This window comes from Euprymna scolopes, chromosome 37 (assembly GCF_053919585.1).
Source record: "Euprymna scolopes isolate OS-2025 chromosome 37, ASM5391958v1, whole genome shotgun sequence".
Taxonomy (NCBI): domain Eukaryota; kingdom Metazoa; phylum Mollusca; class Cephalopoda; order Sepiida; family Sepiolidae; genus Euprymna; species Euprymna scolopes.
In genome coordinates this window covers 24,768,229-24,840,317 of record NC_136518.1, presented here as the reverse complement: position 1 = coordinate 24,840,317, position 72,089 = coordinate 24,768,229, and positions in this window count along the sequence as shown.

Sequence of the window (72,089 nt, the reverse complement as noted above, 5' to 3'; positions counted from 1 at the left end):
AACAAATAAAAACCAAATAAATAAACCGAATCATAGCCCCCCCTGCCTCCGAACCTAAGCGAACACCCATCAGGTGAAAACATACTTATCAAGAAATCATCTCACCAACGAGACGCCAAAAACTTAAATATTAATACTCGAATTTTAAAGCAATCCCCTCCTCCTACCCCACATATCCTCCTTCCCCTCCAAGTATCCTTACGCCGTCAGCCACACCAGAAATGAACTTCCAAGACCCTCCCCCACAACCACCTAAGGTCATTAAACTCCAAAACTAAAACATTACCAACATACCAAGCACTCTCCTACCTTTCCCCTTGTTCCCTTCCTCTTTTTTCCGTTCTTTTCGCACCTCTCCCCTGACATTATTCACTCTTTCATCCCATCATAACGAACATTTCGTTAAAGTCTTAGGCAGCTACAGACGGTCAAAAAACGGCCGGGTAGCTGAAACAATAATGTAACTTAACAGAAAGATACGGTAATAAAAAATAAAACGCATATTTGCTCTACAACAGTATTGAACACTTTCTTCAGTTTTTATTAATTACCATTTCTACTATATATATATATATATATATATATATATATATATATATATATATATATATATATATTGTGAATCAAAAAAGTGCGTACCCCCCCCCCCATATTTCTTCAAATATTTAAGTATATCTGTTCATGGGGCACCACTGAAAAAATGAGTTTTTGACACAATGAAAAGTAGTCTGCCCGCAGCTTATATAACAGAGTTAATGTATTTCCCCTCACAATATAGCCATTAACAACAAAATCCCTGGCAACATAAATGAGTACACCCCTTACGAAATGTTGTCAATATTAAAACACTACATGTCAATCTCAATATTTTCTGTGGACACCACCATTATCAGAAACTTCTTTTACTCTCCTGGGTATGGAGTTTATCAGAGCGTCACATGTAGCCACTGGAATGCTCTTCCACTCTTCAATTACGACGTCGCTGTTTTGACGGATATTTGAGATTTTGCGCACCTTCACCTTTTGCTTGAGGGTGCCACAAAGATGTTCTATTGGGTTCAAGTCTAGAGACAGTCCATCGCCTTTACCCTCAGGCTCTTCAGTAAAGCAGTGGTTGTCTTTGATGTGTGTTGTGGGTCATTGTCATGCCAGAACACTACTGTGCTACCCAGTTTCTGGAGGGGGTCATGCTCTGCTGCAGTATTTGACAGTACATGTTGTAATACATGTTTCCCTCGATGAAATGAAACTCTCCAGTACCTGCCTCACTCATGCAGCCCAAGACCATGACATTACTACCCTCATGCTTAACTACAAGCATGACCCACTTACCTTTGTACTCCTTAATTTGTTGTGTATACCCCCACGAGGAAGCCTCTTCTGAAGGCAAGACACAAGAAATACCACAAAGTTTGCTGAAGACATGTTTACAAAGCCCATAGATTACTGGAACCATGTGCTATGGTGTGATTAGAGGAAATTTAATTTGGTGTGATGAGAGGAAATTTAATTTGATTTGTCTTGATGGCCTTCAGAATGTGTGGCGGCGACCAGTTGAGAAGTACAAAGATAAGTGTATCGTGCCTACTGCCAATCATGTTGGTGGAAATGTCATGCTCTGGGGCTGCATGAGTGCTGCAAGTACTGGAGAGTTACATTTCATTGAGGGAAGCATGAGCTCTAACATTGACTGTCAAATAAAAAGCGTTATTAAATTTTTTCATTCGGCTTAGTTTATTTTTAATTTTTAATCAGTTCACATACATGTTATATTGGGGCAGTGGTTACGTCCTAAGCTCTAAATGCTACAGTTTTACTTTGGTTTCGAGTTTAGTTGATGACGCCCAAATACTTTTTTTTACATATGGAATTACGACTCTATAAACATATATACAGAATTATGACAAATTTAAATATCATATTTAAGCGTATCTCACGCCAGGACCTAAGCCGGCCGCACTCCTCGCTAGATTAATATATAAAAAGCCATATGTCTGTCTGTTTGTCTGTCTGTCTGTCCATCTCCATATTTTCAATATTCCATGCAGATTTCCGGGTTCAACAGAAATATTCCGCTTTCGACAAGATGCAACTAAAAAATATCAGAATTTACATAACTCAAAGCCTTGTATGAATAATGTTCAATCATCATCAAAATAAATTCCAAAACAGACAAACTGATTGTTTATACGAATTTGGTATTGATTATGTTGCAAAGTTAACTGACATATATTTCTGGGAAAAATACTTTATATTATTTAACAAAATCAAAAACATTTTATTAATAAGCATATACAGATACTTTCAGGATAACATTTTCATAACTGCCTAGAAATTTGGCGTACAACCGCCTTCAGAATAGTCTATAATAGAGTTAATAAAATCCAAAGCGAGAAAATCAAAGACAACAACACCCAATGTCTTAAAAAATCAGAAGCACATAAAATACACTACCTTCACATATCAATACAAACTTAGTTAAAATAATTTTTGTAACTCTGTTTAAAGAGTTTAGGAAAATTGTGGAAACCAAGAAAAGGGCTTACCTTATGAGCGTTCGCGCGTGTGTGCGTCATGTTAAATCAAGATGCTCGGAGGAGAGAGAGAATCAAGCTAGCGGCGCCCAAAACTTTTATGAATAGTGCTCTCACAAAATGACGGAAAATCTCGCTGCTCGTGTTCAAAATCTTGGTGCTCAATTACATAAAAGTAAGCCACGCGGAGGAGGCTGTTGAGAAGAATCTTTGAAGACGGTTGTAAGAGAATCATTGCAAACTGATGTTTTGTGTAACTTTGCTCTCTTCTCTTTGTTCCTCCTTTTTGTATTAGAAATAGTTACAAGGAAAAACATTTTATCAATTGAGAGAATTTAGTAAAAAAAATTATTACTTGCGTAGGTAATTTCAGCAAAATTTATTAAGAGTCAATAAAACCACCTAGCATCCCCCCACTTGTAATCAGGCAAGAGGTAACACTGCCCCACTAGTGCTGCAAACCCGATGAAGTGACGCCGGGTAAAACGATCCGCCAATTCTTCCATATTGTAAGAAAAACGTTTGGGTTCTACTACTTTGCTGTACGTAGTATCCTTCAGTGATTTTGACTGTAGTTAGATAAGGTTCCAATACTGGAAAATAAAACAGAATTGCAATCGGCACCTGTTGCGGTATAATTGAACATTTCCTATTCGATGAAAAATTGTTCGTCGTTATATTCTCACTTACGACTGGGTCGGTTGACGAGGGTGTCATTACCTTATGGTTTGCAACAGTTCTCTGTCAGCTTTTCGTTTTTTGGTTGGTCGTCAGGTACTGTTTTCGGTAGGGAGATAATTTTGCTCGGTCTACAGCAGGATCGATTTGTTTTCGCTTTTGTTTGGCTATTCTTTTAATAAGGCAGGGGAAGTTTCCATTTTTTTCCAGCCTTGAGCGTCCATTGTCATTTTTTATTACGTTTCTTTGCAAAAATATTGAATGGCTGGTTCCATACTTTAAATCCATGCATCCAGGTCGAACCAAGTAGGTTCATCAAATTCTTTAACACATAGTCATAGTTTTTTTTTTTTTTTCAGTTTATCCCAATTGTTCTAACGCTGCCTGAAGCGCATCCACTTTTTACGGTTGGTTAAAATAAAGAATATACAGATTCTTTTTCTTTTATGTTTACACCGCGTTGCTTTTAACAAGGTTTTAGGTCTTTTAGAATAACTGAAACGTGGGGAAACAGTATAAATTTCGCCCTTTTTAAAATTAAGAAAAACGTTGTACGTAGCTGTACTTACAGCTATAATATCTTGTTTTAATTTTAAATCCCTTGGATATAATGCTATCTCATCCAAAGAAAAATATTTTTAACAGACGAAAACCATCCGTCCTAGTTACTAAAAGGGTTCGAAATAATTAAGAGAGAATGCAAATAAAAAAAAAAACACTGTAATACCCAGTTTTTTTAATCAGTGCCAACTATTTGCCGCTTAACTGTAGTGAAGCACCCGAGAAAGGACAACACAAAATAACACAATGTTCTTTCTCACTTTTTCTACGCAGATGTTTTTTTAAATGTCTCGTCTGTGTTAAAGATTACCTTAATTCTTACGTGAAGATTCATCACTCAGAATAAAAAATGTGTTGTTTTTTTCAAATTATAATTGCGTCATTAGCTAGTTTTATCCAATACAGATAGTTGTTGCTAGCTGTATTTTTTTTTTCAATACGAAATACTTTTATTTCGTTGGTAGTTTTTTTTAAATAGGAAGATATCGTTTCGTGCATTTTGGAATCTTCGTTCCTCAATGATATACGAACACTGCTATATTACCCCGAGTGTCATCGAGAGCTCTTCGAATTTTCGTCTCTCAAAAGTTTCTGACCTATACAAATCTCTTTCAGATTATATATTGAAAGATGTACTTTGTTATATATATATATATATATATATATATATATATATATATATATATATATATAGTCTTGGAAATTTATTAAACTGTAAAACTATTCAAAAAATTATTTTTATTTTTATCATTCGTTAGAAAACATTTCAGTTTGTAAGTTATTTAAGAACTTCAACTTGCTCTCTCGAATTAACTATAGTACCAATGTAATCTAAGCGGCCATCGGTTGTTTACCGAGAAACACTGTTTTGGGGATTTAAAAACAAAACGGTATATAAAATCATGGCTTCCCAGCAGTGTTGATCAAACACAACCTCTCTTAATCTTAAGAAGAAACATGTTACAAATATTCAGTCTAGTTACTTATTCTCAATTAATTTGGCTAAACTATTCACGTTGTAAAAATTATTTTTTATCTGTGAGATTAATCTATTTCCAAATTCAAAATGGAAACATTTTTAATTTACCTAGTATATCTATAAAAGTGAACGTGTATGTGTGTCTGTCTCTGTGTACATTTTCCTTTGCAGTAACTCTGTTAATTTTCAATCTACAGACTCGAAATTTTATATACAGGGTACTGAGATTTGAGAAAATTTATGTGACCGGTTTTCGCTCCGAAATTTGGCTGTTAAGGGGTCAAAGTTCAGTGATTAAACGTCTGAGAACTCTACCAAACTCCTCCGAGAATTTTCGGTCTAAACACTTGAAATTTTATATATAGGTTGCTTGGGCATGGCTCTAATTTCCTAAATCGATTTGGGCCCAAAACAATAAATATTAAGGGGTCTTAGTAGGGGTCAAATTTAAAACAATGGACCTTTTTTGTTTTTGTTTTTGTTTTTTGCTCAGCATACACCGCCAAACACCCGAGAAACGCCGGGCTGAAATGCTAGTATATCTATAAAAGTGAAAATGTCTGTGTGCATTTCCCTTACAAATAACTTTGTCAATTTTCAGTCTACAGACTCGAAATTTGTACATACGGAGTATTGAGATTTCGGAAAATCTTTTTAATCGAGTTTCTGCCAGAAAGTTGCTGGTAAAGGGTAAAAGTTCAACGATTTCACCTTTGGAAACTCTACCTTAGTCTTCCGCCAATTTTGTGGTCTAAACGCTTGTAATTTTAGATGTAGGTTATTTAGACAGGGATCTAACTTTATAATTTGATTTGAGCCCAAAACAATAAATACTAAGGGGTTGTAATGTGGGGCAATTATCAAAAAATATTGACTTCTGCGGTCTTTGCAAAATAAACAAATTTTGGTCTGAACATTTTAAATTTTTCATAAAGGGTTATCAGACATAGGCCAAGCTTTTAAATCGGGGTTTGCCCGAAAAGTTGGCTACCAAAGGGGTAAAAATTTAAAAGATTTTACCTTTGCGATCTTTAGCAAACTATTAAGCTAATTTGGGGTCTAAACATTTGAAATTTTACATAAAGGTTATTCAGACTGTAACAAGCTTTTTAATCAGTTTTGCGGCGAACATTTCACTGCCAAGCTCTACTAAATTTGAGTTAAAGACTTGAAATTTTAGATGTAGGTTACTTGGATATGGGTCAAACATTTTAATTAAAGCCCACAACAATTAAAGTTAAGGGGTCAGAATTGGGGCCAAAGTTCAAATCAATTTGAAGTCTGCGGTCTCTACATACTTTTCTCTATGATACTTAAGGAAGTATTCTATATAGATAGGCATTACCGTACCTATTCACACTATTTAATATATACATATGCGCATAAAGTAATGAACAGTACATAGGGCCCGAGCAAAGCCGGGCGGAACTGCTAGTAATAGTTAAGTTTGGAGTTGAGAAAATAATAAATTAATAACAAATAAGTTTGGGGTTGGTATCTATTATATATATAAAAGTGAAAATATCTGTGTGTATGTGTGTGTGTGTGTAAATTTCCCTACCAAATAACTCTGCCAATTTTCCGTCTTCAGACTCGAGATTTGACGTGAGAGGTATTTACATTAGGAAACTCTTTTCAATCGATTTTTGGAGAGAATTTTAGTTGTTGAGGGGTCAAAGTTCAACGATTTAACCTTTGAAAACTCTACCAAACTTCTCCGCCAATTTGGGGTCTAAACACTTGAATTATTAAATTTAGATTACTGGTCCATGGATCTAACTGCATAATTTGATTTGCTCCCTTAAAAGTAAATGTTAAGGTGTCTAAATTGCGGTCCAAGTTTAAAAAAAAAATTACCTGCGGTCTTTACCAAATTACTAAGTCAATTTCTGGTCTAAACATTTGAAATTTTACATAAAGAGTATTCAGAGATAGGGCAAGCTGTTTAATCGGTTTGGTTTGATAATTTAATCTGTCAAGGGGTCAAAGTTCAAAAGATTTTACATTTGAGGTTTCGAGCAAAGTTCTCTGCCAATTTTGTCTCTAAACATTTGAAATTTATACAAAACCATTAGTCAGACATGCGGCAAGTATTTAATCAGTGTTGGAGCAAAAAGTGGCTGCCAAAGGCCAAAGTTGAAAGAGTTGACATTTGCAGATGCTACCAAATTCCTCCGTCATTTAATTGTCTAAAGACTTGAAATTTTAGATGTAGGTAATTTGGATATGGGTAAAATTTTCTATGTTGATTTCAGAGCAAAATAATAAATGTTAAATGGTCAATGGAGTCAAAATTTAAAAACAAATTGACTTCTGTAGTCTCTACGAAATTACTCAGACAAATTTTGTTCTAAACATTTATATCTTCATAAAGTATATTCACACGTAGGGCAAATTATGAACATTACATAGGGCCCGAGTAAAGCCGGACAGAAATGCAAATAATAAATAAGCTTGGTTTGAGAGTAATAGTAAATTAATATCAAATAATTTTGAGTTCGAGATTCATAGTAAATAAGTTTGGAGTTAAACACAATTGTAAATAAGCAGCAAATGATTTTGGTTTTGAGATTAACAGTGAATTAATAGTAAATAGGTTTGAGTTGCGATAAATAGTAAATTAAACGCAAATAATTCTGGGTTTGAGATCAGTAGTAAATTAATAGTAAACTAGCAGTACCCGTGGAAATTCCACGGTAGTTGATAACATCAACCCTCATGTCACAAACACCTCATCACCTAAGCAAACAATTAATATGACGCTGTCTTTCAATAGTATAATCAGTGGAGTATTTGTTTGGATCAGAAGGTGATTTTTTTAGACAAATACTACTTGAATAACTTGAGATTTTTACACGAAATAGAACTACAGTGAAACATCTAGATGTTAATTGTATTAAAGTGACTTGTAAATCAGTAATAATTATGTTACTAGAAACATGTTACATCTTAACTTTTTTCATTTTTTCATAGTGGTAAGAGAACGGGGCCAATTTGCAATACGATTTAATGATGGAATAAATCAGTCACTAGTAGGATTGGTGGAATTTGGTTGAAGAATAAAAATGTAGGTTTTTGGCAGATTATATGGCAAAACTTGAAATATAGTTCATAAAATATGTTTTTTTTATTTCATTATGCAACTGAATGTCTGAATTTGTTATGTATTTCCATTATCATTATTGAATTTATTTAAACTCCTAATCACATCTTTATTGTTATCTTGCAATAGATGTTGATAATTGGAGTTTTTGTTAGATGAGTTTTGATTGTTATCATTATTCAAATTATTCTGACTTTACTCTTATTTTGATTGTAATCTTGAAAATGGATATTGCTTGTCTGATTTGCGGAATTTGTATTCCATTGGGGTAGTATTCAGGATGGGCATCACTTTTTAAAAAGTCATATCCACTCCTTATACTGTAATCAACTCTTAATAATATAAAGAATCTGTTTGCAAAGATCTGGTAATTTGACCTTTACAATAAATTACCTCCACACAAACAATGATTAGGAAATGAAATCATTTACTTTCATTTTGAATAAAAATCAATCCACTTATAAATTGTAGGAGAAAAAATTGCTTAATTATATTTTTATAATTTAATGAAAAAAACTAAGGTCTTGATATCTAAAAAAAATATTATTTATTTATATCTTGAAACACAGACAGAAACAGGATTCAATGAAGATGTTCAAATGGAAAATAAATGTTTTCTGAATATTGAATTAATTAAAATGTTCAAATTGAACAAAAGTGCATTGACTTATGAGTTATAAATCCATTCAATTAACATTACAAAATATTAGCAAAACCTTTGTTAAGCATTAAAATACCTAAAATGTTTTTTTATTCATTGAAGATAATATTTTAATAAAGCTCCAATGAAACCATGTTCATAGAAAGATAAAACTTGAGAAAAGTTTTAATTCGAATACAAGTCTGAAAATATCCAATGAATCATTGAAAAGGTATAATATGTTATTTTAAAAAGTCCAATCAAAACTCATCAATTGACTTTTAGAAATATCAACAATTAATATTTGCTTTGAATTTTAATCAGAAATACAAAAATCGTATATTACATTGAAGCAAGGTAATATTTAAATTCAAAACGCTGAATATTTTGGAAAGTTAAAAATGATAAAAAAGTTCTGTACGTAATAATTACAACACAAAACATTAGGCTATATAATACACAAACAATATTAGATATAAATTTCAATAGAGTGAAATTTGTGAATACAGTTTTCTTTAATTATAAGTATCGCACGAAATGAGGATGTTCGAATAAATGAAAAGGTTTTTATGCAACAAAACTATATCTTTCATTTTGATTTTTTTTTAAATAAAGATGCCTTTATTTAATACGAATTCCAGCAAATAACTCACGACACACAGGAGACCCACTGGCCCGTACTGAGAGGGAGACGACTTATCGCTTAAATTCTTAAATACAGGACATACTGATGAGGTTTGTTTGGAAGCACTTCTTAAGGCAACGCTTAAACAGTTTTGTAAGTATGGGGCAAGTTCTGGTTGAAGCTTTTTCAGCACTATAATTGGTATGCCGTCAAGGTCAATTGTTTTACTGGAATCAAGGTTCTTGCTTAGCTTGGCGACATCACGCACAGATATGTGTATGTTGCATAGCGTGTTCTCTGTTATAGGAGGAAATACGGGTAGTTGATGGCTCTTGGCAAATAGTTTGGCCCTGTCTGATGCTGACGTGATGACCCCAAGACCAGTGATGATGGTTGGGATAGAACGCACGCTTCTGTTCAGGATCCTGTTTGCTATCTGCCAAAACTGGGGGGAACCAAGCTGATGCTCAGCCCCGCTGGACTCAATGGACTGGGCATACAGCTCTCTTGCATTTTCTTACTCTTTTACAATGGTTGCTGGCAGTCCTGTAAGCAGCTTTAGACTCAGTGCATCTATTACGTTGGTAGCTATTGAAATAGTGATTTCTATGCGCGATGGCAGCAGCACATTCAGGGGAGAACCATGGCTGACGGTTAGGTATTTGTTGGAAATTTTTGATAGTATGAATCGGTCTATGCCTACAATTAACCATTTTGCCAGGTCTGATAATATAGAAGACACATCCTTTTTAAAAATTGAATCCAGGGGTATATCAGATATAAATGTATTAAATATATTAATTCCAGATATTTGTGAATATAATGTTTCCTCATTTTTAGAATATTTTTGTAATGTACCATTCATAAAACGAAGCTTTGTTTCATTTAATCAGATTCTCAAAGAGACATTCTGTCCCGAGTAACTAAAACATTACAATTCTAAGCGGCCGATTATAGTCAAGGGCTCGTTTTTCATTAAATGTTAGTCAGATGTGTAGGAGAGGGCAGCACTCTATTCCCAGAATTACTCCACTTGCTCTTGATTGTCTTCTTATGATGCTGTGTGTTTAGCTTGTAAGCATCAAATACGATTTTTGAAGTCATTAACATGACTCGATCGTGTTTGGACATCAGTCTATTGGCCCATTAGCAAACACTCATTCCATTATGTAAAATCGGCCGTTAAAATACATAAAATCACATGAATTTTCCGATAATCTTCGGTTTAATCGGAATGTTTTAAATCAGAAATATTTGTATTTGATGTTGGTGCATGGTATTATGCTCAATAGAAGGGCGGCGCATCGTATTAGATATAGATAAATTAGACCCATATAGCTAAAACCACATAACTGAATATACAGTTGCAAATTAAATGTATGCTTGAAAGTGTGTATGCAATTTTGCTGGCGGCACTCTTCCGTGAATATGTATGCGGGAGGTTGATAAGAGTTTATGACTGTGTGTTTAATAGATTGCGTCAGTGTACGTGTGGGGAAATGATAAATTGTACTTTTGTTTAGAGATAATTGGATCTGGACGACAGTGGATAATAGATTACGGTCCTCGCCATTTTTTATTGGGCGTTTTTCTTAATATTGTTTCTTTTTCCCTGTTTTAATTCTCGCTTTCTAATCTTGGGTTCTTTTTTACCATACTTTTTTATTCTGTTTTTAGCTTTTTGTGTTGCGTTAAAAATGTTATCGTTGTTTTTGTTTCCTTTCTATTGTACTACACACGATGGTCACTTTTTTTGGTTGACAGATGTCTCCCTTACTATTTTTTACATTGCCATTTACTTTTCTCACTCCTCTACATATTCATTCTTTACCGAGTTTCTTTTTTATTACATCTCTCTTAATCTCTCTTTTTATCTAGTCTATATGGTCTACGTATACCAATTTAGATTATCGGTCAGTTGTGTACTTACTTGTTTGACATTTTTGAAAACGTTAATAATAATTTAAATAATAAGATACCTATGCATTTACGTCATTTTCTAAGATAAATTATGTCGTTGATATCTTTAAAGCTGACTATAATTTATTAAATATCGCATTATTGAAATCTAAAGCATTCACTTATGTTGTAAAACAATGGGTAAGGCATGAATCCAATTCTCGGTCATATATATCATCGATAAACGATATCTTTCGAGACAGGCATTTTCATAAGTAATTACCTCAAACAGTTAGTCAAGAAGCTCCTCTCTGTATATGTTCAACTTTATCTATAAAATTACCCATATACACTCACGGGATCGCCCTCATATATATATATATATATATATATATATATATATATATATATATATATATATATATATATATATATATATATATATATAGTTTTTTTTAGTGGAAATGATAATTAATAAAAACTGAAGAAAGTGCTCAATACCATTGTAGAGCAGATATGCGTTTTATTTTTTATTACCGTATCTTTCTGTTAATAATGTAACTTAACAGAAAGATACGGTAATAAAAAATAAAACGTATATATATATATATATATATATATATATATATATATATATATATATAATTATCTTGCGCTGGCCCTTATAGCTGGATTCAATATTAACATGTAAGGGACTTGATTTTCGAAAACCGAGTTCCGATATCTTCATTTGATGAGATCAAAAAGTAATAAATTTAATTCAATGTAATTACATAATTTAAATTTAAATGCAACTTTTTCTTGTTTGTTTAGGTTGAAATTAAATAACAATAGTGCCTGTCGATTTAATAGTTATTCAGACACACGGTATATTTAATGTTGAGAAATTATATCAACCCTAAAGAAACACAAGTTTGCTATCTTTTATTTAGGATTTATTGTCGACAAATAAAAATAACGAGGGAAAATATTGCTTCAATTACTTTAATTACTAACAGAGATATGCGATTTTTTTCAGAATTATTACTCGAGTATTTGTTTTCTTTTCTTTCCAATTAAATGATATTTATTGTTTTACCATAGGCAAACATAAAACAAACCTATATAATATTTCTGCTCTCGTTTTTAATATGTTTTTATTTGAAGATGACTAATGTAGAAGGCTAAGGCGAAATCGAATGAAAAGTAAAAAGAATATACACAATATTCAATCTAAAGCTGAACTTATATATATATATATATATATATATATATATATATATATGTATAGTTTCTTATAGATCCGACAGAACAAACAGGCACATTTCTAAATTGAAATGTTTAATTAGAAACAAATATAGGGATAGTTTCGATTGTAATCATTTGATCTATAAATAATCGAAAAATCTTAAAGGAGGAGACCAGAGGGGATTCGAAACCAGTGATTTATTGGTCCCATTGACACAGAGACATTTGTCCGTTGGAATGCTAAGAAGATTCATGGAATAATAATGAGACTTGCTGTCGCTTAAACCACCAGTAACAGTTTGTAAGAGTTGCCTTAATGGTAAGGGTAAAGAAAACATTTACACACTGGTTGGAAAGTCAAATGAACTATCAATCAAGTTGGCTTAGCAAGTTGGCTCAGGGGAATACATGAATAGACATGAATCGGTGATCCACTGGGAACGTAGAAATTGTCGTGGGTAATGAATGGCGGATTTTTCGTGAGAGATACTGGAATAAATGAAAAATAGAAAAGTAATGTTATTTTCTATTAAAAGAGAAACTACTTGTGAAGTGATTGTAACCTTATTATTAGTGGTAATCATATTCATCATATGACTCTAGCATGAATGTAACTCAGAACATCAAAATCTGCCAGAAAAAAATTATTTGATAAATATATGTTAATATTTGACAATGTTAGATTAAAATTAAAAATTCAATAAATACTTTGCCATCATAAGATGTAAAAAGCGTATATTCGGAATATTAAGATCTTTTTATAATGTCTTTGCTTGTCCCCACAGTGATCAGTTTGAATTTTGATATGTTGTAGTCTTTCACTGACGCTGTTATACGGATTACATTACTAACGACATCGCATCCTTTATTAGCAATATCCGGTTGCAAAATGTAAATGTTGTCGTTTATTAGATCGTTTTCTCCCTCCTGCATCATGACTGTTTCGAGTATGGATGGGAAGCCAACAACGGAAATCCAGCAATGTATAAGGCCTGTCGGGCGACATTGTTAAATACAATTTTATTTAAAACTAGCTGATCCACGCCCCGGTGTTGCCCGAGTAATTATGTTAACCGTGGAGATTCCATGCACTAGGCTGAAACTATTGCAAATTGCTGGAATTATTTATTAATTACTAGCGGGTCCTGTGGAAATTGCAGAAGTGACTCATTCATATGTAATACATCGATGTTGGCATTCTATACATTTTCAGTGTAAATAGAGATGTTCTTCTATTATTGTAGCCTTTTTGTTAAAACTGCAAAAATATTTATCTACGGTAGCACGAATGCCCGGCAAAGCCCGGCAAAGCCCGGCAAAGCCCGATCGTATATATTATTATAGAGTTAATGTTCTATCGATTTTTATATATTTTAAAGTTGCGATTTCAAAAATGAAAACAATATATATCTATATAACTTGGTTGTATTAGCGTGAATCAAACACGAAATAAAAACTTATGAAGAATTCTTGATACAATTATTTATTAAAAAAAATAGATGGCTTAAATAACATCAACTATAATCGAAACCGAAAGCAAAACATCGGAAGAAAATAACATATATCGTATTAATGTATAAACACTAATATAACTAAGAGTAGCAATAATATATTACGTTGATGATTAATTATTAATTTTCTTAATTTTGTTGATTGCTTTTATATTTTCAATTTTTTCTTCAAATAAAGATGAACATTTTACCCACTAAATAACGCGTTATCATTATCATTAGTAGTAGTGGTAATAGTTGTAATTTTACTAAATCGTCGTGCATATTATAATTAATATTAGTAATAGTAGTACTACTTATATTACATATAACTGGACGCCGCTGTTTCAGCAAACATGCTAACATATACCATATTATCCACAACAGTAGTAATAGTAATAGTAATATTAGTAGTTGTAGATAAAAAAAGATGAATTAGACGTGGAAAAGAGAAATATATGTCCAACTACATTTTAAGTATAAATAAAATATATTGCTTTGAGAAAAGTATAATTATATGACGTCTCACACATTCAGATCGGGCGAAACTCACAAAACATAAAATATTAATCCCCGAAATGTGAGAATTACATTGGGAAAAGTATTGTCCCTTCAAGAATAAAATCTCAGTCAATATGTTCACATTGTAGAATTAAAAGCTTAGCAAAAACAAAAAAAAGTAAGTCATTATATCTAATGTAAAGTCAGAGAAAGAGTTACGCAAGTACGCAAAAGACAAAATATTTTAACAAAAGCTAAAATTACATTAAGACAGGTTTTTCTTTCCCTAATTTATTTATATCAGTTGTAGAGTACAGCTTCAACAAACCGATTTTTCAGAAATAGTAAATAGACATCTAGCACTGTGATTTACAATAAACTAAATTTGGTGTATGGAATTATTTTTTTTCCAATAAGCTTGAATTAATAAAATCTAAAGTTTCGTACTTGAATGCCCATACATTTATGTGCAACGAACTGGATGAACTGTTTTAACATTTAAAATCTTTAAATAAACACTTTCCGTCGGAAGGTCAAGTACATCACGTAAGATGTAAGGATTTAAATGTTGAATGAAAATAAAAACACCTTTCTTAGGTTTCTTTTCAGATTGCTTAGGCAAATGTATTAAATTAATGCCAAATTTAACGTAAAACAATCTATATATATATATATATATATATATATATATATATATATATATATTGTCTACGTAAAAAAACATCAAATTAAATACGTATCGGTGCCGACTTTCTCCATAGAATTCAGGCGGCATATAGAGGCCATCATTATCATCTAATCTCGTCAGAAATATTCATAAACTTAACGAAGTAAAAATATTCCACAAATGTTATTTATGCTTTAGTATATAAACAGATACAGCGGTTTGTACACATTCAAAAGGCTTGCGTTCGATATAAACATCGAGCCAACAATTTTTCACGATTTTGACTTCGCAATGATCTACTTGGACGATATCTTAATTATCAGCGAATCATCAGGGAGACACCTAAAATATATACACAGAGTTTTCGAAGGAATGGAAAAACACGGATTTAAGGCCAAGGATTGTAAGTTCGACTTTTTAGTGAATGAAATAAGACCTCTTTATCTAGTTACTGACCCCCCCCCTCTCAAAAAAAAAAGAATATATCTATTAGAGACATGCCGGCCACAGATAATGTATAAACCCCTCCAAACTTTCTGGGATTAGCAAACTACTATCAGATTTTCATAAAAGACATGCACGACTTACATTCCGCTAAACGAATTATTAAAGGAAGAAAAAGTCGTGAACAAGACTCGCAATTGCAGCATTCGGAAGGATCAGAATGCATCAACATCAGAAGTTTGACACACTAAGATCCAAAGTTGAATGTAATGGTAGCGAGCGCCGCCAACTCCTACACTTGCGTGTGTGTATATCGTATGTAATGCCCGATGACACGATAAAAAGGAAGCAATATGCTACAAGAACGCTGCTGCCCGCCGTGAGACAATATTCACAAATTGGAAAAAGAAGCTCAAAGTGTCATTATTTTCTAGAGCTGAATTTCAAGTATACATTTCAAACCGATAAAAATCTTCCCCTTACAAGTTTTAGATTAACATGTATTACCAATAAATTACTAAGATGAGGTAACATCCTGTTTAATTACAACCTAAAATACCTATAATTGTATTGCAACCTAAAACACCTATAATTGAAATGCAAAGGGCCTATCAAATTTAATACATTGAAAAAGGGACCTATAATAGAAACTTTACATCAACTGCATAATCTTAACAATAACATCGAATAATGTCAAAAATCAAAAATAAGCGCAAAAGACAATTTCATTTACTACATTAAAAGTAAGATCACTACAAACGACAGGGAATTAAAGACGTATTCTTTTTATGCGACAAAGATTACTTATATAATGAAATGATAGTAATTCCCGAAAGCCTTCATAAAAGATTACTGCAATAATATCTCACAAGACTCGATGAAATAAAGGAATGAAAAGCTTAAATGAATAAAGCTATTACGGAGATTATAGGCATCGGCAAAAGTTGCGTTCTAGCGGCGAATGTAGTTCCTATCACATTTAAAATCTAATCAAAATACGGAGTAACCGTTTTTCATACTCACTTTCACCCCAAATAAGGCATATTGACACTTGAACACAAGGGACTACTAATTGTGACTATGCCCAAGAAGGATTAAGATGTTGATTTACGTTGTATTTGAACTTTTGCGTATTAGTACATATATAGAAACAAGTCGCAGGAAAGGAATTTCAAATCCTGCTGTTCTAGGAAAGAAGCTATTAGAGTAGAAAGTTTTCTCGCATTTAGGTATCTCAGCATTTAGGTATCTCAGCATTTAGGTATCTCAACATTTAGGTATCACAACATTTAGGTATCTCAACATTTAGTTATCTCACCATTTAGGTATCACAACATTTAGGTATCTCAACATTTAGGTATCTCAGCATTTAGTTATCTCAACATTTAGTTATCTAAACATTTAGGTATCTCAACATTTAGGTATCACAACATTTAGGTATCTCAACATTTAGGTATCTCAGCATTTAGGTATCTCAACATTTAGTAATCTCAACATTTAGGTATCACAACATTTAGGTATCTCAGCATTCAGGTATCTCAACATTTAGTTATCTCAACATTTAGGTATCACAACATTTAGGTATCTCAACATTTAAGTATCTCAACATTTAGTTATCTCAACATTTAGTTATCTAAACATTTAGGTATCTCAACATTTAGGTATCTCAACATTTAGTTATCTCAACATTTAGTTATCTCAACATTTAGTTATCTAAACATTTAGGTATCTCAACATTTAGGTATCTCAACATTTAGTTATCTCAACATTTAGGTATCACAACATTTAGGTATCTCAACATTTAGGTATCTCAACATTTAGGAATCTCAACATTTAGGTATCTCAACATTTAGTTATCTCAACATTTAGGTACCTCAACATTTAGTTATCTCAACATTTAGGTATCTCAACATTTAGGTATCTCCACATTTAGGTATCTCAACATTTAGGTATCTCAACATTTAGTTATCTCAACATTTAGGTATCTCAACATTTAGTTATCTCAACATTTAGGTATCTCAACATTTAGTTATCTCAACATTTAGGTATCTCAACATTTAGGTATCTCAACATTTGGGTATCTCAACATTTGGGTATCTCAACCTTAAGTTATCTCAACATTTAGGTATCTTCACATTTAGTTATCTCAACATTTAGGTATCTCAACATTTAGGTATCACAACATTTAGGTATCTCAACATTAAGGTATCTCAACAATTAGTTATCTCAACATTTAGGTATCTCAACATTTAGGTATCTCAACATTTAGTTATCTAAACATTTAGGTATCTCAACATTTAGGTATCTCAACATTTAGTTATCTCAACATTTAGGTATCACACCATTAAGGTATCTCAACATTTAGGTATCTCAACATTTAGTTATCTCAACATTTAGGTATCTCAACATTTAGGTATATCAACATTTAGGTATCTCAACATTTAGGTATCTCAACATTTAGGTATCTCAACATTTAGTTATCTCAACATTTAGGTATCTCAACATTTAGTTATCTCAACATTTAGGTATCTCAACATTTAGGTATCTCAACATTTAGTTATCTCAACATTTAGTTATCTCAACATTTAGTTATCTCAACATTTAGTTATCTCAACATTTAGGTATCTCAACATTTAGTAATCTCAACATTTAGGTATCTCAACATTTAGTTATCTCAACATTTAGGTATCTCAACATTTAGTTATCTCAACATTTAGGTATCTCAACATTTAGGTATCTTAACATTTAGGTATCTCAACATTTAGTTATCTCAACATTTAGTTATCTCAACATTTAGTTTTCACAACATTAAGGTATCTCAACATTTAGTTATCTCCACATTTAGGTATCTCAACATTCAGGTATCTAAAAATTTAGGTATCTCAACATTTAGTTATCTCAACATTTAGGTATCTCAACATTTAGTTATCTCAACATTTAGGTATCTCAACATTTAGGTATCTCAACATTTAGTTATCTCAACATTTAGTTATCTCAACATTTAGTTATCTAAACATTTTGGTATCTCAACATTTAGTTATCTCAACATTTAGGTATCTCAACATTTAGTTATCTCAACATTAAGTATCTCAACATTTAGTTATCTCAAAATTTCGGTATCTCAACATTTAGTTATCTCAACATTTAGTTATCTCAACATTTAGGTATCTCAACATTTAGTTATCTCAACATTTAGTTATCTCAACATGTAGGTATCTCAACATTTAGGTATCTCTACATTTAGTTATCTCAACATTTAGTTATCTCAACATTTAGTTATCTCAACATTTAGGTATATTAACATTTAGTTATCTCAACATTTAGTTATCTCAACATTTAGTTATCTAAACATTTAGTTATCTCAACATTTAGGTATCTCAACATTTAGTTATCTCAACATTTAGGTATCTCAGCATTTAGGTATCTCAACATTTAGGTATATTAACATTTAGTTATCTTAACATTTAGGTTTCTCAACATTATGTTATCTCAAGATTTAGGTATCTCAACATTTAATTATCTCAACATTTAGGTATCTCAACATTTAGGTATCTCAACATTTAGTTATCTCAACATTTAGGTATCTCAACATTTAGGTATATTAACATTTAGTTATCTCAACATTTAGGTATCTCAACATTTAGGTATCTCAACATTTAGGTATCTCAACATTTAGGTATCTCAACATTTAGTTATCTCAACATTTAGTTATCTAAACATGTAGTTATCTCAACATTTAGTTATCTCAACATTTAGTTATCTCAACATTTAGTTATCTCAACATTTAGTTATCTCAACATTTAGGTATCTCAACATTTAGGTATCTCAACATTTAGGTATATTAACATTTAGTTATCTCAACATTTAGGGATCTCAACATTTAGGTATCTCAACATTTAGTTATCTCAACATTTAGTTATCTACACATTTAGTTATCTCAACATTTAGGTATCTCAACATTTAGGTATCTCAACATTTAGTTATCTAAACATTTAGTTATCTCAACATTTAGGTATATTAACATTTAGTTATCTCAACATTTAGTTATCTTAACATTTAGGTATCTCAACATTTAGTTATCTCAACATTTAGTTATCTCAACATTTAATTATCTCAACATTTAGGTATCTCAACATTTAGTTATCTCAATATTTAGGTATCTCAACATTTAGTTATCTCAACATTTAGGTATCTCAACATTTAGTTATCTCAACATGTAGTTATCTAAATATTTAGTTATCTATACATTTAGGTATATTAACATTTAGTTATCTCAACATTTAGTTATCTCAACATTTAGGTATCTCAACATTTAGGTATCTCAACATTTAGTTATCTCAACATTTAGTTATCTCAACATTTAGTTATCTCAACATTTAGTTATCTCAACATTGAGGTATCTCAACATTTAGTTATCTCAACATTTAGGTATCTCAACATTTAGTTATCTCAACATTTAGTTATCTAAACATTTAGTTATCTCAACATTTAGGTATATTAACATTTATTTATCTCAACATTAAGGTATCTCAACATTTAGGTATCTCAACATTTAGTTATCTCAACATTTAGTTATCTCAACATTTAGTTATCTCAACACTTAGCGATCTCAACATTTAGGTATCTCAACATTTAGGTATCTCAACATTTAGTTATCTCAACATTTAGGTATCTCAACATTTAGTTATCTCAACATTTAGTTATCTAAATATTTAGGTATCTCAACATTTAGGTATCTCAACATGTAGTTATCTCAACATTTAGGTATCTCAACATTTAGTTATCTCAACATTTAGGTATCTCAACATTTAGTTATCTCAACATTTAGTAATCTAAACATTTAGTTATCTCAACATTTATGTATATTAACATTTATTTATCTCAACATTTAGGTATCTCAACATTTAGGTATCTCAACATTTAGGTATCTCAACATTTAGTTATCTCAACATTTAGTTATCTCAACATTTAGTTATCTCAACATTTAGTTATCTCAACATTTAGTTATCTCAACATTAAGGTATCTCAACATTTAGTTATCTCAACATTTAGGTATCTCAACATTTAGGTATCTCAACATTTAGTTATCTCAACATTTAATTATCTAAACATTTAGTTATCTCAACATTTAGGTATCTCAACATTTAGTTATCTCAACATTTAGGTATCTCAAAATTTAGGTATCTCAACATTTAGGTATCTCAACATTTCGTTATCTCAACATTTAGGTATCTCAACATTTAGGTATCTCAACATTTAGTAATCTCAACATTTAGGTATCTCAACATTTAGTTTTCTCAACATTTGGGTATCTCAACATTTAGGTATCTCAACATTTAGGTATCTCAACATTTAGGTATCTCAACATTTAGGTATCTCAACATTTAGGTATCTCAACATTTAGGTATCTCAACATTTAGTTATCTCAACATATAGGTATCTCAACATTTAGTTATCTAAACATTTAATTATCTCAACATTTAGGTATCTCAACATTAAGGTATCTCAACATTTAGTTATCTCAACATTTAGGTATCTCAACATTTAGTTATCTCAACATTTAGGTATCTCAACATTTAGTTATCTCAACATTTAGGTATCTCAACATTTAGGTATCTCAACATTCAGGTATCTCAACATTTAGTTATCTCTACATTTAGGTATCTCCACATTTAGTTATCTCAACATTTAGGTATCTCAACATTTAGGTATCTCAACATTTAATTATCTCAACATTTAGGTATCTCAACATTTAGGTATCTCAACATTTAGGTATCTCAACATTTAGGTATCTCAACATTTAGTTATCTCAACATGTAGGTATCTCACCATTTAGTTATCTCAACATGTAGGTATCTCAACATTTAGGTATCTCAACATTTAGGTATCTCAACATTTAGGTATCTCAACATTTAGGTATCTCAACATTTAGGTATCTCAACATTTAGTTATCTCAACATTTAGTTATCTCAACATTTAGGTATCTCAACATTTAGGTATCTCAACATTTATGTATCTCAACATTTAATTATCTCAACATTTAGGTATCTCAACATTTAGGTATCTCAACATTTAGGTATCTCAACATTTAGGTATCTCAACATTTAGGTATCTCAACATTTAGTTATCTCAACATGTAGGTATCTCAACATTTAGTGATCTCAACATGTAGGTATCTCAACATTTAGGTATCTCAACATTTAGGTATCTCAACATTTAGGTATCTCAACGTTTAGTTATTTCAACATGTAGTTATCTAAACATTTAGTTATCTCAATATTTAGGTATATTAACATTTAGTTATCTCAACATTTAGGTATCTCAACATTTAGGTATCTCAACATTTAGTTATCTCAACATTTTGTTATCTCAACATTTAGTTATCTCAACATTTAGTTATCTAAACATTTAGGTATCTCAACATTTAGGTATCTCAACATTTAGGTATCTCAACATTTAGGTATCTCAACATTTAGGTATCTCAACATTTAGGTATCTCAACATTTTGTTATCTCAACATTTAGGTATCTTATCATTTAGTTATCTCAACATTTAGTTATCTAAACATTTAGTTATCTCAACATTTAGGTATATTAACATTTAGTTATCTCAACATTTAGTTATCTCAACACTTAGCGATCTCAACATTTAGGTATCTCAACATTTAGGTATCTCAACATTTAGTTATCTCAACATTTATGTATCTCAACATTTAGTTATCTCAACATTTAGTTATCTCAACATTTAGGTATCTCAACATGTAGTTATCTCAACATTTAGGTATCTCAACATTTAGTTATCTCAACATTTAGGTATCTCAACATTTAGTTATCTCAACATTTAGTAATCTAAACATTTAGTTATCTCAACATTTATGTATATTAACATTTATTTATCTCAACATTTAGGTATCTCAACATTTAGGTATCTCAACATTTAGGTATCTCAACATTTAGTTATCTCAACATTTAGTTATCTCAACATTTAGTTATCTCAACATTTAGTTATCTCAACATTTAGGTATCTCAACATTTAGTTATCTCAACATTTAGGTATCTCAACATTTAGGTATCTCAACATTTAGTTATCTCAACATTTAATTATCTAAACATTTAGTTATCTCAACATTTAGGTATCTCAACATTTAGTTATCTCAACATTTAGGTATCTCAAAATTTAGGTATCTCAACATTTAGGTATCTCAACATTTCGTTATCTCAACATTTAGGTATCTCAACATTTAGGTATCTCAACATTTAGTTATCTCAACATTTAGGTATCTCAACATTTAGTTATCTCAACATTTGGGTATCTCAACATTTAGGTATCTCAACATTTAGGTATCTCAACATTTAGGTATCTCAACATTTAGTTATCTAAACATTTAGGTATCTCAACATTTAGGTATCTCACCATTTAGTTATCTCAACATGTAGGTATCTCAACATTTAGGTATCTCAACATTTAGGTATCTCAACATTTAGGTATCTCAACATTTAGGTATCTCAACATTTAGGTATCTCAACATTTAGGTATCTCAACATTTAGGTATCTCAACATTTATGTATCTCAACATTTAATTATCTCAACATTTAGGTATCTCAACATTTAGGTATCTCAACATTTAGGTATCTCAACATTTAGGTATCTCAACATTTAGGTATCTCAACATTTAGTTATCTCAACATGTAGGTATCTCAACATTTAGTGATCTCAACATGTAGGTATCTCAACATTTAGGTATCTCAACATTTAGGTATCTCAACATTTAGGTATCTCAACGTTTAGTTATTTCAACATGTAGTTATCTAAACATTTAGTTATCTCAATATTTAGGTATATTAACATTTAGTTATCTCAACATTTAGGTATCTCAACATTTAGGTATCTCAACATTTAGTTATCTCAACATTTTGTTATCTCAACATTTAGTTATCTCAACATTTAGTTATCTAAACATTTAGGTATCTCAACATTTAGGTATCTCAACATTTAGGTATCTCAACATTTAGGTATCTCAACATTTAGGTATCTCAACATTTAGGTATCTCAACATTTTGTTATCTCAACATTTAGGTATCTTATCATTTAGTTATCTCAACTTTTAGTTATCTAAACATTTAGTTATCTCAACATTTAGGTATATTAACATTTAGTTATCTCAACATTTAGTTATCTCAACACTTAGCGATCTCAACATTTAGGTATCTCAACATTTAGGTATCTCAACATTTAGTTATCTCAACATTTAGGTATCTCAACATTTAGTTATCTCAACATTTAGTTATCTCAACATTTAGGTATCTCAACATGTAGTTATCTCAACATTTAGGTATCTCAACATTTAGTTATCTCAACATTTAGGTATCTCAACATTTAGTTATCTCAACATTTAGTAATCTAAACATTTAGTTATCTCAACATTTATGTATATTAACATTTATTTATCTCAACATTTAGGTATCTCAACATTTAGGTATCTCAACATTTAGGTATCTCAACATTTAGTTATCTCAACATTTAGTTATCTCAACATTTAGTTATCTCAACATTTAGTTATCTCAACATTTAGTTATCTCAACATTTAGGTATCTCAACATTTAGTTATCTCAACATTTAGGTATCTCAACATTTAGGTATCTCAACATTTAGTTATCTCAACATTTAATTATCTAAACATTTAGTTATCTCAACATTTAGGTATCTCAACATTTAGTTATCTCAACATTTAGGTATCTCAAAATTTAGGTATCTCAACATTTAGGTATCTCAACATTTAGGTATCTCAACATTTAGGTATCTCAACATTTAGGTATCTCAACATTTAGTTATCTCAACATTTAGGTATCTCAACATTTAGTTATCTCAACATTTGGGTATCTCAACATTTAGGTATCTCAACATTTAGGTATCTCAACATTTAGGTATCTCAACATTTAGGTATCTCAACATTTAGGTATCTCAACATTTAGGTATCTCAACATTTAGGTATCTCAACATTTAGTTATCTAAACATTTAGTTATCTCAACATTTAGGTATCTCAACATTAAGGTATCTCAACATTTAGTTATCTCAACATTTAGGTATCTCAACATTTAGTTATCTCAACATTTAGGTATCTCAACATTTAGTTATCTCAACATTTAGGTATCTCAACATTTAGGTATCTCAACATTCAGGTATCTCAACATTTAGTTATCTCTACATTTAGGTATCTCCACATTTAGTTATCTCAACATTTAGGTATCTCAACATTTAGGTATCTCAACATTTAATTATCTCAACATTTAGGTATCTCAACATTTAGGTATCTCAACATTTAGGTATCTCAACATTTAGGTATCTCAACATTTAGTTATCTCAACATGTAGGTATCTCACCATTTAGTTATCTCAACATGTAGGTATCTCAACATTTAGGTATCTCAACATTTAGTTATCTCAACATTTAGGTATCACAACATTTAGGTATCTCAACATTTAAGTATCTCAACATTTAGTTATCTCAACATTTAGTTATCTAAACATTTAGGTATCTCAACATTTAGGTATCTCAACATTTAGTTATCTCAACATTTAGTTATCTCAACATTTAGTTATCTAAACATTTAGGTATCTCAACATTTAGGTATCTCAACATTTAGTTATCTCAACATTTAGGTATCACAACATTTAGGTATCTCAACATTTAGGTATCTCAACATTTAGGAATCTCAACATTTAGGTATCTCAACATTTAGTTATCTCAACATTTAGGTACCTCAACATTTAGTTATCTCAACATTTAGGTATCTTAACATTTAGGTATCTCCACATTTAGGTATCTCAACATTTAGGTATCTCAACATTTAGTTATCTCAACATTTAGGTATCTCAACATTTAGTTATCTCAACATTTAGGTATCTCAACATTTAGTTATCTCAACATTTAGGTATCTCAACATTTAGGTATCTCAACATTTGGGTATCTCAACATTTGGGTATCTCAACCTTAAGTTATCTCAACATTTAGGTATCTTCACATTTAGTTATCTCAACATTTAGGTATCTCAACATTTAGGTATCACAACATTTAGGTATCTCAACATTAAGGTATCTCAACAATTAGTTATCTCAACATTTAGGTATCTCAACATTTAGGTATCTCAACATTTAGTTATCTAAACATTTAGGTATCTCAACATTTGGGTATCTCAACATTTAGTTATCTCAACATTTAGGTATCACACCATTAAGGTATCTCAACATTTAGGTATCTCAACATTTAGTTATCTCAACATTAAGGTATCTCAACATTTAGGTATATCAACATTTAGGTATCTCAACATTTAGGTATCTCAACATTTAGGTATCTCAACATTTAGTTATCTCAACATTTAGGTATCTCAACATTTAGTTATCTCAACATTTAGGTATCTCAACATTTAGGTATCTCAACATTTAGTTATCTCAACATTTAGTTATCTCAACATTTAGTTATCTCAACATTTAGTTATCTCAACATTTAGTTATCTCAACATTTAGGTATCTCAACATTTAGTAATCTCAACATTTAGGTATCTCAACATTTAGTTATCTCAACATTTAGGTATCTCAACATTTAGTTATCTCAACATTTAGGTATCTCAACATTTAGGTATCTTAACATTTAGGTATCTCAACATTTAGTTATCTCAACATTTAGTTATCTCAACATTTAGTTTTCACAACATTAAGGTATCTCAACATTTAGTTATCTCCACATTTAGGTATCTCAACATTTAGTTATCTAAAAATTTAGGTATCTCAACATTTAGTTATCTCAACATTTAGGTATCTCAACATTTAGTTATCTCAACATTTAGGTATCTCAACATTTAGGTATCTCAACATTTAGTTATCTCAACATTTAGTTATCTCAACATTTAGTTATCTAAACATTTAGGTATCTCAACATTTAGTTATCTCAACATGTAGGTATCTCAACATTTAGGTATCTCTACATTTAGTTATCTCAACATTTAGTTATCTCAACATTTAGTTATCTAAACATTTAGGTATATTAACATTTAGTTATCTCAACATTTAGTTATCTCAACATTTAGTTATCTAAACATTTAGTTATCTCAACATTTAGGTATCTCAACATTTAGTTATCTCAACATTTAGGTATCTCAGCATTTAGGTATCTCAACATTTAGGTATATTAACATTTAGTTATCTTAACATTTAGGTTTCTCAACATTATGTTATCTCAAGATTTAGGTATCTCAACATTTAATTATCTCAACATTTAGGTATCTCAACATTTAGGTATCTCAACATTTAATTATCTCAACATTTAGGTATCTCAACATTTAGGTATATTAACATTTAGTTATCTCAACATTTAGGTATCTCAACATTTAGGTATCTCAACATTTAGGTATCTCAACATTTAGGTATCTCAACATTTAGTTATCTCAACATTTAGTTATCTAAACATGTAGTTATCTCAACATTTAGTTATCTCAACATTTAGTTATCTCAACATTTAGTTATCTCAACATTTAGGTATCTGAACATTTAGGTATCTCAACATTTAGGTATCTCAACATTTAGGTATATTAACATTTAGTTATCTCAACATTTAGGGATCTCAACATTTAGGTATCTCAACATTTAGTTATCTCAACATTTAGTTATCTCAACATTTAGTTATCTCAACATTTAGGTATCTCAACATTTAGGTATCTCAACATTTAGTTATCTAAACATTTAGTTATCTCAACATTTAGGTATATTAACATTTAGTTATCTCAACATTTAGTTATCTTAACATTTAGGTATCTCAACATTTAGTTATCTCAACATTTAGTTATCTCAACATTTAATTATCTCAACATTTAGGTATCTCAACATTTAGTTATCTCAATATTTAGGTATCTCAACATTTAGTTATCTCAACATTTAGGTATCTCAACATTTAGTTATCTCAACATGTAGTTATCTAAATATTTAGTTATCTATACATTTAGGTATATTAACATTTAGTTATCTCAACATTTAGTTATCTCAACATTTAGGTATCTCAACATTTAGGTATCTCAACATTTAGTTATCTCAACATTTAGTTATCTCAACATTTAGTTATCTCAACATTTAGTTATCTCAACATTGAGGTATCTCAACATTTAGTTATCTCAACATTTAGGTATCTCAACATTTAGTTATCTCAACATTTAGTTATCTAAACATTTAGTTATCTCAACATTTAGGTATATTAACATTTATTTATCTCAACATTAAGGTATCTCAACATTTAGGTATCTCAACATTTAGTTATCTCAACATTTAGTTATCTCAACATTTAGTTATCTCAACACTTAGCGATCTCAACATTTAGGTATCTCAACATTTAGGTATCTCAACATTTAGTTATCTCAACATTTAGGTATCTCAACATTTAGTTATCTCAACATTTAGTTATCTAAATATTTAGGTATCTCAACATTTAGGTATCTCAACATGTAGTTATCTCAAAATTTAGGTATCTCAACATTTAGGTATCTCAACATTTCGTTATCTCAACATTTAGGTATCTCAACATTTAGGTATCTCAACATTTAGTTATCTCAACATTTAGGTATCTCAACATTTAGTTATCTCAACATTTGGGTATCTCAACATTTAGGTATCTCAACATTTAGGTATCTCAACATTTAGGTATCTCAACATTTAGGTATCTCAACATTTAGGTATCTCAACATTTAGTTATCTCAACATATAGGTATCTCAACATATAGGTATCTCAACATTTAGTTATCTAAACATTTAGTTATCTCAACATTTAGGTATCTCAACATTAAGGTATCTCAACATTTAGTTATCTCAACATTTAGGTATCTCAACATTTAGTTATCTCAACATTTAGGTATCTCAACATTTAGTTATCTCAACATTTAGGTATCTCAACATTTAGGTATCTCAACATTCAGGTATCTCAACATTTAGTTATCTCTACATTTAGGTATCTCCACATTTAGTTATCTCAACATTTAGGTATCTCAACATTTAGGTATCTCAACATTTAATTATCTCAACATTTAGGTATCTCAACATTTAGGTATCTCAACATTTAGGTATCTCAACATTTAGGTATCTCAACATTTAGTTATCTCAACATGTAGGTATCTCACCATTTAGTTATCTCAACATGTAGGTATCTCAACATTTAGGTATCTCAACATTTAGGTATCTCAACATTTAGGTATCTCAACATTTAGGTATCTCAACATTTAGGTATCTCAACATTTAGTTATCTCAACATTTAGGTATCTCAACATTTAGGTATCTCAACATTTAGGTATCTCAACATTTAATTATCTCAACATTTAGGTATCTCAACATTTAGGTATCTCAACATTTAGGTATCTCAACATTTAGGTATCTCAACATTTAGTTATCTCAACATGTAGGTATCTCAACATTTAGTGATCTCAACATCTAGGTATCTCAACATTTAGGTATCTCAACATTTAGGTATCTCAACATTTAGGTATCTCAACATTTAGTTATTTCAACATGTAGTTATCTAAACATTTAGTTATCTCAATATTTAGGTATATTAACATTTAGTTATCTCAACATTTAGGTATCTCAACATTTAGGTATCTCAACATTTAGTTATCTCAACATTTTGTTATCTCAACATTTAGTTATCTCAACATTTAGTTATCTAAACATTTAGGTATCTCAACATTTAGGTATCTCAACATTTAGGTATCTCAACATTTAGGTATCTCAACATTTAGGTATCTCAACATTTAGGTATCTCAACATTTTGTTATCTCAACATTTAGGTATCTTATCATTTAGTTATCTCAACATTTAGTTATCTAAACATTTAGTTATCTCAACATTTAGGTATATTAACATTTAGTTATCTCAACATTTAGTTATCTCAACACTTAGCGATCTCAACATTTAGGTATCTCAACATTTAGGTATCTCAACATTTAGTTATCTCAACATTTAGGTATCTCAACATTTAGTTATCTCAACATTTAGTTATCTCAACATTTAGGTATCTCAACATGTAGTTATCTCAACATTTAGGTATCTCAACATTTAGTTATCTCAACATTTAGGTATCTCAACATTTAGTTATCTCAACATTTAGTAACCTAAACATTTAGTTATCTCAACATTTATGTATATTAACATTTAGGTATCTCAACATTTAGGTATCTCAACATTTAGGTATCTCAACATTTAGGTATCTCAACATTTAGGTATCTCAACATTTAGTTATCTCAACATTTAGTTATCTCAACATTTAGTTATCTCAACATTTAGTTATCTCAACATTTAGTTATCTCAACATTTAGGTATCTCAACATTTAGGTATCTCAACATTTAGTTATCTCAACATTTAATTATCTAAACATTTAGTTATCTCAACATTTAGGTATCTCAACATTTAGTTATCTCAACATTTAGGTATCTCAAAATTTAGGTATCTCAACATTTAGGTATCTCAACATTTCGTTATCTCAACATTTAGGTATCTCAACATTTAGGTATCTCAACATTTAGTTATCTCAACATTTAGGTATCTCAACATTTAGTTATCTCAACATTTGGGTATCTCAACATTTAGGTATCTCAACATTTAGGTATCTCAACATTTAGGTATCTCAACATTTAGGTATCTCAACATTTAGGTATCTCAACATTTAGGTATCTCAACATTTAGTTATCTAAACATTTAGTTATCTCAACATTTAGGTATCTCAACATTAAGGTATCTCAACATTTAGTTATCTCAACATTTAGGTATCTCAACATTTAGTTATCTCAACATTTAGGTATCTCAACATTTAGTTATCTCAACATTTAGGTATCTCAACATTTAGGTATCTCAACATTCAGGTATCTCAACATTTAGTTATCTCTACATTTAGGTATCTCCACATTTAGTTATCTCAACATTTAGGTATCTCAACATTTAGGTATCTCAACATTTAATTATCTAAACATTTAGGTATCTCAACATTTAGGTATCTCAACATTTAGGTATCTCAACATTTAGGTATCTCAACATTTAGTTATCTCAACATGTAGGTATCTCACCATTTAGTTATCTCAACATGTAGGTATCTCAACATTTAGGTATCTCAACATTTAGTTATCTCAACATTTAGGTATCACAACATTTAGGTATCTCAACATTTAAGTATCTCAACATTTAGTTATCTCAACATTTAGTTATCTAAACATTTAGGTATCTCAACATTTAGGTATCTCAACATTTAGTTATCTCAACATTTAGTTATCTCAACATTTAGTTATCTAAACATTTAGGTATCTCAACATTTAGGTATCTCAACATTTAGTTATCTCAACATATAGGTATCACAACATTTAGGTATCTCAACATTTAGGTATCTCAACATTTAGGAATCTCAACATTTAGGTATCTCAACATTTAGTTATCTCAACATTTAGGTATCTCAACATTTAGGTATCTCAACATTTAGTTATCTAAACATTTAGTTATCTCAACATTTAGGTATATTAACATTTAGTTATCTCAACATTTAGTTATCTTAACATTTAGGTATCTCAACATTTAGTTATCTCAACATTTAGTTATCTCAACATTTAATTATCTCAACATTTAGGTATCTCAACATTTAGTTATCTCAATATTTAGGTATCTCAACATTTAGTTATCTCAACATTTAGGTATCTCAACATTTAGTTATCTCAACATGTAGTTATCTAAATATTTAGTTATCTATACATTTAGGTATACTAACATTTAGTTATCTCAACATTTAGTTATCTCAACATTTAGGTATCTCAACATTTAGGTATCTCAACATTTAGTTATCTCAACATTTAGTTATCTCAACATTTAGTTATCTCAACATTTAGTTATCTCAACATTTAGTTATCTCAACATTTAGTTATCTCAACATTTAGTTATCTCAACATTTAGGTATCTCAACATTTAGTTATCTCAACATTTAGTTATCTAAACATTTAGTTATCTCAACATTTAGGTATATTAACATTTATTTATCTCAACATTAAGGTATCTCAACATTTAGGTATCTCAACATTTAGTTATCTCAACATTTAGTTATCTCAACATTTAGTTATCTCAACACTTAGCGATCTCAACATTTAGGTATCTCAACATTTAGGTATCTCAACATTTAGTTATCTCAACATTTAGGTATCTCAACATTTAGTTATCTCAACATTTAGTTATCTAAATATTTAGGTATCTCAACATTTAGGTATCTCAACATGTAGTTATCTCAAAATTTAGGTATCTCAACATTTAGGTATCTCAACATTTCGTTATCTCAACATTTAGGTATCTCAACATTTAGGTATCTCAACATTTAGTTATCTCAACATTTAGGTATCTCAACATTTAGTTATCTCAACATTTGGGTATCTCAACATTTAGGTATCTCAACATTTAGGTATCTCAACATTTAGGTATCTCAACATTTAGGTATCTCAACATTTAGGTATCTCAACATTTAGTTATCTCAACATATAGGTATCTCAACATTTAGTTATCTAAACATTTAGTTATCTCAACATTTAGGTATCTCAACATTAAGGTATCTCAACATTTAGTTATCTCAACATTTAGGTATCTCAACATTTAGTTATCTCAACATTTAGGTATCTCAACATTTAGTTATCTCAACATTTAGGTATCTCAACATTTAGGTATCTCAACATTCAGGTATCTCAACATTTAGTTATCTCTACATTTAGGTATCTCCACATTTAGTTATCTCAACATTTAGGTATCTCAACATTTAGGTATCTCAACATTTAATTATCTCAACATTTAGGTATCTCAACATTTAGGTATCTCAACATTTAGGTATCTCAACATTTAGGTATCTCAACATTTAGTTATCTCAACATGTAGGTATCTCACCATTTAGTTATCTCAACATGTAGGTATCTCAACATTTAGGTATCTCAACATTTAGGTATCTCAACATTTAGGTATCTCAACATTTAGGTATCTCAACATTTAGTTATCTCAACATTTAGGTATCTCAACATTTAGGTATCTCAACATTTAGGTATCTCAACATTTAATTATCTCAACATTTAGGTATCTCAACATTTAGGTATCTCAACATTTAGGTATCTCAACATTTAGGTATCTCAACATTTAGTTATCTCAACATGTAGGTATCTCAACATTTAGTGATCTCAACATCTAGGTATCTCAACATTTAGGTATCTCAACATTTAGGTATCTCAACATTTAGGTATCTCAACATTTAGTTATTTCAACATGTAGTTATCTAAACATTTAGTTATCTCAATATTTAGGTATATTAACATTTAGTTATCTCAACATTTAGGTATCTCAACATTTAGGTATCTCAACATTTAGTTATCTCAACATTTTGTTATCTCAACATTTAGTTATCTCAACATTTAGTTATCTAAACATTTAGGTATCTCAACATTTAGGTATCTCAACATTTAGGTATCTCAACATTTAGGTATCTCAACATTTAGGTATCTCAACATTAAGGTATCTCAACATTTTGTTATCTCAACATTTAGGTATCTTATCATTTAGTTATCTCAACATTTAGTTATCTAAACATTTAGTTATCTCAACATTTAGGTATATTAACATTTAGTTATCTCAACATTTAGTTATCTCAACACTTAGCGATCTCAACATTTAGGTATCTCAACATTTAGGTATCTCAACATTTAGTTATCTCAACATTTAGGTATCTCAACATTTAGTTATCTCAACATTTAGTTATCTCAACATTTAGGTATCTCAACATGTAGTTATCTCAACATTTAGGTATCTCAACATTTAGTTATCTCAACATTTAGGTATCTCAACATTTAGTTATCTCAACATTTAGTAACCTAAACATTTAGTTATCTCAACATTTATGTATATTAACATTTAGGTATCTCAACATTTAGGTATCTCAACATTTAGGTATCTCAACATTTAGGTATCTCAACATTTAGGTATCTCAACATTTAGTTATCTCAACATTTAGTTATCTCAACATTTAGTTATCTCAACATTTAGTTATCTCAACATTTAGTTATCTCAACATTTAGGTATCTCAACATTTAGGTATCTCAACATTTAGTTATCTCAACATTTAATTATCTAAACATTTAGTTATCTCAACATTTAGGTATCTCAACATTTAGTTATCTCAACATTTAGGTATCTCAAAATTTAGGTATCTCAACATTTAGGTATCTCAACATTTCGTTATCTCAACATTTAGGTATCTCAACATTTAGGTATCTCAACATTTAGTTATCTCAACATTTAGGTATCTCAACATTTAGTTATCTCAACATTTGGGTATCTCAACATTTAGGTATCTCAACATTTAGGTATCTCAACATTTAGGTATCTCAACATTTAGGTATCTCAACATTTAGGTATCTCAACATTTAGGTATCTCAACATTTAGTTATCTAAACATTTAGTTATCTCAACATTTAGGTATCTCAACATTAAGGTATCTCAACATTTAGTTATCTCAACATTTAGGTATCTCAACATTTAGTTATCTCAACATTTAGGTATCTCAACATTTAGTTATCTCAACATTTAGGTATCTCAACATTTAGGTATCTCAACATTCAGGTATCTCAACATTTAGTTATCTCTACATTTAGGTATCTCCACATTTAGTTATCTCAACATTTAGGTATCTCAACATTTAGGTATCTCAACATTTAATTATCTAAACATTTAGGTATCTCAACATTTAGGTATCTCAACATTTAGGTATCTCAACATTTAGGTATCTCAACATTTAGTTATCTCAACATGTAGGTATCTCACCATTTAGTTATCTCAACATGTAGGTATCTCAACATTTAGGTATCTCAACATTTAGTTATCTCAACATTTAGGTATCACAACATTTAGGTATCTCAACATTTAAGTATCTCAACATTTAGTTATCTCAACATTTAGTTATCTAAACATTTAGGTATCTCAACATTTAGGTATCTCAACATTTAGTTATCTCAACATTTAGTTATCTCAACATTTAGTTATCTAAACATTTAGGTATCTCAACATTTAGGTATCTCAACATTTAGTTATCTCAACATATAGGTATCACAACATTTAGGTATCTCAACATTTAGGTATCTCAACATTTAGGAATCTCAACATTTAGGTATCTCAACATTTAGTTATCTCAACATTTAGGTACCTCAACATTTAGTTATCTCAACATTTAGGTATCTCAACATTTAGGTATCTCCACATTTAGGTATCTCAACATTTAGGTATCTCAACATTTAGTTATCTCAACATTTAGGTATCTCAACATTTAGTTATCTCAACATTTAGGTATCTCAACATTTAGTTATCTCAACATTTAGGTATCTCAACATTTAGGTATCTCAACATTTGGGTATCTCAACATTTGGGTATCTCAACCTTAAGTTATCTCAACATTTAGGTATCTTCACATTTAGTTATCTCAACATTTAGGTATCTCAACATTTAGGTATCACAACATTTAGGTATCTCAACATTAAGGTATCTCAACAATTAGTTATCTCAACATTTAGGTATCTCAACATTTAGGTATCTCAACATTTAGTTATCTAAACATTTAGGTATCTCAACATTTAGGTATCTCAACATTTAGTTATCTCAACATTTAGGTATCACACCATTAAGGTATCTCAACATTTAGGTATCTCAACATTTAGTTATCTCAACATTTAGGTATCTCAACATTTAGGTATATCAACATTTAGGTATCTCAACATTTAGGTATCTCAACATTTAGGTATCTCAACATTTAGTTATCTCAACATTTAGGTATCTCAACATTTAGGTATCTCAACATTTAGGTATCTCAACATTTAGGTATCTCAACATTTAGTTATCTCAACATTTAGTTATCTCAACATTTAGTTATCTCAACATTTAGTTATCTCAACATTTAGTTATCTCAACATTTAGGTATCTCAACATTTAGTAATCTCAACATTTAGGTATCTCAACATTTAGTTATCTCAACATTTAGGTATCTCAACATTTAGTTATCTCAACATTTAGGTATCTCAACATTTAGTTATCTCAACATTAAGTATCTCAACATTTAGTTATCTCAAAATTTCGGTATCTCAACATTTAGTTATCTCAACATTTAGGTATCTTAACATTTAGGTATCTCAACATTTAGTTATCTCAACATTTAGTTATCTCAACATTTAGTTTTCACAACATTAAGGTATCTCAACATTTAGTTATCTCCACATTTAGGTATCTCAACATTTAGTTATCTAAAAATTTAGGTATCTCAACATTTAGTTATCTCAACATTTAGGTATCTCAACATTTAGTTATCTCAACATTTAGTTATCTCAACATTTAGTTATCTAAACATTTAGGTATCTCAACATTTAGTTATCTCAACATTTAGGTATCTCAACATTTAGTTATCTCAACATTTAGGTATCTCAACATTTAGTTATCTCAACATTAAGTATCTCAACATTTAGTTATCTCAAAATTTCGGTATCTCAACATTTAGTTATCTCAACATTTAGTTATCTCAACATTTAGGTATCTCAACATTTAGTTATCTCAACATTTAGTTATCTCAACATGTAGGTATCTCAACATTTAGGTATCTCTACATTTAGTTATCTCTACATTTAGTTATCTCAACATTTAGTTATCTCAACATTTAGGTATATTAACATTTAGTTATCTCAACATTTAGTTATCTCAACATTTAGTTATCTAAACATTTAGTTATCTCAACATTTAGGTATCTCAACATTTAGTTATCTCAACATTTAGGTATCTCAGCATTTAGGTATCTCAACATTTAGGTATATTAACATTTAGTTATCTTAACATTTAGGTTTCTCAACATTATGTTATCTCAAGATTTAGGTATCTCAACATTTAATTATCTCAACATTTAGGTATCTCAACATTTAGGTATCTCAACATTTAGTTATCTCAACATTTAGGTATCTCAACATTTAGGTATATTAACATTTAGTTATCTCAACATTTAGGTATCTCAACATTTAGGTATCTCAACATTTAGGTATCTCAACATTTAGGTATCTCAACATTTAGTTATCTCAACATTTAGTTATCTAAACATGTAGTTATCTCAACATTTAGTTATCTCAACATTTAGTTATCTCAACATTTAGTTATCTCAACATTTAGGTATCTCAACATTTAGGTATCTCAACATTTAGGTATCTCAACATTTAGGTATATTAACATTTAGTTATCTCAACATTTAGGGATCTCAACATTTAGGTATCTCAACATTTAGTTATCTCAACATTTAGTTATCTCAACATTTAGTTATCTCAACATTTAGGTATCTCAACATTTAGGTATCTCAACATTTAGTTATCTAAACATTTAGTTATCTCAACATTTAGGTATATTAACATTTAGTTATCTCAACATTTAGTTATCTTAACATTTAGGTATCTCAACATTTAGTTATCTCAACATTTAGTTATCTCAACATTTAATTATCTCAACATTTAGGTATCTCAACATTTAGTTATCTCAATATTTAGGTATCTCAACATTTAGTTATCTCAACATTTAGGTATCTCAACATTTAGTTATCTCAACATGTAGTTATCTAAATATTTAGTTATCTATACATTTAGGTATATTAACATTTAGTTATCTCAACATTTAGTTATCTCAACATTTAGGTATCTCAACATTTAGGTATCTCAACATTTAGTTATCTCAACATTTAGTTATCTCAACATTTAGTTATCTCAACATTTAGTTATCTCAACATTGAGGTATCTCAACATTTAGTTATCTCAACATTTAGGTATCTCAACATTTAGTTATCTCAACATTTAGTTATCTAAACATTTAGTTATCTCAACATTTAGGTATATTAACATTTATTTATCTCAACATTAAGGTATCTCAACATTTAGGTATCTCAACATTTAGTTATCTCAACATTTAGTTATCTCAACATTTAGTTATCTCACACTTAGCGATCTCAACATTTAGGTATCTCAACATTTAGGTATCTCAACATTTAGTTATCTTAACATTTAGGTATCTCAACATTTAGTTATCTCAACATTTAGTTATCTAAATATTTAGGTATCTCAACATTTAGGTATCTCAACATGTAGTTATCTCAACATTTAGTTATCTCAACATTTATTTATCTCAAGATTTAGGTATCTCAACATTTAGTTATCTCAACATTTAGTAATCTAAACATTTAGTTATCTCAACATTTATGTATATTAACATTTATTTATCTCAACATTTAGGTATCTCAACATTTAGGTATCTCAACATTTAGGTATCTCAACATTTAGTTATCTCAACATTTAGTTATCTCAACATTTAGTTATCTCAACATTTAGTTATCTCAACATTAAGGTATCTCAACATTTAGTTATCTCAACATTTAGGTATCTCAACATTTAGGTATCTCAACATTTATTTATCTCAACATTTAATTATCTAAACATTTAGTTATCTCAACATTTAGGTATCTCAACATTTAGTTATCTCAACATTTAGGTATCTCAAAATTTAGGTATCTCAACATTTAGGTATCTCAACATTTCGTTATCTCAACATTTAGGTATCTCAACATTTAGGTATCTCAACATTTAGTTATCTCAACATTTAGGTATCTCAACATTTAGTTATCTCAACATTTGGGTATCTCAACATTTAGGTATATTAACATTTAGTTATCTTAACATTTAGGTTTCTCAACATTGTGTTATCTCAAGATTTAGGTATCTCAACATTTAATTATCTCAACATTTAGGTATCTCAACATTTAGGTATCTCAACATTTAGTTATCTCAACATTTAGGTATCTCAACATTTAGGTATATTAACATTTAGTTATCTCAACATTTAGGTATCTCAACATTTAGGTATCTCAACATTTAGGTATCTCAACATTTAGGTATCTCAACATTTAGTTATCTCAACATTTAGTTATCTAAACATGTAGTTATCTCAACATTTAGTTATCTCAACATTTAGTTATCTCAACATTTAGTTATCTCAACATTTAGGTATCTCAACATTTAGGTATCTCAACATTTAGGTATCTCAACATTTAGGTATATTAACATTTAGTTATCTCAACATTTAGGGATCTCAACATTTAGGTATCTCAACATTTAGTTATCTCAACATTTAGTTATCTCAACATTTAGTTATCTCAACATTTAGGTATCTCAACATTTAGGTATCTCAACATTTAGTTATCTAAACATTTAGTTATCTCAACATTTAGGTATATTAACATTTAGTTATCTCAACATTTAGTTATCTTAACATTTAGGTATCTCAACATTTAGTTATCTCAACATTTAGTTATCTCAACATTTAATTATCTCAACATTTAGGTATCTCAACATTTAGTTATCTCAATATTTAGGTATCTCAACATTTAGTTATCTCAACATTTAGGTATCTCAACATTTAGTTATCTCAACATGTAGTTATCTAAATATTTAGTTATCTATACATTTAGGTATATTAACATTTAGTTATCTCAACATTTAGTTATCTCAACATTTAGGTATCTCAACATTTAGGTATCTCAACATTTAGTTATCTCAACATTTAGTTATCTCAACATTTAGTTATCTCAACATTTAGTTATCTCAACATTGAGGTATCTCAACATTTAGTTATCTCAACATTTAGGTATCTCAACATTTAGTTATCTCAACATTTAGTTATCTAAACATTTAGTTATCTCAACATTTAGGTATATTAACATTTATTTATCTCAACATTAAGGTATCTCAACATTTAGGTATCTCAACATTTAGTTATCTCAACATTTAGTTATCTCAACATTTAGTTATCTCAACACTTAGCGATCTCAACATTTAGGTATCTCAACATTTAGGTATCTCAACATTTAGTTATCTCAACATTTAGGTATCTCAACATTTAGTTATCTCAACATTTAGTTATCTAAATATTTAGGTATCTCAACATTTAGGTATCTCAACATGTAGTTATCTCAACATTTAGTTATCTCAACATTTAGTTATCTCAACATTTAGGTATCTCAACATTTAGTTATCTCAACATTTAGTAATCTAAACATTTAGTTATCTCAACATTTATGTATATTAACATTTATTTATCTCAACATTTAGGTATCTCAACATTTAGTTATCTCAACATTTAGGTATCTCAACATTTAGTTATCTCAACATTTAGTTATCTCAACATTTAGTTATCTCAACATTTAGTTATCTCAACATTAAGGTATCTCAACATTTAGTTATCTCAACATTTAGGTATCTCAACATTTAGGTATCTCAACATTTAGTTATCTCAACATTTAATTATCTAAACATTTAGTTATCTCAACATTTAGGTATCTCAACATTTAGTTATCTCAACATTTAGGTATCTCAAAATTTAGGTATCTCAACATTTAGGTATCTCAACATTTCGTTATCTCAACATTTAGGTATCTCAACATTTAGGTATCTCAACATTTAGTTATCTCAACATTTAGGTATCTCAACATTTAGTTATCTCAACATTTGGGTATCTCAACATTTAGGTATCTCAACATTTAGGTATCTCAACATTTAGGTATCTCAACATTTAGGTATCTCAACATTTAGGTATCTCAACATTTAGTTATCTCAACATATAGGTATCTCAACATTTAGTTATCTAAACATTTAGTTATCTCAACATTTAGGTATCTCAACATTAAGGTATCTCAACATTTAGTTATCTCAACATTTAGGTATCTCAACATTTAGTTATCTCAACATTTAGGTATCTCAACATTTAGTTATCTCAACATTTAGGTATCTCAACATTTAGGTATCTCAACATTCAGGTATCTCAACATTTAGTTATCTCTACATTTAGGTATCTCCACATTTAGTTATCTCAACATTTAGGTATCTCAACATTTAGGTATCTCAACATTTAATTATCTCAACATTTAGGTATCTCAACATTTAGGTATCTCAACATTTAGGTATCTCAACATTTAGGTATCTCAACATTTAGTTATCTCAACATGTAGGTATCTCACCATTTAGTTATCTCAACATGTAGGTATCTCAACATTTAGGTATCTCAACATTTAGGTATCTCAACATTTAGGTATCTCAACATTTAGGTATCTCAACATTTAGGTATCTCAACATTTAGTTATCTCAACATTTAGGTATCTCAACATTTAGGTATCTCAACATTTAGGTATCTCAACATTTAATTATCTCAACATTTAGGTATCTCAACATTTAGGTATCTCAACATTTAGGTATCTCAACATTTAGGTATCTCAACATTTAGGTATCTCAACATTTAGTTATCTCAACATGTAGGTATCTCAACATTTAGTGATCTCAACATGTAGGTATCTCAACATTTAGGTATCTCAACATTTAGGTATCTCAACATTTAGGTATCTCAACATTTAGTTATTTCAACATGTAGTTATCTAAACATTTAGTTATCTCAATATTTAGGTATATTAACATTTAGTTATCTCAACATTTAGGTATCTCAACATTTAGGTATCTCAACATTTAGTTATCTCAACATTTTGTTATCTCAACATTTAGTTATCTCAACATTTAGTTATCTAAACATTTAGGTATCTCAACATTTAGGTATCTCAACATTTAGGTATCTCAACATTTAGGTATCTCAACATTTAGGTATCTCAACATTTAGGTATCTCAACATTTTGTTATCTCAACATTTAGGTATCTTATAATTTAGTTATCTCAACATTTAGTTATCTAAACATATAGTTATCTCAACATTTAGGTATATTAACATTTAGTTATCTCAACATTTAGTTATCTCAACACTTAGCGATCTCAACATTTAGGTATCTCAACATTTAGGTATCTCAACATTTAGTTATCTCAACATTTAGGTATCTCAACATTTAGTTATCTCAACACTTAGTTATCTAAATATTTAGGTATCTCAACATTTAGGTATCTCAACATGTAGTTATCTCAACATTTAGGTATCTCAACATTTAGTTATCTCAACATTTAGGTATCTCAACATTTAGTTATCTCAACATTTAGTAATCTAAACATTTAGTTATCTCAACATTTATGTATATTAACATTTATTTATCTCAACATTTAGGTATCTCAACATTTAGGTATCTCAACATTTAGGTATCTCAACATTTAGTTATCTCAACATTTAGTTATCTCAACATTTAGTTATCTCAACATTTAGTTATCTCAACATTTAGTTATCTCAACATTTAGGTATCTCAACATTTAGGTATCTCAACATTTAGTTATCTCAACATTTAATTATCTAAACATTTAGTTATCTCAACATTTAGGTATCTCAACATTTAGTTATCTCAACATTTAGGTATCTCAAAATTTAGGTATCTCAACATTTAGGTATCTCAACATTTCGTTATCTCAACATTTAGGTATCTCAACATTTAGGTATCTCAACATTTAGTTATCTCAACATTTAGGTATCTCAACATTTAGTTATCTCAACATTTGGGTATCTCAACATTTAGGTATCTCAACATTTAGGTATCTCAACATTTAGTTTTCTCAACATTTAGGTATCTCAACATTTAGTTATCTCAACATTTAGGTATCTCAACATTAAGGTATCTCAACATTTAGTTATCTCAACATTTAGGTATCTCAACATTTAGTTATCTCAACATTTAGGTATCTCAACATTTAGTTATCTCAACATTTAGGTATCTCAACATTTAGGTATCTCAACATTCAGGTATCTCAACATTTAGTTATCTCTACATTTAGGTATCTCCACATTTAGTTATCTCAACATTTATGTATCTCAACATTTAGGTATCTCAACATTTAATTATCTCAACATTTAGGTATCTCAACATTTAGGTATCTCAACATTTAGGTATCTCAACATTTAGGTATCTCAACATTTAGTTATCTCAACATGTAGGTATCTCACCATTTAGTTATCTCAACATGTAGGTATCTCAACATTTAGGTATCTCAACATTTAGGTATCTCAACATTTAGGTATCTCAACATTTAGGTATCTCAACATTTAGGTATCTCAACATTTAGGTATCTCAACATTTAGTTATCTCAACATTTAGGTATCTCAACATTTAGGTATCTCAACATTTAGGTATCTCAACATTTAGGTATCTCAACATTTAATTATCTCAACATTTAGGTATCTCAACATTTAGGTATCTCAACATTTAGGTATCTCAACATTTAATTATCTAAACATTTAGTTATCTCAACATGTAGGTATCTCAACATTTAGTGATCTCAACATGTAGGTATCTCAACATTTAGGTATCTCAACATTTAGGTATCTCAACATTTAGGTATCTCAACATTTAGTTATTTCAACATGTAGTTATCTAAACATTTAGTTATCTCAATATTTAGGTATATTAACATTTAGTTATCTCAACATTTAGGTATCTCAACATTTAGGTATCTCAACATTTAGTTATCTCATTATTTTGTTATCTCAACATTTAGTTATCTCAACATTTAGTTATCTAAACATTTAGGTATCTCAACATTTAGGTATCTCAACATTTAGGTATCTCAACATTTAGGTGTCTCAACATTTAGGTATCTCAACATTTTGTTATCTCAACATTTAGGTATCTTATCATTTAGTTATCTCAACATTTAGTTATCTAAACATTTAGTTATCTCAACATTTAGGTATATTAACATTTAGTTATCTCAACATTTAGGTATCTCAACATTTAGGTATCTCAACATTTAGGTATCTCAAAATTTAGGTATCTCAACATTTTGTTATCTCAACATTTAGGTATCTTATCATTTAGTTATCTCAACATTTCGTTATCTAAACATTTAGTTATCTCAACATTTAGGTATATTAACATTTAGTTATCTCAACATTTAGTTATTTCAACATTTTGGTATCTCAACATTTAGGTATCTCAACATTTAGTTATCTCAACATTTAGTTATCTAAACATTTAGTTATCTCAACATTTAGGTATATTAACATTTAGTTATCTCAACATTTAGGTATCTCAACATTTAGTTATCTCAACATTTTGGTATCTCAACATTTAGGTATCTCAACATTTAGTTATCTCAACATTTAGTTATCTAAACATTTAGTTATCTCAACATTTAGGTATATTAACATTGAGTTATCTCAACATTTAGTTATGTCAACATTTAGGTATCTCAACATTTAGTTATCTCAACATTTAGTTATCTAAACATTTAGTTATCTCAACATTTAGTTATCTTAAAATTTAGTTATCTCAACATTTAGGTATCTCAACATTTAGGTATCTCAACATTTAGGTATCTCAACATTTAGGTATCTCAACATTTAGTTATCTCAACATTTAGTTATCTAAACATTTAGTTATCTCAACATTTAGGTATATTAACATTTAGGTATCTCAACATTTAGGTATCTCAACATTTAGGTATCTCAACATTTAGGTATCTCAACATTTAGTTATCTCAACATGTAGTTATCTCAACATTTAGTTATCTCAACATTTAGTTATCTCAACATTTAGGTATCTCAACATTTAGGTATCTCAACATTTAGGTATCTCAACATTTTGGTATCTCAACATTTAGGTATCTCAACATTTAGTTATCTCAACATTTAGTTATCTAAACATTTTGTTATCTCAACATTTAGGTATATTAACATTTAGTTATCTCAACATTTAGTTATCTCAACATTTAGGTATCTCAACATTTAGGTATCTCAACATTTAGGTATCTCAACATTTAGTTATCTCAACATTTAGTTATCTCAACATTTAGTTATCTCAACATTTAGTTATCTCAACATTTATGTATCTCAACATTTAGTTATCTCAACATTTAGTTATCTAAACATTTAGTTATCTCAACATTTAGTTATCTTAACATTTAGTTATCTCAACATTTAGGTATCTCAACATTTAGGTATCTCAACATTTAGGTATCTCAACATTTAGTTATCTCAACATTTAGTTATCTCAACGTTTAGGTATATTAACATTTAGTTATCTCAACATTTAGTTATCTCAACATTTAGGTATCTCAACATTTAGGTATCACAACATTTAGTTATCTCAACATTTAGTTATCTCAACATTTAGGTATCTCAACATTTATTTATCCCAACATTTAGGTATCTCAACATTTAGGTATCTCAACATTTAGGTATCTCAACATTTAGGTATCTCAACATTTAGGTATCTCAACATTTAGTTATCTCAACATTTAGGTATCTCAACATTTAGTTATCTCAACATTTAGTTATCTCAACATTTAGTTATCTCAACATTTAGGTATCTGAACATTTAGGTATCTCAACATTTAGTTTTCTCAACATTTAGTTATCTCAACATTTAGTTATCTCAACATTTAATAATCTCAACATTTAGGTATCTCAACATTTAGGTATCTCAACATTTAGGTATCTCAACATTTAGTTTTCTCAACATTTAGGTATCTCAACATTTAGTTATCTCAACATTTAGTTATCTCAACATTTAGTTATCTCAACATTTAGTTATCTCAACATTTAGGTATCTCAACATTTAGGTATCTCAACATTTAGGTATCTCAACATTTAGTTATCTAAACATTTAGTTATATCAACATTTAGGTATCTCAACATTTAGGTATCTCAACATTTAGGTATCTCAACATTTAGGTATCTCAACATTTAGTTATCTCAACATTTAGTTATCTCAACACTTAGTTATCTCAACATTTATGTATCTCAACATTTAGGTATCTCAACATTTAGGTATCTCAACATTTAGTTATCTAAACGTTTAGTTATCTCAACATTTAGGTATCTCAACATTTAGGTATCTCAACATTTAGTTATCTCAACATTTAGGTATCTCCACATTTAGTTATCTCAACATTTAGGTATCTCAACATTTAGGTATCTCAACATTTAGGTATCTCAACATTTAGTTATCTAAACGTTTAGTTATCTCAACATTTAGTTATCTCAACATTTAGGTATCTCAACATTTAATTATCTCAACATTTAGGTATCTCAACATTTAGGTATCTCAACATTTAGGTATCTCAACATTTAGTTATCTCAACATTTAGGTATCTCCACATTTAGTTATCTCAACATATAGGTATCTCAACATTTAGGTATCTCAACATTTAATTATCTCAACATTTAGGTATCTCAACATTTAGGTATCTCAACATTTAGTTATCTCAACATGTAAGTATCTCAACATTTAGGTATCTCAACATTTAGGTATCTCCACATTTAGTTATCTCAACATTATGGTATCTCAACATTTAGTTATCTCAACATTTAGGTATCTCAACATTTAGGTATCTTAATATTTAGTTATCTCAACATTTAGGTATCTCAACATTTAGGTATCTCAACATAACCTGTGATTTTGTAGTTAAGCAGAGTTTTCTGGGTTATATACATCGAGGGGAGCACGAGTGCAATGAGTTCATCAGCTAAAATACTTGTAAAATAGTCACAGAGATTGCAGCATTGCGGTGATGGGAGTCGGAACCTAATCGACAAAGTTGAACCTATTAAATTGAAGATCTTTTTTTAGACTCTATACAAGAGGGGGACTAGTGGTATATGGCCCAGCCCAGATGTAGCAACAATATTCAATGCATGGGCGAATGGTGACTTTGTAAAGGTAGAAGATACTCAGGTGTGAGTAGTATTCAATCACGATAGAAGGAGCTTCTTGTAATTTTTTAAAACGAGCAGCTCAGCCTTACTAGGATTATATCTTACGGCCCATTTACGGCCTCATTTCGCTACGGTCTGGAGATCATTTTCTAAAGATTCAGCCAATGTCTAAGATTTGTGTATATCCGTTTTTCCCTTATGTATGTTATAGAGCGCTGCATCATTAGCAAATACACTCATCTCGGACAAAATATTATCAGGGACAACATTGATAATGTCAGGAATAATAGAGGTCCAAAGATTAACCCCTTTGGCACCACCGCATGAATGTTATACTGTTTGGATTTATGTCCATTAATGACAACTTGGATGGTTCCTTTGTCTAAGAATCATATAATTATATTTAGTATATGCCCAGTTATACCGTATGATTACATTTTAATTACCAGCCCTTCATACCATATTTTTCAGATACCTTGACTATATTGAGGGCTTCGCCCGCCTTATTAATGCATTGTATATGCGTTAGAGATGTCTTAAAATATCTGCAGTAGAACGACATTGCCTGAATCAATACTGTTTGTTAGAAACATTAGCTTTTACAAGTTGGTGGGCTAGTGCTTGATTGATTAGCATCTTAAAAATTTAAGTGAAGAAGACAATCGCTTAGACGCCAGGCACCAGGTGATCAGTGACAACCGCATGGACTCTCATCCGGCAATCATCGATTTCAATTGTGACAGTCCTCCTCCCTCGACATTTCACTCGTGATCCATCGAATGCCACTACTTCGCCCTTCCATTTCCATCCTCTGAGAAGGCTAGTGTGCACCATGGTAGTGGTACTGTAAGTTTGTCCTTCCACCGTAATTTCACGCTTGAGCATCTGTTGCGAGTGCGCAATTATACCCAAGTCATGGCAGCTGCTGGCGCCGTCTGGCTCCTCTTTGACAGTTTCCCTAACTCTTGCAATTAACTGCCATGTGACCACTCTGATTACACCGGTAGCACACAGTTCTTTCCAAGAACTTCCTGCAGTCTCTCCGCAGGTGCGGCCCCCAGATTCAAAACATGCGCCTCGCGGTCTATGACGGCTTTTGCTCTCATTCTTGATGTTGCCACCGCTCCTACGGCTCCAGAGGGTTGGGTGCTGACTTATATTCTTGCAGTTAGAAGCAGATAACGCACCTCCAAAATCTCTACCTGGGACCTGCTGCAGCTTCTTGGAAATCTCCTCCGGGAACCTGGTAATGAATACCATCTTTGCTACGTGATTCGCTACCTGCCTCCACCAATCTTTTGACTTCATTTGCATACACATCGACGGATTCCCCCGTTCACTTCTTGTTGTACGCCTCGAACGGCCCTTACGTAAATGCCTGGATCAATCTGGCTATGATCGTCCCGGCGTCCTCTTGTTCACGGGAGATTAGCTCCAAATATAGGACTAGCGCGTCACCCTCCAGGAACAACGGTATCACTGAGGCAACGTCGCCTATCTTTTGGAGATTTGCCACTAGGTCCACTTTCTTTAACCAAGCCACCACATCGCCTTCACCACTGAACGGCTTTATCATGTTGTTTAGGCCAGTAGTTTGAAGTGTTCCTGTTTTAGGACAACAAAATTGAATTAAAGAAATAAAAAAGAATACATCTTTGCAAGCCAACAAGTACCGGGTTTGAGATCACCAGTCACCAACCTTCGTCTGTCTGCCTCTCACCGAACTTACCTATCAACTCCTTTTATACTTGTCTCCCGCGTAATTTGGCGTGATTTCGCGTGATTTCCACAAGAGCACACCTTTTAAAACTATGGGCGCCATCTTGATTTCTTTCTCTCTTTTGCCCAACCTCACACGACACACACGCGGTAAGACCTCTGTCCGTTTGATCTGTTTTCCCCTTTCTTTTTATCCTTTCCTTCTGCTAACTTCAAAAAAAGAACAAGAGGATTGGCAGTGTGGTGTATATTATATAAGATTCGAGACAAAAACGCAAGCAAAACAGTTAAAAAAAAAACTCTCTCAAATAAAACTACCGACATATTCCCCATAAAGCGACAGCCAATCAACGCCATTTCTTAAATATTCGATCTCGAATAACCCAAACGAACACCAGAACAGCAGCAGTTGGGCAGAAAATGGAAATGCCCTGGCCCACTAATTATCGATCGACGCTTACGATTAATAAGAATGTATCTGGTGTAAATTCTTAGTTAATCAAATGAGAAAAATAATTTCTATTATTGCTGCTTCTGATATCATCACATTGAAACAATATGTTCATATCTTCTCCCCTTCATTGTGAACTACTGATCAAACCAGATGCAGCGGTTTCAATTAAAGAAGTCAGAGAGACGGGATATTGTTATTTGTTTTGATTCTGGAATTGTAATTAATATTAATTTACAAAATGCTGCAATAACAACTACAACAGTACTACTGGTGCGACTACTCCTTATAATAACACAACTTCCCTTCTTCTTCCTCCTACTCCTCCTCCTTCCCTTACTGACATTACTAATAATAGCAATGCTGATATTAACAGTGCGATAATATCACTTATCAAGGATGCTGACGATAGAACGCGTATGGTAAGATTGATTGGAAATATCATGAGAGTATAGATATAAGGATATTTTTCTGTAGTGAAACAGAGAAAGAAAGGTCTAACACAAAAAGGAAACGGAAAAACATTGAGAAGGAGCGTCAAACGTACGTATTGGAAGAGAGGGATAAAAGAGCAAGAGAAAGGATATGTGAAGGAAAGCGAAATAAGGAGTGGAATCTGTATTTATACAACATGTCATCCGCTTCAATGTGAATCTCGTCCGATCTCATCACTAAAAAGCACGTTTCTCCATTCCCACCTTTTTCCGGCAAGATACAATTTCGGAATCACACAGTGTTTTATATTTTTGCGAATCTTCTTCATTTATTTAATCAGATTTTATTTTGCGTTTTCAATTTCGATATTTATTACGTTTTGTTTGTTTGTACTTTTCATTAGATTCGGATAAGTTTTTTGTTGTGTGAGGAAAAGAGACGTATATTTTGGGAACGTCGGGTTTTCCCATTTCTTGCTTTACGCCAGTAGAAAACGTTAACAAATCAAACAATCAGTTTCGTACAAAATGTGCTTCTAAAAACAACGCTAAGATATGTTCATATGCCTCGTTGAAAGTGAATCTGCGTGCGTTTCTCTTTGTTTTATTTGTGATATCATAAGCAAACGAAAAGAATGATAACTAAAAATAAGATGGATACAATTATATAAAAGACAGATTAATGAATACTAATAATCAAAGATGGCGGGAAGTGGGAAAGCAGATTGTACGTTACCAAGATAAACAAACACATGAGAGTTATATAATGAATAAGGCTTTTCTGTTTATTTTAAGTGTACGAAGTAAGTTCTTATATATGTTTTAAGTGTACGAAGTAAGTTCTTATATATGTTTTAAGTGTACGAAGTAAGTTCTTATATATGTTTTTCATGGTTGTTTAAGACACACTATACGTGTTAAAGCATAATTTATGTTAAAACTGGATCTTTTCCATGGTGTTAGTGCCCTGATGCTTTAGACCTCTGTAGCAGAATTCGCAAAAACTGAAATGAGGGGAAATAGAGAGCTTACCTCGGATACGTCTGTTGTGTTTCAGACTGAGCGGAAGAGAGATTTCCAAGATGGCGTCCATGGGGTTTTATTAGCGTTGACCCCATGCGATTCTCGTAGAATCGTGTCTACTCTCGCGCGATTAGGCAAATGGATAATTCGCGGCCGCTATAAAAGCAGGGCGCTGGAGAGCAGTGATGTGCGTCCGGCAGCTTGTGTGTAGTTGGTTCTGGCGATTGGATTGTTCTTTGTGACGAACCACGTGTCTGCGAGAAGCGAGTTTTTTTTGTTTGTATTTGTTTCTGCTTCTTTTTTCTCTACGGCTATTACAGTCAAGAAATCACGCTCTTCTAGAAGTGGGCGATACTGACTATTTCCTATCTGTGGTCCTGGTCATTGTTTTGCTTACTACATTTTTCTTCAACCTCCATTATACAAACAAACCACATCTACTTTTAGTGTCTTGTTTTAAGCATGTGCAGCGATTCTATTTGGCCGTGTTATGTATGGTTCCATCCCCAGAAACTTTCCAGACCATATTAAATCCATACGCTACACAAAATTGTATGAATATCTCGATCAGAAAAGATGGGTTTGACGACGTTACTTTTAGCAGTTTTTGCAGCGGGGGGGTATTTGTTCTTGAGTTAAAGTACCTCCTATTTAAAACTAGTCACCCATGTTTACTGAGCAGAGTCAACGTCGCTTTACCGGTGATCTAATGATAACCAAAATGGCAATGTCATTATCAAGGTTGGCATTCTTCTAGATGAATTATAACAAATTGTATCCCTAGTCAGGTACAAGGCAATTCACTATTAACGCAAAGTAGAATCCGTTATAGCTGAGTAAAGTCAACTGCAAAAGTAAAATTCCCTTGGGAAATAAAGAATTTTGATAAAACACTTATGAATAAATGAAATAAATTACAATTCGGCGTACTAAATTTGAAAAGAGTTACGAATGTTTATATATATATATATATATATATATATATATATATATATATATATATATATTGCATTTTCATCCTAAAAAAGACACTGTGTTATATTGATGTAGTAAGCTATGACGGGAGTTGAGCAGCAATATGTCTGTTTGCATTACACTTCAACTTCTGCAGTCGGGGAGCAGGAATCCGGAAGAAAATTCCAAAGTCTTGCGATTCTGTGGAAAAAAAAACTATTAGAGTAGAAGGCTTTCTGTCATCTGGGAATCTCTAATGTGTATGGGTGTTGCTACCTGTCGGTTTTGTCGGAGTATATACGTCGAGGAGGTAAAAGTGGTGTAGTTCGTTGGAGCATCTACCATTAAAATACTTGTAAACCAGGCCGAGGAATGCAACATCTCGTCGGTCGGAGAGAGGCTGAAACCTAGTTGACAGTTCGGGACCTATTAGGTTGGCGACTCTCTTCTGAACTCTGTCTCGGAGTAACACATTAGTAGCAGACGCACCAGCCCAAATGTGATAGCAATACTTCATACAAGGGCGAATGGTGACATTGAAGAGGTATACGATACTTTCAGACCTAAGTAAATTTCCAGCACGGTAGATACAACCCACCTGTCTCGCAGCAGCCGCAACAATGTACTTTCAAGTAATGTATCATTTACCATAGCTATGGGTGGTTGCGAAGAGTTCTTATAATTATAAAGAGAAAGAGGCTTAGTCCTGGCAGCATTGAATGTTACCATCTATTTTGACCGCATTCCGCTACAGACTTGAGTTATTCACTTCCGCCATTGCCTTAGATAAGTGTTCATTTGTTTCCTCTCGCGCCTTTCATTGAGCGTGTTGTCATCTGCAAAATTACCCATCCCAGAGACAATTTTTAGGGAGATAATTTATGTATATCATGAATAATAAAGGTCCAAGGATCGACCCCTGAAGCGCACCCTATTTATATCATATTGTTTTAACGTATGTCCATCAAGGACAACCTGGATGTTTCTATTACTAAAAATGGATGTAATTATTCGTCCAGTAATACCACATGATTTGAACTTCCTTATAATCCTTTCATGCTGTACCCTTTCAAAAGCCTTAGATATATCTAGAAATAATACCCTACTTCCCCTGCTTTATCCAGTGCATGGTGAATGCGTTGAGAGACTACAGTTAGGGTATCTATAGTAGAACGGGCTTGCCTAAATCCATATGGTTGGTCGGACAGAAGTTTATCAAGTGTAATGCTGTGGACTAAAAAGCTTGATTGATCATGGACTCAAATATTTTGGTTAACAAAGAGAGGAAGCTAATTGTGCAATAATTTAATGGGTCAATTCCTTTGTCAGATTTCTTGTAAACTGGTACCACAGAAGCAGTTTTTCAGCAGTCAGGAAAGCAAGATTCGTTAAGACACTTGTTGAAGCGGATCATTTTTTAATAGTTCAACCGGCATGAGATCAGGTCATCATACTTTTGAGTTGTCTAGGTGTTTATTACATCATGCGTCTAAGAAGGGGTGATTTTCATATAACCTTATGTGGTTTCAATCCGCAAAGGAAAATCAGAGAAAGGAATGGTTTCCTGGGTCCAATGTAGAGTTTGAGGTAAACCGATTGGTAAGCATGTTAGCCTTCTCGGTTGCGGTGCAAGCAACGTCATTATTATTAGATAGTTGGGATATTGTTTATTGCCCATTATTTACTACACTGTTGAATATTTTCCAGAATGCATCAGCTCCAAATTTCTGAGCTGCAATGCATTTTCTGGTGGTTTCGCTGTATTCTCTCTTAAATGTCGCTATTTTTTTCAATTACTCTTAGCTTTAATAACTTTTTTGTCTGTTTGTACTGGACTTATGTTTGATAAACCTGCGTTATGCATACAGCCTTTGAACAATGACAGCTGCGCAATTAGAAGTAAACCATTGGGGAAAGTAAGATGTGGGACCATGTGCTTCAATTTTCGCTGTGAACTATACGGATGTTTCGTTTGCACGCTGTTCTGCAGGAAGAGATTTTTCCTTACGGAGCATCTCTTGTCGTTTGGAGCAATGGCTTTTCAGCTTTGGTTGAGAGTTAAGGGTGATTTCTACCATTATAACAACCTGATCAGCATTCCCGAGTTGGCTATGGGCATTTGTTACACAATCATCGGGAACTGTGATTACAAATAGATCTAGAAGTGAGGCTTGCTTATCTTGTCGATATGAGGGCGGAGACCTGTATAGAAAATATAAGTAGTTAATGCTATGTGTCAGATTGTCTAAACCACATGAAGACTTGGTCGTCTTATTCTAGATAAGATTCGTTTGTTAAGGAAAGGGGTTTCGAATATAGACTCTAAGTCCATGCATACATCTGTCTGAGTGGAAGATAGACAGGCATGTTAAAGTGATTAAGGGGATGGAGTAGAGTAGGTTATTTTCATTTAGTCGCAAGATATCCAGAGAGTTTGTTAAGAGATATCATTTCACATAATCTAACTTAGTTCTAAGCCTGCGGACATTGATGAATGTAAGTTTCAAGCAGTAGGCGATTTGATTTGGTTTAACTTTAAGTTAGTGCTTATGTATCAGAATTAGCAGTAACCAAAATGAGAAATAGAGCTTACCTCGGATACGTCTGCTTTGGGTTGAGCGATGAGAGAGTTCCAAGATGGCGTCCATGGGCTTTTATTAGTGTTTACCCAATGTGATTATCGTTGAATCACGTCTGCTCTCGCGCGATTATGTAAATATGTCGTTCCCGGTCGCTATAAAGGCAGGACACTGGAAAGGAGAGGCGGCGTTCTGCATATTGTGTGTAGGTGATTCTGGTGAGTAGATTGTGCTTGTTACGACCCACGTGTCTGCGAGAAGCGAGTTTTTGTTCCGTCTGTGTTTAGTTGTATTTTTTTTTGTTTGCCTACTACATTTTTGTTTCAAGCTACTTCGGCCCGACTATTGCGTAATTGCGGATAAGCAGCGATATTATCAAGCCGTTCCCTGGCGGGGGAACCTTGTAGCGTGGCTTAAAAAAGTAAGACTTGTCGCACAACTTCAGCAGGTGGATGATGTAGCGAGTCTGCTACCTTTATATCTGGAAGGTTATGCACTGGCCCTCTACATGGAAATGGAGGAGGACGATCAAAGAGAAATAGACCGGATTGAGGCCCGATTAAAGGAGGATTTACCGACGACGCGTTTGCAGCATACAGAAATAATAACTATGATTAGATGGGCTGGCGAACGTGTGGATGTTTACGCCAAAAAATCAGGCAGTTGGTTGGATTGGCCGGATTCACAGGAGATGGCTTAGAGAGACTCACAAAATTGACTTTCGTCACTGGGTTCCCTGACGCTATCTCAATTGCTCTTCAACAGGTGCCGAACATAAAAGTCCTGACCATGGGGGAACTAATGTCGAGAGCAAGAATTTTGACGACGACTGGGGAACACAATCAGGACGTGGTTGCGGCCACACGCTCACCCAACAACCACAGGGCCCAGACTATTCTTGTTAGTGTGACCTGTTTTTTGCAAAGGACTGTCGAAAACGTGGAACACGGTGTTACCGTTGCGGTGAGAGTGGACACTGGGCTCGGAATTGCTCGGGAAACGAGCACGGGGAGGACGCATAAGCGCCAGTCTCCTTCCCCACCAAGATGCGAGCACAACGCTCCCGGTGATAAGCATCCATGTTGACGGGACGCGATGTTTGGCGCTTATTGATACAGGATGCTCCAGGACAATTTTACATGCAGACCGGTGTCGGTCGTGGAGAAAAACGAACGTAGATGTCAAAACGATTGGTGGAATGTCCCATGCGTGCTGCGGTGTTGGAGCGGTCTGTGTGTCCACTGACGAAGGTGTGTCTGCCAGAATCGATGTGTTGGTTGTGCGTGGCAAACCGCTGGGGTTTGACTTACTTCTAGGGATCGACGCCATAAAAGCTCTGGGCGGTGTCGTTGTCAATCCTAAAGGATCAGTGCGGCTGGGCGACAGGAAAAATATTAAATGCGCAGCCATTTCTATTAATGAACCAGATTTCATCGCCACCTTTGATCATCAAAACCGAACGAAGACCGCATCGTGGAAGTGGTCTGAGGACCACCCCCTGAAAGACTACACAATCGAGTGTAAGAATACCCAGTGCCGGCGGAAATCCGTGAAGAATACACGCAGGAGCTCCGCACCTGGATAGATAATGGTTGGCTCCTGCCGTACCCAGGGGATAAATTGGGACCTCCCAAAGGCCTAATTCCCCTGATCGCTGTGATGCAGAAGAACAAAGCCAAAGTGCGTCCGGTAATGGACTACCGGGAGCTAAATCATTACCTAGACGCGTTTACCGCCAACGCAGATGTGTGTGCGGCTAAGCTGCGCGAATGGATACAAAAAGGTGCTAACATGTCTCTACTGGACCTCAGGAGAGCATACCTACAAGTCCGGGTCCATGAGACACTGTGGCCATACCAGACTGTGGAAATCGATGGGAAAAATATTGCCTGACCCGTCTGGGGTTCGGTTTGAATGTAGCTCCCCTGATCATGAGAGCAATTGTCAGCGAAGTACTGTCTCAGGAAGAATTTGTAAGCCGTGCAGCATCTGCTTACATCGATGACATTTTTGTCAACGAGGACGTGGTGCCCGCGACCCATGTAAAGGGGCACCTAGCGCAGTTTGTGTTGGAGTGCAAGAACCCGGAGCGGTTGAAGGACGGTGCACGGGTGCTGGGATTGCCGGTCTGGATTGAACTCAGTGAACTACGGTGGAAGGGAGGAAATGCAATTCCAGAAGCTTCCAGCATTGTTACGCGACGGACAATGTTTTCCCTGTGTGATCGACTTGTCGGGCACTTTCCGGTGTGCGGTTGGCTTCGTGTGGCTTGTGGAATACTTAGAAGGAGAGTAAGTTCGGTAACGAAGGGCTGGGATGATGAAGCAAGGGACGCCGTACTGCATCGTATGATGTTCAAAACCTTAGAATCTGTGCAGCGGAACGATCCGGTCCGGGGAAATTGGTGTGTGGATGGCAAAGAGCTGAATGTATGGGTCGATGCTAGCTCCCTAGAAATTGGTGCAGCCTTGGAGATGCGCGAAACTGTGTTGAAGGATGCATGTTAGCTGCGACCTGAAGGTGACTCTCAACATATCAACTTAGCCGAGCTGGATGCCGTATTGAAAGATATTAATTTGGTTCTACAGTGGCAGAACAAAATGCTACACATAAAGACAGATTTTGTCTGCGTATACCATTGGGTCTCGGACACACTAACTGGAAAGGCGCGAGTGCGCACCAAAGCAGCAAGCGAGATGCTTATTAGGAGGCGACTAAGCACTCTAAAGGAGCTCGTGAAAGAGTACGGGTTGACAGTGGACGTGACGCTGGTTCCATCAGCACGAAACTTTGCTGACCGATTTACACGAGTACCACAGACATGGTTTGAGGCAATGAAAAAGAAAAACGGGCTTGACCCGGTGATAGGCGCGGTTCACACAGACGAGCTGGATGAGAGTCAAATCATGGCTAGTCACAAATGTAGTGGACATCCGGTGGTGCGACGCACTAACTACTATGTCAGGAGAAGTTGCCCAACCACGACAAAAGCAACCGTATAAACGGTCATACGGAAATGTGAGGAATGTCAGTCTATTGACCCAGCGCCAGTCAGGTGGGAAAAGGGAAAGCTGGAAGTTAACGAAAATTAGCAAAGAATTGGTATAGATATCACTTCTTATAGCACCTTCCTTTTTTTAACTCTGACAGACTGTGGTCCATCGCGTTTCTCCATTTGGAGGAAATTGACAAGGCAGGACTCAGCAAGTGTTATCCATCAGTTGGAAACAGTATTCCTCGAGCGCACGAAATCCTTTTAGACAATGACACGGCTTTCTGCCGCAACGCATTTCAAGCATTTGCACATAAATGGAGAGTTCACTTGCGATTCCGTTGTGCGTACGCTCCAGCCGGGAATGGCATAGCGGAGCGATGTAACCGTACAGTGAAACGAATAACGGCTAGAATGTGCTGTCCCATACAGGAAGCTTTCTACTGGTATAACATCACACCAAGAGACGACACATCTCCCTTCACTGCGTCTGCCAACAGGATTTATCGATACGAAGTTCGAGTAAAGGAGACCAATCTCACAACTGCGTCCGCAGATCCCAAGGACAGCTCTTACCAGGTTGGAGATCGCGTGTGGGTCAAAAGACCGACAAATCGATGTACCACGAGGTTCGGCAAGGGTGAGGTGACCTAGGTAATCAGCCCTCAATCGATTTTGGTGGGCGGTGTATCTCGCCACGTGAAAGATCTGCGCCCTCGCCATTATGTTGTTACATCAGAGGAAGAGGAAGTCAGTACAATGTTTCTGAACGAGCAGAGAGTATAATGCAGAATGAAGAAGAGCCATATAATGCACATACGGAAGAAGCGGAAGAGGGACCACCTATCTTGCCTTTAAGAAGGAGTACCCGACAAAGACGGATACTGCCCCCCGGTCTCTGCCCTGATTGTAACACACCGCCTATGGAACAAGCTGGCGGCAATAACGGTGGTGATGAGGAAGATGACAAGGAGGAAGTGCTGTCTCCAGTTCTTCGAATAAGCACCCGGCAAAGAAGGCTGCCCCCATGCCCCGTTTGTGATCATGAGATCGGGGGGGGAGTGTATCAGAATTAGCAGTAACCAAAATGAGAAATAGAGCTTACCTCGGATACGTCTGCTTTGGGTTGAGCGAAAGAGAGAGTTCCAAGATGGCGTCCATGGGCTTTTATTAGCGTTTACCCAATGTGATTATCGTTGAATCACGTCTGCTCTCGCGCGATTATGCAAATATGCCGTTCCCAGCCGCTATAAAGACACTGGAAAGGAGAGGCGGCGTTCTGCATATTGTGTGTAGGTGATTCTGGTGAGTAGATTGTGCTTGTTACGACTCACGTGTCTTCGAGAAGCGAGTTTTTGTTCCGTCTGCTTTAGTTGTATTTTTTTTTGTTTGCCTACTACATTTTTGTTTCAGCTTGTTTATCGTAATTTTCTTTATTGAACTTCCCTATTATTTTATTAAACAAATTCAGTTTTAGTGTGGAAGATGCTGGACAAAGTGTTTGCGTAGAATACCAAACATGCAATACAATTAAACGATTCGCCGGAGGTTGGTGCTAGGTCCCTTTACATGCGCGACATGTCACTACAAGCATTCCGATATTATACAACTGATTTTTCTCGTTTTGGGGGATTACGAAATTCATATGCAGGCATTTAGACGAATGGAAACAGGAAAAAAAAAACACAAGACAAAAATAAGAAAAAATAAAAAAAGATCTTTTCGGCCCGTTTTGTATTAGGACACAGTAGTAAAAATAAAAATGTAGAATGACAAATTGATAAAAATGTGGAGGCTTTACGAGTAAATATTTTAGCACGAAGAACCATGTGATTTGAGCACAAAACTAGAGCAATGCTTAATTAAATGAATTTCAGAAAATAGAACAATATATAACAATATATAACAATATATATATGTGTGTGTGTGTGTGTATGTTTGTGTGTGTGTGTACTGTTTAAACACCAACCTAGACTTCAAGAATGGGTTGATAGCAACAAAAAGTGCATTTCATTGTTAGCTACAATTGTATTAAGACCATTTCGACAAATTTAAACAATATGTCGTTTGAAAAGTTTCACAAGAACAGCCTTTCTTCACACTTATTAAATAAAAAAATCTTTAACAATGACAAATGAAGGAAAAGAAACATTTCCTTTATGAGGAAAAGAAAACAAGTTGGGACACTACCTCCCTTGCATCCTTTGTAAAGTGGTTTTAACGATTTATATCTACTTATTTTTGTATCTTTATATAAAAAAAATTCAAACTAAATATCTTTTTAAAGATTTGTATATCTACCTTTTCTCGTATCTTTATTTAAGAAAAAAAACGAATTTTAAACTAAATATCAAACGGTGTTTCCACTAATTACCTATGCCCATTAAATATATTTTATTAATACGATTGTTCGATTTCATGAATTAGATTTCTATATTTCTTTATTTAATTTTATTATTTCTTAAACATATTTATTTTTTAAGTTTTTCTTTTTCCATTTTTAATTTTTAATTTTTAATTTTTTTATTTTTTAAATCGGACTAATCAATACGTAAAATCGTTAGGAAACTACGTAAGTTTCGTATCGGGAATTTGCTCTGTTTATTTACAAAACTATCTGCATGCTTATTTATGCGATTTAGAACAAGTTTTAGTTTAAAACTTATTCAATTTAGAAATAAAGTCTAAACATTAGCTTATATTTAGTTTATTTTCGTTCTTCATTTAAAATTAAATATATCGCTCTATTTAATATTATGTTTTTCATTTTATATGTTTTATTATATATATGTATATATATCTTTTTTCCTTTCTTTTTTTCTTTTCTTTTTTCTTCTTTTTTCTTTTTCTTTCTTTCCCTTCTATTAAGATATATATATATATATATATATATATATATATATATATATATATATAAAGCGAACTTCAAATCTAGTAGGATTATTTTCTACTAATGCATGTAATTAATGAATAATGTTTAAAAGATTTAAAAAAGAACATGGCCACGTTTACACACCAGCTTTAAACTGCATTTACACATACAAACAAATTTAATAGATTTTAAAATATAACCAAAGAATTTGAATCTTTTACGACTCTTTTCCAAATGGGCGTATAAACCATCTTCATACACATGCATGTATGTAAGATCTATTCTACGCACTATAATAGATAGAGCAGTATATTTTAGATTGCATTGAAGTACGTCTCAGACCGCTTTCTTGCACTATTTAATATGGTCCTTTTAGAATATAACCTTCCTATTATTTCTGCGGCAGATATTTACGCAATATAACCTCTCTTTGTTTATGATGACAGCCGACAGGTCACAGAAAAAAGTTAATTTTTGCATTAATTAGAAGGACGAGAAAAAATAAAACGAAAAACAGAAAAGTGTAAAAGAAAAGAAGCAAATTACCATATGAAAATATTTCGCAAGAATTCGTATGCATGTTTACCTTTCCTTTGACTCCATTTCATAGCCATGTGTTTGCAATAAATGGGCTAAGTAACATAAACGGAAATGTTGATGCAGTTTCTATTGTATAATGATATTTCTTATTACATTTTAACGGTTTTCAATAACACGTTTAGTTTTGGTATACTGAATTCTGACAGAAAAAATTAGATTTCTTATTTGTATTTAAACTAAAAGTGTGAAAGTAAACTGACGATGTCAAAGTAACGAGTAAAAACAACGCATGCAACGGCCGGACAGTTTGATTCCTAAAATCTATTTAGAAAATATATTGTGGGAATCACTTATTCTGTTTATCATTTAATGAGTCAGTAAACGAAATATATGAATATTTATTAAACACAATTTGAACAATTATACGGCATAATCACGATAAAACACTGTTTCCCGCTGAGTGATTGAAGTTAAGTAACGTTGAACCTGGTCAGTACTAAATGGGTGACCATTTGTTACTTCTTCAAGGTGCTGTATGATTTTCCGCTTATCTCAGCATTGTTTCCAGTCGTCTGGACTTTTCCTTGCAACTGGACTCAAACAGTGCTGATTAAAGAAATGAGTGGTTGAGATTGCGTAAGCCTTGCATCACAATTACATGCGCATATACTCCTGCAGGGGGTGTCCGTTGTTTTTCAAGACAGCGGAAACATCGAACTAAACTAAAATATCATACACTTTTAGAAACCTTGCAAATACAAAAAATGCAGACGTTTTTTGAGTATTGAGCAATTGTCCCAGTATAACAACTTTACTAAAAAGACTAGTAATAATAATGTATTTAGAACAGGAGAATGTTAAATATATATATATATATATATATATATATATATATATATATATATATATATATTATCATAGGAAAAAGAATCTAAAGGATGAAATAAGGAATATATGAGACATACTCTAGGAAGCATACGAATCCGACTGGCTTTTCTTTATAGGATATATATATATATATATATATATATATATATATATATATATAATATAATTCCATAATAAAAGTAAGTACATTAAATTAAATAAGGAATTGGAAAGCAATGTGGAATCCAGCAGTTGGAAACTATTTTAGTAGAAGGATTTATAGCATCTGGACACTCCTACACTAGAGCGGAAGGATTTAGCGTTTTTTTTTATTTTGTGTTTTCGTGTACCAATGTTATAAGTTGGCTTTTAAAACAAGAATAGAGATGTTACATTGTGGCGATGAGAAATGAGTTTGGTTAACAGTGCGTGACCTATCAGATTCGATGCTCTTTTTCGGACCTGTCTACTAGGGAGAGATCTGTGGAAGATTCAGTTGCCGAGATGTAGTAATATTTACTTATAGCATAGACGAAGTTTGGATGTGTAAATATAGCGTGGTAGAAGAAGGTTACTTCATTTGTAGTAATCTTGATCGTATCTTTTATGTATTTGTTAAAAGTGAATATTAGCCTGAGGAGTCTGAATAATAAACACACAGATAGAGTGCATTTCTCCATGTCAATCGGTGGTTAAAGCATAAAAACTACTGCCCATTTACGTTCTTATTTAAAGAGAGAATACTGGTCATTTACACGGATGGACCGTCAATATTTCCCACTTCTCAATTGTAATATGAATGCGAAATAATTATATTCAGGCATGTATAATCTGCACAAGTAGTAAAATACTAGTGCAATTGCAGAAAGCAAACATGTAGATAAAAAGTTACCCTAATTAAGAGGTTTTGTTTATATATATATATATATATATATATATATATATATATATATATATATATGTGTGTGTGTGTGTGTGTGTGTTTCTTGTTACAATCTCAAGTGTATTAACTTAATTCATTACAAATTGTTTCTGTAATGCTCTATCTATATAAGAGCCAGGTATGTCCAAGGATGGAATACTGTTGCCACATCATGGCAGGAGCTGCTATAAAGGGCTTATCCTGCCTTGATAGAGTTCAAAATAGACTTCGTACCCTCGTAGGGATGCCCTTTTCTATTACCTGCACCTCTATCTTACAGAAGTAATGTTGGAAGTTTGTCTCTGTTTTATCGTTATTTTCATGGCAAGTGCTCAACTCTCTCACCTCTTCGCCAATCTTTCACAGGAAACCCTCATCTAGTGAAAACAATATAACAATCCCCTCACTCTTTATCTGTGCCTAAACTAAACCTAGATTCCATGAACAAAGCTTCTAAGCTTCTTTCTTAGAACTGCACGTCTGTGGAACTGTCTTCCATTTTCCTGCTTTCCAGCTGACTACAATATGGTTGTGTTCAGTTTCAACGTAAACAAGTTCTTGTGAGCCGTTCCACTTAAATTAACAAATTTACGAATTTCCATTAGTAACGATTTCTATATTGTCCAATTTTACTACTGTACACTATTTAACCCTTTAACTCTTATCCACAAGTAGCCTCTGGGCCTTGATTAGTGGTGATGCCTATGTAAAAAAACCATAACACACATATAATAAATACCATTAGGTTATATATATATATATATATATATATATATATATATATATATATATATATATATATATATATATATATATATATATAAGGAGAGAGATAGAGTATGTAGGGCGAAGGAACGAGATATAAAGGAATCACACAAGAAAGCGTAAGTGTAATTAAAATATATTGACATCTTGAAATGGATAAGATAGATCGATAGAAAAAGTAAATGATAAAACTAATTTTAAGAGAATTTTTAAACAATATAAAAGACGTAAAATAGAACGTAAACCAATAAAAAGTCGAGCGATTTCAAGAAAAAAAAAAACAAACTTAATTTAAAATTTCGATAAGAAAAACAACCTATGATCAGAACCTTTTATGAATTACTTGGGAAGAGAAATGGTGCGCACGTGTTCTGCTAGATTGGTTTGTTAATAAAGTCTGAAGAACAATTCTTCGGATCTGCAAAAATCATTGATCACATTGTGAAAAAGAGTCCAATAACAAAAGCAGGAGAGAAAATGTCAAAATGGCTGAAAAGTTAGAAAGGATGGCTATTCAATAGTACCGTTAGACTTGTAGGATTAAACGCATAAAAAAGAAGAGCGTCAAAAGCAAGGCAGTGATTTGCGAAAGAGAAGAAGCGGAACGATCTATTTCGCTTGCGTCGTGTGTATGATGGATGAGGTGTCGGCTTTTGTTCACAAAAGCTAGCCGTGAAACAAACAATATTTCAAAATACGTGAAACAAAGAACAGAGAAACAACAATGATGCCTACAAAAAATACTGGCGTAATTACGCAAGTGAATAACAACAAAAAAATAACTGCTGAAGTTTTAGCGTGAAGAATTGCTTCAAATATAAGGCGGGCATGCGTCTACTTGCTTATTAAAGCCACTTGAGATTTTGACAGGTAGAATATTCAAAACAATTTTTTTCCTCGTTATTTGAACTACTAAAAACTACATCAATATATTTCGAAGAAGAAGATTTCGTCACAAAAACGGATACATGAATCGTTCAACGTGAAAAAATAACTCACTTGGATATAAATTTCTAATTTTGAATAATAAGCAAAATTAACTTAATGAAATCAATTTGTTATAAATTAACTTTTCCATAACATATTTAAAAAACACGCGCGTTCACACACCCATATATATATATATATATATATATATATATATATATATATATATATATATATATATATATATATATATATATGGGGCGGAGGCTCATACGGCGGGAGAGTCCATTATATATATATATATATATATATATATATATATATATATATATATATATATATATATATATATATATATGTATACATATAAGAAGAATGAAACCTGTATAAATACATTTGAAGCCAAAATTGCAACGCGAAATTTTTTTATAAAATAAACGGGTGTTTAAAGAAATATATTTTGAAGTAAGAGTCCTTTGTCAACCTTTTTCCTCTTCTTCCTCGACATAATGTAGTGGAAGTTATTTCGATGGAGATGTGATGTTGTTAACTGCGGGGTTTTTATGAAGCCGGATAGGTGACGCGTGGTCGCGCATTTTTTTCAAATTTCACTCAACGCTTCTAACGGATATAAACAAAAAAAACTACCCAGATTCTCAAAATGCGCGACCACACGTCACCTATCCGGCTTCATAAAAACCCCGCAGTTAACAACATCACGTGGACTGTTCATTGAAATATCTTCCACTACCTTATGTCGCGGATGAAGAGAAAAAGTTTGACAAAAAAATTCGCGTTGCCGTTTTGTTTCAAATGTATTTATACATTTATTTATATATTCTTCAAATTTCACTCAACGCTTCTAACGGATATAAACCAAAAAAACTACCCATATATATATATATATATATATATATATATATATATATATATATATATATATATATAATGGGCTCTACCGTCAATGTCGCCGGATGTGCTTCCACTCCACAATTAAGTTTCTCGGAAATCCAAACAGATGATTTGTTTATAGTGGTGAAGGCTTTGTGTAGAACCAACCATATTTATTGTATTACTGCTAACTTTTGTCAGTGCAGATTACTGCCACAAAACATATTATATTGTATACCGCAGATTTTTACATCAGAGTTACTTTCTCCCTGATGCCTGTCTTAACGAAGACTGAGAATGCATCTATCTCAGTGATATATGCGCTCTCACGTAACAACCTGAAGGTATCTAGGATTCGGCGCGGTACATACAGCGCCTTGCCTTCCCAAATGGTCATCCATCTTGTAATGGCCAGTATTGACATAAAACCATATAGCTCCCTAACGTTATTCGTTATTGATGTGGATACTAGGGTGAGATCCAGAAGGAAAACAGGGAACAGAAATTAGGTGTAAGAAAGACATATTTACCAAAAATGTTACAAGGATAGAATAAAGGGGAAGAGGAGCATACTATCCGCTGATGTCTAATATGGGAAATCGTACGCGCTGCACACTAGGAGTACTCCTGCTTATTCAGCAGTATTATACTGCTCCTTGTGAGAGTATTTTCACATTGTAATATAGTACTGGAAATATCTATGACGCAAGTATGTTCCGGACTTACGACAACCTGATTTCCAAGCGCTTCTTAGAAAAGAAAAAAAAGGAGGAAAAATAAATCTGTTAGTACTGCTTCCTGTTGGGATTAATGTCGAATGGATGTATAAATTTTCTTTTTCTTCAGGAACTTCGTACTTTCAGAGAGATTTGAGCCGTGTAGAGATGGAAGTGATCGAATAGTACGTTGATCGGCTCTTCGTGTCTATTTTGTGTTAATTCCTCCGATTTATTAAAACTGCACTTCTTGAGCTGATTCATATAGCGTTTGTGCGTGTTTAAAGTACGAGAGAAAAACAAGTTAAGAAACTCAAATACTGTTCTAATATCTTAACGCAAAGAAATGCCTTGAATTTAATGAATATGGACTTATATTTGATCTATTATTATATTATAAAATTATAATTATTATAAAATTCAATCGTCTTAGTTGGGTGATAAAACCGTGTATGAAGTCCGATTACTTAACGAACACTCATATTTTAAATTCATATTGTCCAAAAGAAACTCCACTTTGAACTTCTCCCGCGTATTCTACACCAGCCTTCCAGATTCCAGTAGGAATAAGTATTCGCCTGCGTAATTAAATAAAAACAAAGCCATAAAAGCTCATTTTAATCGACAATTTTTTCGCGTTTAAAATATGCAAATAAAATAAAAGCTAAACCCTCTCTACTATTTTATTCATCGGCATTTTGCGAATTTCATTTGCATTTTTCATTGTAAATTGGAATCGTTTTATAACAAAAACAAAACAAATGTTTACAATTTTATCCCTGTGATATATTTAGTAATTGGCACTTTAAAGCCGACAAAACTACTTAAATCAGCTTGCGCATTCATTGAAACAATATCAGTAGAATTGTTTTAATATAATTTTATACAATATAAACGTTTTTATTATTATTTTAAACAATATCAATAGACGCTTTTATAATTTTATACAATCAAAACGTTTTTATTATTTTAAACAATATAAATAGAAGTTTTTTTATAATTTTATACAATAAAAACGGTTTTATTATTATTTTAAACAATATGAATATATTTTGTTTAAACAAAAATCGTTGTTAAATGCCTTTGATTATACCATGTACTGTTTTAGTGTCCCAAATTTTTATATCGTTAATATTTTTTCAAGTTTGGTGGCGGGGGGAGATTGCAGAAACAGGGACCAGTGTGAGGGGTCATAAGTTTCAAACATTTTTAAAAACTATACGTAGAAACACTTCAAAACGTGTGTTTTTTTTAATTGCTTTGAAAATGTGCCACCGTTAAATATTACTTAGTTATTATTCATCATATGTTTAAGGCTGTTAACACATACAAAAAACAGGGTGGGCATGTACAATGCACACTCCCTACTTGTATTTTTTCTTTTCGTATTATTCCATTTTATTTATCTGATTATACCCTTCTTATATAAAAGATTTTTCATTTAATTTAGATGCAATGAAATTGGGACCTTTTTTATTCAGTGTATTCTGTATTGTTTAGATTAGTCGTCATGTTTGTTTTTGCGCGCGCGTGCAATCAATTTTTGTGCATTTATCCATTAATTCTGTATACTCACTATTTCACAGCTAGATATAACATATAATAACCCAACGGGTCACGAGTAGTCTAGCATAAATATAAATCAAAACGTGAAGGTTCAGATAATAGCAATAAATGAGCCAACTGAAAATAAATGTTCAGGCCAGGGTATTCAAAGCTATTACGGTTAGGCCAGTAAAAATTTCAAATACATCATAAAATACGGAAATCAATTATTACATATTCCCATATATTGCGAAATTTTATTGAATTCGATGTACAAAGGTAAATTAAGATTTTTAATTGTCGTTCAGAACACGACACTATATGTGCACGAGTATATTCACTAGAGAGCCATGAAGTCCGATTACTTAACCAACACTTTATCTTTTAAGCTGATGTTGTCCAAAGAAAGCTCCACTTTGAACTTCCCCCGACATCTTCCACACCAGCCTACTACGTGGAGCAAGATGCCAGAATGGTAGTTGTTCTCATTTTTTAATGAATCTCGATATTTGATAATGCTCATTGATCCTGGGTTAAATTAGTCAGTATATCAGATGTAGATCTAGCAGGGCGGACACCGGATTTCTTGTGACTGAGTTGGTTGTATTTTCTAAGATTGTTGGCATCTTCTTTATTTATTATGACTTTTAGAACTTATTACCACATGAATAGTTTAAAAAGTCAAAGAAGTTATTAATGCTGCTCATAATAATGATGATTAGTTTTCTTTGTAAATCACTTTTGTTTACACTATTGCTTTTAAAATTGCAATACTTATATTCAACGGAATGCTTCCTGCCTTTGCACAATAGCAGCTGCACAGGTTGAGGTAAAACATTAGAACTTCCTTTAGCACTTACACAAGAATACATATGCCGAATTTGATTCAATCTAGTTAACTCATTTGCGCAGTGTAAAGCAAAGAAAAAGCTGTAATTGATAAAGCGGTTTTCATATGAAAATCTCATTATCTCTTTTCCGTGTGGGATACCATAAAAATCAAGACATTTTCTTAACATATGGGTTTGATTTCATTGCTACAATATTGGTAAATAAATGATAAGCGGTGTGTTATATGCATCAATAATTGAACCTTTATGATTCTTGATATAAACAGACAGCGTCTCTGGTATCGGGAATTCGTATATTTGCTAATAACAAAACAATGTTTTCAAGAAATATGAGCAAAATTAACACACACATATGGATAGCAATGTATGAATCTCTAGATAAGTATTTGTAATTAAACCGGGACATAAATGGATGGTGCCATTTAATTCTACATCGAAACGCCGTTCTTTTAACAATTATAATAACCCTTTCCGATCACTAATTGCCATGGCAAATTTTTTGCTCTAAAATTCACGTCGAACGATGCCACCTGATTGTATTGTTAAGACTGCTGAAAAGAAGATGAATTTCCTTAACAATGTTTGAAATATTTCATAGCTGCCACTATTCTATATGCCTATAAAGCTACTTTCCCAGTATTAATTATCGTTGTCACATCTGGGCTAGTTAACCAAACGCTAATCTCATTTTTTTACAAAAGTCAAGGATTTCTATAATCCAATACGCTACAATATTAAATAGTCTGAAGTTTGTCTCTCCAATCACGAAAATGTTGTATTCGACCGGTTGTTTTGCAAGGAATTCCATGAAATATGCGCTAAAGAACTTGTGGCACTTCCCGACTTATCCGAAAACTAAAAAAAAACAAAACATCTCATTACTTCCACAGTTGAGGTTTTGAGACTTTCCACTCTGAGCTTCTTTCCTCTAACTTTGCAATTACCCCTCAGCTCTATGTTGCTCTGACTTTACATAACATTTAGAAATTTGAATTTAATGTAACAAAATTATGGCGGCTAAACTCTTTACTAAAAACGTTCTCATAGGTATGGTTCATAATTATCCCCCTAAACAGCTTACACTATGCAAGCAATGTGTTTTGTTTGTGGTGAATAACAATAAAAAAATATATGAATATTAATTCAATTTTTCGAGTCGCGAGAAAAGACACAAATACAAGTGAAGTAGTTTTATGAGGTTATTAAATGCGCGATGTTTGCCTGATGGAGTTCATTGCAAATCAAAGTATTTTCTACCTTGATGAACTGATTAGGAAACTAGCTATCGACTCAAAGCAGAGTGGTACAATTCCTACGTTACTTCATATCCACAAAGATGACAATGAGCACTAGCTATAAAATGACCATAATATTCTGTGAATGACAAACATATCGATTTATTACTAACATGCACTTTTATAATAGTCTTGAATGAAAACAAAAACATAGTTAATCAATAAGGGCTTATCAAAGTTTGATCGTGATAGAAATTGACCGTTTGTGAATGGGCTGAGTTAAGCGGACAGCACCATTGAAATTCTGACAGATTTGGAAAGCCGCTGGCATTAGTGCGTGTCCGTTCGAACCTATCATATGTCAATGTTGGATCGAACAGTACAACTTGAACGACAAATAGATGAGAAAATATGATTTGAAATAAATAAAAACAAACCGAGGAAATTTAATTTGAAACAGAAATTAATAAAAACAATAAATATATATTACTACTTCTTGCGTATATGTATGTTTCTCGCTTTTAAATTGCACATTATTATCATGTGAACTCACTTGAAGTCCTCACAGTGACCATCATCAGAGAATGCTCCCAAGAATATTGGTGACAAAATGTCACCCCGAATTTCCAGTACTTTCACCTTTTTCGATAATTTTTAAAAATATATTTAGGTTATCAAAACGCCGCTTGTCATTGACTTCTTAATCTTTGCATTTATCAGCGGAGATCTGCTTAAAATCTTCCTTGAACATTGACTGGGGATGAAAAGTTGGAGGACTAAAAGCATTAATCAGACCGTTGCTGTATGAATAGAAAGATGACTTCAAATCAAGAAGGCAAAAAGAAACTCTGCAGCAACAAATGAGTTTAAAATCAACTTAAAATATCCCCTATTTTAGGCAAAACTACATCTCTAACCATTGTTGTTTTTACAGGTTATATAACTTTTAGGCCATATGCTTCGAGTTTCTCTTAGTGATTCTCGCGAGCTCTTTAGTCCCACTTTTCTGGTTTATCCAATCGAGAAATCGGCCGCAATTTGAAATGTGATGAGAAAACTGTATGAATGACTGTGCAAAAGCAACAAAACCATAAATATTTTGGTACTTGAGGTCGTATTTAAACAAGAAGACAATGATGTTAAGATCCGCCGTCTCAGGAAAAGATTTGAAACAACTCCACAAATCCAACAAAACGCTCTCTTTATACAGTTAAGAAATGATTGAAGGAATTTAATTTTCGAATATATGTTGCAAGACGCAAACCAATAATTTCTGTAAAGGACCGTCAACTGCAATAAAAATCGTGACTCTTCATATTGGTCGAAAGTTGTTTTCAGCAACGAAACCAAGTTCAATTGGCTAGGCATTGATGGTAGCCAATGCGCCCCTCGAAGAAAGGACGAAGAACTTAATCCTAGGGGCACAGTTTCATTGCTGCAAGGTGAAGGAGGTTCAATTTTCGTGTGGGGCTTTAGTAGGACCAATGGTCCATGGCTTATAGTTGGATTGCAATATCTAATCAATTCGACCAAATATATTATTATGTTGTACTGAGACTTTTCTATCCTACTTTGCTCAAAATTTGTGTAATAATCCCGTTTTCATGCATGATAATGATCCCATTAACAAAGCTGACAATATAAAAAAGCTCACTCTATCCATACCTCAATTCTATCGTAAACATAAGACATTACATCAAGCAACAGACACGCAATCAGAAAATTGTAAATCTGGATGAACTTTGAACAAAAATTAAAGAAAAGCCGGATGCTCTTTCACGGCGGTATTACCGTAGACTAATTCTAAGAATACCCCAAATATTGCAGGCTGTTACATTGCTGAAGCGCTATGCTATTAAATATTAACTAGCTAATTGTGTTCTTGTTGCATTTGTGTTGTTTTAAAGTCATACAATTACATTTAAATAACAATATTCCATTGTGTGGAGTTCTTTTTACCTTCTATATTTGGAGTTAATTTTTAAAAAAATGAAGGTGAACATCATAATACTTTAATTATAAGTAAACTATTAAAAAGTAAACTTATATAGGAATTAAAGGCGAATCAAAATATAAATTGTTCAAACAGCTTAGATTTGCGGTTTAAAAAAAAATGACAAGTGCGGACTTTCTTGTTGATGCCATTATATATATATACATATATATATATATTTATATATATATATATATATATATATATATATATATATATATGGGACAGTAATATATTGTACAAGTTTGTTTTTATACTAATCATTAATTTAGCATGTTTTCCACGTATTAAAAATCGATAAAAATGTAAAACTCAAACACTATCTATGTTGTATCAAACTAGCACGGTAACCAATGCTGTCTCTTAGCAAGTTGCACTATATACAGTGTGGTCCATATGTAACTTTACATTAAAAAAAACACAGAAACTTGTTTCTATTAATATACTTTAATTTTTCTTTTAACAATGATCAAATAGAATCTTTAGAAAATTTTGGTAGTGATATGTTTACAACAGAACAATGAGCGAATATAATTGAATTTTACTTTGAAAATGGACGGTGAATTGTTGTAACGCAATAATCTTATATGCACAATCTCAATTTACCACATCCTCCTACTAGAGATGCATTAATGAACTTAGCGACGCATTTTAAAGAACATGATTCTGTAAATGATAGGTATACACGTGGACAAGGTCGCTTGTAGACCTAAAAGACTGAAGATGTGAGGCGTAGCATTGAAGAGAACCCAACTACATCAACTTGTTGGTGTTCGCAAGAACTTGCCATCTCATGGAGTTCGATACAGCGCATTAATATAAACTTGTACATGTATCCTTACAAATTCGATTAATGCAATCTTTACAACCACAAGACTTTCAAAAGTCGACTAAATTACGCTGTCAAGCTTCAGGAAATTGCCAGAAATGACAATAAGCTTATTCGCAAGCAGTTCATGTAGATAAGGCTCATTTCGCTTTGAATGTAATGTCAATAAGCAGAATATCAGGTTCTGGGACACCGAAAATTCACGTCAAAGTAATTCGAGTATAAGGCTCACATTTAAAGTCATAATATAGTGTGGAGTAACCTAAGAAAAGGTTATGACGGTTTTTTTTCTTTGAAGATGAGAATGAAAATGCTGTGATCCAACTGTTTATAGAGATATGCTTGAGTTACGGTCATTAACATATCACATCAAATGCAATCTATTTAAATAATTACCTCGATGATATTACTTATTCGACATAATAGCTTTGTTTCAACTGTACTAATTAAAAGAGTTTTAATTATTTAGTTTATTTAAATTTCAAGTTATGTTTGATTTAATTTATTTTATCTCAAATCTAAAACCGTTTAATTTTCAAACCAAACACCAGAAAACCAAAAGGGGAAATAACTTGATAGCTCAATTGAAAAATTGTTTTAAACAGAGCACGTTATTAAATGTTTCCTTTTTTATTTTCATTTCGAAATAGTGTTCTAAGCTGAATTATTGTTTTTTATTTTTATTCGGAGGAAGTTTTTTTCACTTATTCTTACTTTTTAAGTAACCTTTTTTTATTTGTTAGAGAAAAATAATTACAACTAAAGTTCTCATTTACTTGCACCCTCACGAGGGCAGAGTTAGGCACAGAGACACATGTGAACAAAATTCATCATCCCCTGCTCTTTTTATTTTTTGTTCATAAAATTGAATCGCTGTTGCCCAGGATTTATTATAATAATTATACCACAGCAAGT